This window comes from Eretmochelys imbricata, chromosome 1, assembly GCF_965152235.1.
Source record: "Eretmochelys imbricata isolate rEreImb1 chromosome 1, rEreImb1.hap1, whole genome shotgun sequence".
In the NCBI taxonomy this organism is placed as follows: Eukaryota; Metazoa; Chordata; order Testudines; family Cheloniidae; genus Eretmochelys; species Eretmochelys imbricata.
Window position 1 is genome coordinate 312,701,002 of NC_135572.1, and position 72,089 is coordinate 312,773,090.

At 42.5% G+C, this 72,089-nt stretch overlaps 2 protein-coding genes across 2 annotated transcripts in view; both read left to right on the top strand.

Annotated features, from left to right (window-relative positions):
* Window positions 1-1,236, top strand: part of CAV2 (caveolin 2) — a 5,872-nt gene extending 4,636 nt beyond the window's left edge. Inside the window, exon 3 of the mRNA XM_077807824.1 lies at window positions 1,086-1,236. Coding sequence (XP_077663950.1) covers window positions 1,086-1,236 — 151 coding nt within the window. The remainder of the gene's footprint in view (window positions 1-1,085) is intronic.
* Window positions 1,237-22,367: 21,131 nt separating this feature from the next.
* CAV1 (caveolin 1) lies at window positions 22,368-48,446 on the top strand. Its single transcript, XM_077807825.1, has 3 exons — window positions 22,368-22,397; window positions 23,662-23,826; window positions 48,105-48,446. The coding sequence occupies exons 1-3, from the start codon at window positions 22,368-22,370 to the stop codon at window positions 48,444-48,446; spliced, it is 537 nt and encodes a 178-aa protein (XP_077663951.1).
* Window positions 48,447-72,089: the final 23,643 nt, after the last annotated feature.

The window sequence follows — 72,089 nt, forward strand, 5'->3', positions numbered from 1 at the left end:
AGTGGAGTTTGAGGGGCTCAAACTACCTGCAGCCTACTCCACTGTAGAGCCTGGAGCAATCCTGTGTGCCCCAGAAAATAGGAGCGGTCAGCCAAGAAGAGGATTCTTCCAGAATACCTGTGGGGGGCAGTTGTAAGAAATCTCCCCAAAGGACAGATTCTGTTACTATTACTGCTGCCCTTACCAGTGGTTCTTCCCAACGATTGCAGCTTTGCCACTACCTGTCCATTAGGGGTGATTTCCTCCTCCCCCTACCCCACTCCTGATGCAGCTTCCCCCATAGGGTTTGGGGTGGAGGTTTAAATTGCACTAGATTATTCAGCAAATAATGTCATCAGATAATAATGTAGAGAAAATCATTAGCTACTCACGGAAAATTAGTGAACAGAAGAGGAGGCACAGTTTATCTATCAAATGACATGCAGCACACTATATGCTATAGTCATAATAAATTGTATACACAGTTGAACTGTACATAACCATAGCCCCACTTTTGAGTGTAGCATACCCTCTTATACTACATGCATATTATTCCAGTAGCATTCACAGTTCTATATGGTATGTACGTTACATGCTGTTTCAGCAGAGACAAAGAAAGGGAAGGTTTTAGAAGAACTATTCTTGTTCAAATCCATCTGGGTTAGCTGAGAGTGCAACATAGACATATTAGTATACTGTTTGCATTGTTGGACTTGATTTGATAATGGCTGAGAACCCAAGCAGACAAACATTTAGTATTGCTCTATGGCACAGCCTTTTAGAAAACCACTTTAAAATCACAGGTCAACGTTACATAAATCATTTCTATGTTTGTTTTTTATCTACACTGAACACCCTTTTAAATGACTTCTAGCTTACTGAAATGCCTGGATAAATGAAGCTAGGTCACATCCCTTTTGCAGAGTGTACACCATATGTTGCGTCACAACATAGCCAAACTCCATTTTTCTGAAGGTTTTAAATGTCTCTGAAACCTTTTTGGTTAAATAAGATTCCGTTGTCGTTAATAAACGTAACCAAGGATTGACTGGCAAATCCATTGTTCTATAGTACTAGTAGTAATCCTCAAATCTTCTTCTTTCTAGGATTGTGATGCCTTTTGTAAAGACCTGCCTCATGGTCTTGCCTTCAGTGGAGACTGTATGGAAGAGTGTGACGGATGTTCTTATTGCACCGTTATTTCAGAGCCTAGGTCGATGCTTTGCTACAGTCAATATACGCCTGGACCAAGAGTAAACATCAGAGATACAATTCTGCTGTAGTCTTAGATGGTGGTATACCTCTTTGCTAATGTAACTTAGATGCACTTATCATTCATTCCAAAACTGTTAGGATTAAAATAGCTGGTTTAAAGTGGGGATACATTATTTAAAAAAAAATCATTTACTTTCAGGGGATAAATTTAAGATAAACTAGACTATTTTCATATCTAACTATTTTAAACAATGTGGGGTATTTTGGCAACACTTTATTTTAATGGTACACTGATTACCAGAATGAAGAAAAATTCTTGTGGAGGTATATGTGACCACCACAATAGTATCATAGAAAATTGCTATGGCTGGTGTTGTTACTCTGAATACTAGTGAAATTAGCAGTGATGTGACACACTGGGTCAAACTCACTTCTAGAGTTTCAGAGATGGGTCTGGCCCACTATTCAGCATTATCCATGGAAGGCTGTATGCTCAATTCTCATTGTCAGCAGGAGTTGTGCATGCAACAGTATGGGGAGGGGAATTCTTTTCTACTGATGTGCATGGGTAATATTCACTCAGCTCCCATTACTGCTTTGTAAATCTTCCATATATCAGTGGAGAAAAGTTCCCCAAAGTTTACCCTTTAAAATAAGATGTTAGCTAATGGTTTGAGACAATCAGCTAATCTATATATTTTATTTAATGAGATTTTAACTTTGCTGTATATTTTGTATTTATGTAAATGTTTATCAGTTTTCCTTGAAGCATTATTTCTACAGCATTTGTATACTTGCGGAATTATTATGCTGAAGAAGTTTGACACTGCAGAAGATTAAATGAGATTGGTGAGATTTTACTGACTAGATTACACAGATCTTTGGAAATGCTGCTGTGCAATTCAAGTATACCAAGTATATATTTTTTTCATAATTGAATGTAAGAGCAGTGCACACAAATGTTTTCATACAAGATTATGCAAAAAAGTTTGAAATACATGTTTCAGAATTGTTCATTTCTTTAATTAAAAACAGGCTGTAATGAATGCAGCCTTGCCTATCTCTGTGTATTATCAGCAACATTGTGATATTTAAAATAATATACACTATTCTGGCACTTTGATTAAGTGAAAAGCATTCTCTCTTATTTCAAGCAAGTACACATATTTAATATACTTGTCCAGTTCTCTCCACACATTTAATTGACTCTGGTAAATGCTTTATTTATTACTTTTAAAGTCTAACTATAAAGGATAGTTTTCCCTCCTGCACTTAATACAGCTTTATAAACCAGAATGGCGTGTATACAAAGGTACATGAAAATTATATTGATCTTTTGATGCGGTACATGCTACTGATTTATATAAATACAGATGAACAAGTTACAACTGTAAAATGTTTATAATGTGGTGCAATATTCTGAAGCAATGTTATGCATTATTCAATTTTTGGTAGCCCAGTTTACTAAATCATCTTTTCTTGTCTTGGGTAGATAGATGACAAATATGTAAATCATTTTAAAAAACTTTTTTTTAAATGAATGTAGGATACTTATGCAACTTTACAGTAACATATGGTAGGAAAAAGATGGTGTAAATGGACACAGCTCCACTGATCTTGGTGATGTTTCACCCATTTACAATAGTAGCGAATTTGTCTCCCTATGTAAGATTTAGAACCACTCGTAAGTTCAAACTTAGTAAGTAAGACAGAAAACTTTCATCTAAAATCATGTTAATAATCTCTAAAATAGATTCCCATTGAGGTACTTTGGCTACATGCCAAATGATTTTTGGGGAAAAAAATTAGGACACAAATTTCATAGCATATGAAACAGAGCTTTATTTTCTAATGAGCTGCAAAACATTCTCATTCGCCACCCAGTAGTAAATGAACTAGTACACATTATGTAGTCTTTGTACTTCAAAAACACACTTTTTTTCCATAGGTAGCAATTGGAGATGGGCTCAAACCAAAGTTCTAGAACTGCACACTTTCACATTCAAATCTGGATCTTAATACACATAGCTAGTCCCTATTGCGCTAGTCAGAAATTCCCACCCTCTCCCAATTAACAATTTCAATGAAAATATGTTTTTCAAAAATTTTCAGATTTTTGTCAAACAGAAAGTTTTGGCTTTTTGACCATCAAAAACCAAAATATTTCACCTTTTGTTTTTTCAGTGACTACCTTCACATTTTTGACATGCATGTTTTCCCAAAAAAAAAAGTTCATTTTGTAGAAAAAGCTATTTTGCATCAAAAAGGTTTTGACAGAAAATTGGTGACCGGCTGTCGCCCTTATCTCTGAAATGTGCTGAACCAGCACCCCATCAATGAATAGCACTAAGCTTTGAGGAGGTTCAGCTCTGGATCCAAACTTTTTGATTGAGGCCTAGTGACAACTGATTTTCTCTTGGTCACATGCTAATGGATATGTGCATTCTTAAAAATAGCTTGCTGAAGTCAGCAGGGCTCTAAACTACCAAAGAGAATCTAGAAGACTGATCTGGGTTGTTCTTACTTAGTTTTTGGCCAGTCTGTACTTTATTCATCACTAATTGATTTTTTTCACCATTACTGTAACTATAACACAAGACAAAAGCAAGTTTGTAATGAAGAACATCTCATTTAGGAAAGTATATATAGTTATAAGCTGTCTTGTTTCTTTTATATTTTAGGACCAATAACTTCCTCTGGAGCAGGTATACCTCCGCTTATAAAAGCGTTGCTTCCATCCTTAAGAAACCTGTTAATATTTTACATGACCAAAAAAAAAAAAACCCGAAGAGAAGTATTATGAAAAAGGAGGAAAGAATCATAGAAATGTAGGACCTAAGTTCCCTCTAAGGCGCACACCTGTGCGGCCACGCAGGAGGCCACCAAGGGCCATGCACCTAACTCCCGCAGCCCCAGGGCTGCAGCGCAGCAAGGGGAGACGCCTCTCCCTCCAAGCTCCGGGGCTGTGGTGGAGAGAGACGCCTCCCCCAGCCCAGGGGCTGTGGGGGGAGAGGTGCCTTTCCCCCAGCCCTGGAACCACAGTGGCGGGGAGAGGCGCCTCGTCCCCCAGCCCCAGCCCTGGAGCTGCTGTGGTGGGGAAAGGTGCCTCTCGCGCAGCCCAGGTGCTGCTGCGGCATGGAGAGACGTTCTCCCCCAGCCTAGATGCTGCTGCACGGAAAGAGAGCTTGGGGGAGTCCTCTCTCTCCCTGCCGCAGCCCCAGGGCAGCCTGCACCCCCAGCCAGAGCTCTCATCCCCCCACACACCCCAATCCTCTGTCCCAGCCCTGAGCCCCCTCCTGCACCCTGAAACCCTCATCCCTGGCCCTACCCCAGAGCCTGCACTTGCAACCAGACCCTTCACCTCCTGCACCTCAACACTCTGCCCTAGCCTTGAACCCCCTCCCACACTCCAAACCCCTCATCCCCACCCCTGCCACACATCACCTCCATATTGGTGCACATAGCGAAATTCATTCCACACATGGATGGGAAAAATTAGAGGGAACATTGTGTAGAACTGGAAGGGACCTCAATAGGCCATGTAGCTCAGTCCCCAGCAGTGAGGCAGGACTAAGTATTATCTAGACCATCCCTGACAGGTGTTTGTCTAACCTGTTCTTAAAAACCTCCAATGACAGAGATTCCACAGCCTCCCTAATTAATTTGTTCAAGTGCTTAACTACCCTTACAGTTAGGAAGTTTTTCCTAATGTCTAACATAAATCTCCCATGCTGCAATTTAAGCCCATTACTTCTTGTCCTGTCCTCAGTGGTTAATGAGAACAATTTGTCACCTTCTTTATAGCAACTTTTTACATACCTGAAAACTGTTATCATGTCTCCTCACAGTCTTTTCTTCTCGAGACTAAACAAACACGCTTTTTTCAATCTTTCTTCATAGGTCATGTTTTCTAGAGCTTTAATCATTTTTGTTGCTCTCCTCTAGACTTTCTCCAATTTGTCCACGTCTTTCCGAAAGTGTGGCTCCCAGAACTGGACACGATACTTCAGCTGAGGGCTTCTTGGTGCCGAGTAGAATGGAAGAATTATTTCTCTTGCCTTGCTTACAACATTCCAACTAGTACATCCCAAAATGATCTTTGCTTTGTTTGCAACAATATTACACTGTTGACTCATATTTAATCTGTGATCCATTATAAGCCCCAAATCCTTTTCTGCAATACTCCTCCTAGGCAGTCATTTCCCATGTTGTATTTGTGCAATTGATTATCTCTTCCTAAGTGTCGTGCTGTGCAATTATCATTGAATTTCATCCTACTTATTTCATACATTTTTTCCAGTTTGTCAAGATCAAGTTCTAATCCTGTCCTGAATAAAATCAGGCCCAGGACTGATCATCGTGGGACCTCACTTGATATGCCCTTCCAAATTTGATTGCAAACTATTGGTAACTGCTCTCTGAGTATGCTTTTCCAACCAGTTGTGCACGCACCTTATAGTAGGTTCACCCAGGCTATATTTCTCTAGTTTGTTTATTATAAGGTCATATGAGACCGTATCAAAAACTTTACTAAAGTTGAGATATATCTCCTCTACTGCTTCCCCCCATTCACAAGGCTTCTTATCCTGTCAAAGAAGGATTTTAGGTCAGTTTGACGTGATTTGTTCTTGATAAATCTGTGTTAACTTTTACTTACCACCTTATTTTCTTCTAGATGCTTATACATTTATTTTTTGATTATTTGCTCAATTATCTTTCCAGATATGCAAGTTAAACTGACAATCTATAATTCCCTGCATTGTCCTTGTTTTCCTTTGTGTAGATAGGTACTATATTTTCCCTTTTTGCAGTCCTCTGGGATCTCTCCCATCCTCCACATGTTCTCAGTGATGATTGCAAATGACTCGAAATCTCTTCAGCCATTTCCTTACGTATTCTAGGATGTATATCAGGCTCTGCAGACTTAAAGGCATCCAACTTGTCTAAGTTGTTCGTTTCCTATTTTAGCCTCAGAGCCTACCCCATTTACATTGATGTTTGTTATGTTAGACGTCCAATTACTGCTAACTTTTTTAGCGAAAACTGAAACAATGAATGCCACTTTGGCCATTGCTGCATTTTCTGTTACTGTCTTTCCTTCCTCATTGAGTAACGGGCCTACCCTGCCCTTGGTCTTCCTCTTGCTTCTCACTTATTTGTAAAATGTTTTCTTGTTACCATTTATGTCCCTAGCTAGTTTAATCTCTTTTTTTTTCTTTGCCTTGGCCTTTCTAATTTTGCCTCAACAGTGGGGTTTTTTTTTTTATATATTCTTCCTTTGTAATTTGACCGAGTTTCCACTTTTTTGTAGGACTCTTTTTTGGGCTTCAGATCATTGAAGATTTGCTTAAGCCAAGGTGGTCTCGTACCATACTTCCTGTCTTTCCTATGCATTGGAATAGTTTGCTCTTCTTCCCTCACTAGTGTCTCTTTAAAAAAACCTGCCAACTCTCCTGAATTCGTTTTTCCCTTAGACTTGCTTCCCATGGATCTTACCTCCCATCTCCCTGAGTTCGCTTATGTCTGCTTTCTTTAAATCCACTCTCTTTATTCTGCTGTTCCCCCCCATCATTCCTTAGAATCATGAACTTTTATCATTTCATGATCATTTTCACCCCAGCTGCCTTCCACCTTCAAATTCTCAACCAGTTTCTCCCTGTTTGTCAGAATTAAATCTAAAAGAGCCTCTCCCCTAGTTGATTTCTCCACCTTCTGCAATAAAAAATTGTCTCCAGTGCATTCCAAGAACTTGCTGGATAATCTGTGCCCGGATCTATTATTTTTCCAATAGACAGCTGGGTAGTTGAAGTCCCCCATCACCACCAAATCCTGTGCTTTGGATGATTTTGTTCATTGTTTGAAAAAAGCCTCCTTCACCTCTGCTTCCTGGTTAGGTGGTCTATAGTAGACTCCTAACATGACATCACCCTTTTTACCCCTTTTGCCCTTACCCAGAGACTTTCAACAGTTCTGGCTCCCATTTCTATCTCCATCTCAGTGCAAGTGTACATATCGTGGATATACAAGGCAACACCTCTTCTCTTTTTTCCCTGCCTGTCCTTCCTGAACAAGCTGTATCCTTCTATACCAATATTCCAGTCATGTGAATTATCCCACCCAGTCTCTGTGATGCCAATTATGTAGTAATTGTGATTATTCACTACTATTTCTAGTTCTTCCTGTTTATTCCCCATACTTCTTGTATTAGTATTCAGACATCTAAGATCATCCCTCTCTATATTCCCACATGTCTTTCCTTTGTCCCTGCTGTGATTGGCCATGTTCTCCTCAGATTACGACCCTTGGCCCAGATCTCCATGTTTTGGACTTACCTGTGGGCTTCTGTCTCTCCTGCCCCCATCGAACCTGGTTTAAATCCCCACCTCACTACGTTAGCCAGTCTGCATCCAGAAATACTTTTCCCCTTCCTTGATAGGTGGACCCTGTCTCTGCTCAGCAGTCTTCAGAACAGCATCCCACGGCTGAGGAAGTCAAAGCCTTCCTGAATGACACCATCCATGTAGCCAACCATGTAAACTGGTGAAAAGATAGAGACCACTCAATACCTGGTTACTGAGGTGAATCTACCCCAGGCCAGTTATTCTTCCATTATGCCTTGCACATATTAGGCCAAAATCTGCTCTCAGATACACAAGTATAAATTCAGAGAGATGTCATTGACTTCAGTGGAGTTGTTACAAATTTATAGCTATATACCTAAGAGGAAGGGTTGTCCAGTGATTAGAGAACTAGCCTGGACCTAAGAAGACCTGGATTTAAGCCTTCACAGGCTTCCTGTTTTCAGCATGTCATACCAGATCCTCAGCTGTCAATTGTTATAGCTCTATTTGACAGATACGAAGCCAGGCAGCAAAAGTAAAAGGCTATGGATGCACATCTCAGAGAATCATAGAAGTGTTGGAAGGGACCGCAAGAAGTCATCTAGTCCAGTCCCCTGCACTCAAGGCAGGTTTCCTCCGCTAGCACAAGTATAAACAGCAGGGTAGCTGTGCTAACATGGCTAGTGGCTGCTGAGGTGCAGCTTAACAGTATCCGTGGGGTTCCGGTGGGTTTGTACTCACGCAGGCCTGTGCTGCTGTGGCTCTATGACTCTTTATATTTGTCTCGCTCCTTGAGAGCTAGCACAAGTATGTGTATGCGAGCAGGGGTGTTGTGCCCCCAGCTCATAGTGTAGACGTAGCTTAAAGGGATGGATCCTCTGCCCCGTTGACTTCAGCTGATCTGTGGCCATTTATATCCGCTGAGGGCTTCCACTTAGGTCTTCTGTGCCTCGCTTCCCATCTGTAGAATGGAGATAATAGTACTTCCCTTGCTCACAAGTGTGTTGTGAGGATAAAGACATTAAAGATTATTGAAATTACAAATAAGTACTTTAGATAGATTTATATTTATGAACTGTCAGTTTAGCTCTGCTAGGGAAATCATTTCAAAACCATGTTTTACATGCGGAAGCTATTCTTATTTAAAAAGCATAACTAACCTTAGATTTGTCTCATTCTATATTTGTCCTTTAATATATAAAGGGCTTTAACCAACCTCCTCACATGAGTTGTTTAACACAGTCCTTTGCATCTGATTTATTGTAAAAACAAATATTTTACTGTTGCATGTAGAAAGAGGTTGTTACATTTCTATCTTCCCTCCCACCCAATGTGTTCTTTAATAAAACTGAGTTTGAAAGAAATCCCAACAGGAATGTTGATTTATGACTAAATGAAAACCCCTTTCCCACCCACCTAACGAGTATACTTAGGCATACACGGTTTTTTTCAGAGATAGCTGAACAGTTCAGGACACTGCTGCAGTTCTGGCACATTGGACCACACACTTTATATCTGGTAGAAGCCAAAAAATAACACCATTGTTTGTGCTGGGTGTGATCTTCCCCCACTTGCAGGGATAAACTGTTGCTGTAAAGTCACATGAACGCTCTTTTTTAAAATTACATGTTGAAAAAGAACATTCTTTAAGAAAAACAAGGAGAACAAGGTCAAACACTGGACACTTCCACCACTATTGTACATGAACAGAGTGAGCATAAGAAAGTTGGAGCTAACTGCAAGAAGCTACAGTAAATGCACTCAACCTGTAATTATAAAAGAGATGGCAAGTGAGGTGCTGTAGATGCACATTATGTTCTAGACAGCTAAATCACCACAGCAAATGCCTATGTATTGATTTCAAACCCAGCAATTGGCAGGCCACCTACTCTTCAGCTAAATGAAATGAATATGGTTATGCCACAAATGTTTTAATACAAGAATAGCTTCCCCTGGAGATGCTTGTAGTTAAATAAGTCTTAAGTGACTACTGCAAGGATTTAATTGATTATTACTCTGACCTTGAACAACACAGACTAATCACTTGGCTAGAGATACGTATAAAATACAGATTCCCTTTATGCAACATATCCTCCTCCCATTGAAGTCAATGGGACTTTTGCCACTATCTTCAGTGGAAATGGGAACTTCCCTGTCTGTATTCATTACTTTGGACCTGATGCAAGACATGGTATTTCTAGCTATTAAAAAAAAAAGAGAGAACTCTGCAGCAAACCTCACAAAAATATCCCTACGTTTTGGCCTGCTTGTGAGAGTGCCTAGAAAATGTACATTTTTCCTTGGAGAGATTTCTCCATCAAAAACAAAAACCTTTCTGCTTACCAGAATAATTGTGTGTTCCAGTCGAGGTGATGCTGATGGTCATCAGTGAAATACAGCTTATTTTGTCACTTTGACCTCAATCTGAATACTATCAATACCAAGTATTCACTTTGTAAACCAGCAAAGGCTTGATGATATAGTGCAAGCACTGAATGAAGTGTTGAAGGAAGCTATAAGACCAATGGGGATTAGCCTGTTGCATTATATAATTCATGCTACAGCAACTGTATCATAGAATCATAGAATATCAGGGTTGGAAGGGACCTCAGGAGGTCATCTAGTCCAACCCCCTGCTCAAAGCAGGACCAATCCCCAATTAAATCATCCCAGCCAGGGCATTGTCAAGCCTGACCTTAAAAACTTCTAAGGAAGGAGATTCTACCACCTCCCTAGGTAACGCATTCCAGTGTTTCACCACCCTCCTAGTGAAAAAGTTTTTCCTAATATCCCACCTAAACCTCCCCCACTGTAGCAGCTCATCAGTTGATCATCAAGCCAGCAGAGGATGTGAACCAACAGAAAACTTGCTATATTTAAAAACCTCCATGGAAATGAAGGTTAAACAAGAAGATTAAGCTGTCACATCACAATATCAGCCTATTGGATGAACTGGGGAAAAAAAACATTTAAAAATAAAACAGAAGCAAACAGCACTGGAGATGAAATATGAATGAAAGGGATGTGAGAGTTGTGAAGGAACAACATAAACAAAAACTGACCATACTGAGTCACAGACTTGAAAAATATTGAGCACGAAAGCTGTCAATGTCAAGAGAACAGACACTCCATGAGAGACCACAGAGATTCTTTGATCAGATCAACATTAAAAGCAGAATAGGAAAATGTAGAGAGACAATCAATAATGAGAGTTTCAGGGCTACTGGAAGGAACTCTGGTCAAAGACTGTACAACATAATCCAAAAATGTAGAAAATACATGATAAAGGAACACAGAAATATCGACGAAAGAAATAGATGAGATATTGAGAGGAATTAAAAACTGGAAAGCACCTGAACCAGATGGGGTGGATGGATTCTGGCTGAAATGCCTTCCAACTCTCCATGATTGTTTACCTGAACAACTTAACAAATGTTTGAAGAACAGATGTCCAAGATGGATGGTGATGGGAAGAAATATATATATATATATATATATATATATATGAAAGAAGGCCACAGTGATCCTATGGATTATAGACTGATCACATGTTTACCAACTATGTGGAAACTTGTAATGGCTATTCTGTCCAAGAAGATTTGAATAGTTCTAGCTCTCTATGGAATGCTGCCTCCTGAGCAAAAAGGCTGCACAGTAAATATGAAAGGTACAAAAGATGACCTCAGACTGAACAGAAGGATCACAGAAGAGGCAAAACGAAAAAATGTAGAGGTGGGGTGGATAGACTACCAAAAAGCATATGACAGCATCCCTCATTCGTGGATAAGTGAGACTCTGAAAATGGACAAAGATGATTTCCTTTCTGCAGCAAGATAACTGGAACACTCAACTCATCCTGGAAAGTCCAAATTAAAAGAGGAATCTTTCAAGGGGATTATTTATCTCTAATGTTGTTCATGGCAGCAATGCTGGTGCTGCCATGGATGCTCCATGAGATAAATTGTTGTTATATCAGCTAGGAGCAACTGCCAGTTAACCATTTGTTATACACAGATGGTCTGAAACTATATGGATGGTCATAAAAGGAGATAGAGATTGATGACTTGTAGAAAAGTTTGGTGAAGATATAAAGCTATGGATTGACTTGGTGAAATGTGTGTTTGCATCTGAAGAAGGATAGGCAAATAATGTGGGCGAAGTCAAGCGACAACAATTAAGATGTTTGCACACCAATGCAAGGAGTGTGGGTAACAAAATAGAGGAACTAGAACTACTGGTGCAGGAAGTGAAACCAGATATTATAGGGATAAAAGAAACATGGTGAAATAGTAGTCGTGACTGACTGGAGTACAGGCATTGAAGGGTTTGTGCTGTTCAGGAAAGACAGAAATAAAGGCAAAGGTGGTTGAGTAGCATTATATATTAATGATGAGGTAGACAGTAAAGAAATTAGAAGTGATGGAATGGATAAGACAGAGTCTGTTTGGGACAAAATCACTTTGGGGAAGGAAGCTACTAGAGATTCCCTTGGGCTAGTGCTTAGGGCATGCTACAGACCTCCAGGATCCAATTTGGATATGGATAGAGACCTCTTTAATATTTTTAATGAAATAAATACTACTGGGAATTGTGTGATTATGGGAGACTTTAACTTCCCAGATATAGATTGGAGGACAAGTGCTACTAATAACAGTAGGGCTCAGATTTTCCTGGATGTGAAAGCTGACAGAATTCTTCACCAAATAGTCACTGAACCAACAAGAGGTTGATGCCATTTTAGATTTGGTTTTGGTGAGTAGTGAGGACCTCATAGAAGAATTGGCTGTAGGGGACAACCTTGGTTCGAGTGATCATGAGCTAATTCAGTTTAAACATAATGAAAGCATAAACAAAAATAGATCTACAACTAGGGTTCTTGCTTTCAAAGGGGCTAACTTTAAAAAATTAAGGGAGTTAGTTAGGGAAGTGGACTGGACCAAAGAACTCCTCTGAATGTGGAGGAGGTTTGGAATTCTTTAAGTCAAAGTTGCAGAAACTATCTGAAGCCTGTATCCCAAGCAAGGGAAAAAAATGTGTAGGGAAAGGTTGCAAACCTACCTGGATGAACAAGCATCTCAAACAGGTGATTAAGAGAAATCAGAAAGCCTACAAGGAATGGAAGATGGGATGGATCAGCAAGGAAAGCTACCTCTTGGAGGTCAGAAAATGTAAGGATAAAATGAGAACTGCCAAAAGCGAAGCAGAGTTGGACCTTGCAAAAGGAATTAAAACCAAAAGAAAAAGGTTTTATAGCTATATAAAAAAGAAAACAAGAAAAGAAGTGGGACCACTGAGGGTGGGGTGGAGATTAAAGATAATCAAGGCATGGCCCAACAGCTAAACACATACTTTGCCTTTGTTTTAATAAGGATAATGAGAGCTTAGAGCTAGTAGCAGGGTGGCTAATTGGAACGAGGACATGGAGGTAGGAATTACCACATCTGAGGTGGAAGTCAAATGCCAACAGCTTAATGGGACTAAATCAGAGGGCCCAGATAATCTCTGTCCAAGAATATTAGAATAACTGGCACATAGAATTGTAAGCTGAATAGTAAGGATTTTTTAAAGAATCTGTAAATTCGAGGATCATACCTTATGACTGGAGAATTGCTAATATAGTACCTATTTTTAAGAAAGGGGAAAAGTGATCTGGGAAACTATAGGCCTGTTAGTTTGACCTCAATTGTAGGCAAGGTATTGGAACAAATTTTAAAAGGGAAAGTAGTTAAGAACATAAAGGTAATTGGGGTAAAATACAACATGGTTTTACAAAAGGTAGATCATGCCAGTCCAACCTGATCTCCTACTTTGAGAAGATAACTGATTTTTTAGACAAAGGAAGTGCAGTAGGCCTAATCTACCTGAATTTCAGTAAGGCATTTGATACAGTTCCACATGGGAAATTATTAGTTAAATTGGAGAAGATGGGTGTTAATATGAGAATTGAGAGGTGGATAAAGAACTGGTTAAAGGGGAGACTGCAACGGGTCATACCAAAAGGTGAACTGTCAGGCTGAAGGGTGGTTACTAGTGGAGTTCCTCAGGGATCAGTCTTGGGACCAATCTTATTTAACATTTTTATTACTGGCATTGGCACAAAAAGTAGGAGTCCGCTAATAAAATTTGTGGATGACACAAAGTTGGAAGATATTGCCAGTATGGAGGAGGATCAGAATATCCTACAAGATGATCTAGACGACCTGGTAAACTGGAGTAATAGAAATGGGATGAAATTTAATAGTGTAAAGTGAAAGGTCATGCATTTAGGGACTAACAAGAAGAATTTTTGCTATAAGCTGGGGGCAAGCTATAAGCTTGGAAGAAGCAGAGGAGAAAAAAGACCTGTCTGTATTGGTTGGTCAAAGGATAACTATGAGCCGCAGCTGTGAAAAAGGCTAATGCAGTCCTAAAATGCATCAGGCGAGGTATTTCCAACAGAGAAAGGAAAGTGTTAGTACCATTACACAAAGCACTGGTAAGACCTCATCTGGAATACTGTGTGCAATTCTGGTCTCCCGTCTTTAAAAAAGATAAATTCAAACTGGAACAGGTGCAGCAAATGGCTACTAGGATGAGCCAAGGAATGGAAAACTTACCTTATGAGAGGAGACTCAAAGAGCTTGGCTTGTTTAGCCTCACCAAAAGAAGGCTGAAGGGAGATATGATTGCTCTCTATACATATGTCAGAGGGATAAATACCAGGGAGGGAGAGGAGTTTTTTAAGTTAAGCTCCAATGTGGACACAAGAACAAATGGATATAAACTGGCCATCAACATTAGAAGACATTAGAAGGTGGGATTCACAAAAATATTTCACTCACGGGTGAGTTCGGCACCTTTGTGAATCCCACCCTAAATTACTTAAGTGATCTTCTTATGAACCCTCTCCAAAGTGTTCGACTTTTTTTAGTACTGCTACTGCACATGCTGAGGGTTGCTTATGGATAGACACTGTTTTAGAAATAAAATAAACCGGCTGGCTTCTGTAGAAAATAAATTTAAAAGAAATGCATTGCCAGCGGTTGATTCTAATCTCAAGTACACCAGAATATATTAGGAATAGTGCAGACGATGTCATTGGAATTACACAGGTGTAAAATAGGTGTCATTGAGATCAGAATCAGTCTCCTAGTGGGCAGTTATACATTTGTAGTTAACTGTTATATCTCAGTCTCAGACATTGCTGCGTGGAGAGTATTTTACAGCTCTGATACCTATTTGGTGGAGTAGGAAATCATGCTGGGTATTAATCTGGAAGCATATAACACAAGTGCCGAAAAACCTTCAGCTTCTAAAAATGAGAAGTGCTGACAGTGCTCAGAAAGTATTTTGTTCAATTCTACACTTAACTTTCAATCTTTCGAAAAGTTCCATCATGGTTTTATATCTATATATATCTCTCTGTATATCTTCAGATAGTTTTTCAACAACAGATTGTTCCATCTGATGAACAATATAAACCATGCTGGTTGTTCTTTTGCTCAGTCATGTTGCATCTTTGGATCTACATTTGTGTTGGCTGGTTTGTTTGATTTATTGATTCTTATGAAGGTAATGGTCTTATTGGAAATGGACACATTCCTTTGACCCTACCCATCCCTACAGATATGCCTCACACTCAGAAGTTGATAGCATCAGTGTAATTTTCGCTTTGTGATTTATTCTCTCTTGGCATTTAACTTTAAGCAGTAACTTGTATTCTCACCAGATACCATAGTTCATTTCAACCCTATGAAATGTCTACACTACGAAATTAGGTCGAATTTATAGAAGACAATTTTGTAGAAAGCGTTTTTATACAGTCAATTGTGTGTGTCCCCACACAAATGCTCTAAGTGCATTTAGTCAGCGGAGTGCATCCACGGTACCGAGGCAACCATCAACTTCCGGAGCATTGCACTGTGGGTAACTATCCTACAGTTCCTGCAGTCTCCACCGCCCATTTGAATTCTGGGTAGAAATCCCAATGCCTGATGGGGCAAAAACATTGTTGCGAGTGGTTCTGGGTACATATCATCAGGCACCCCCTTCCCTCCCTCCCTCCCTCCGTGAAAGCAACAGCAGACAATCGTTTCACGCCTTTTTTCCTGGGTTACCCGTGCAGTCACCATACCACGGCAAGCATGAAGCCCACTCAGCTCACCATCACCGTACGTCTCCTGGGTGCTGGCAGACGTGGTACTGCATTGCTACACAGCAGCAGCTCATGCCTTTTGGCAGCAGACAATGCAGTATGACTGGTAGCCATCGTTGCCGTATTCCAGGGTGCTCTTTTAGCCGACCTCGGTGAGGTTGGTCAGGGGCACCTGGGCAAACATGGGTGTGACTCAGCCAGGTCATTTCCCTTTTAAGTTTCATCTCATGGCGATTCAGTCCTGGCAGCAGTCCTACTGCACTTTCTTCTAATTCTAGGAGACGAGAATGGCAAGCAGCCAGGAGACAACGATGGCCAGCAGTCATACTGCACTGTCTTCTGCCGAGCACCCAGGAGATGACAATGGCCAGCAGTCGTACTGCACCGTCTGCTGCCAGCAAGATGTATAAAGATAGATGAAGTGGATCAAAACAAGAAATAGACCAGATTTGTTTTTTATTCATTTTCTCCTCCCTTCCTCCCTCCCTCCCTCCATGAAATCAACAGCCTGCTAAACCCAGGGTTTTGAGTTCTATCCTTGAGGGGGCCATTCTGTTTCTCCTTGATGCAAAGCCACCCCCTTTGTTGACTTTAATTCCCTATAAGCCAACCCTGTAAGCCATGTTGTCAGTCTCCCCTCCCTCCATCAGAGCAACAGCAGACAATCGTTTTGCGCCTTTTTTCAGTGCAGACGCCATAGCACTGGGAACATGGAGCCCACTCAGATCACCACTGCAATTATAAGCACTATAAACACCGTGCGTGTTATCCAGCAGGATATGCAGAACCATAACCTGCAAGAAAAGCGAAACCAGGTGACGAAGAGGCAACTGTAGTGCGGTGACGAGAGTGATGAGGACATGGACATAGACTTCTCACAAAGTACGGGCCCCTGCAATGTGCACATCATGGTGTCAATTGGGCAGGTTCATGGCGTGGAAAGCTGATTCTGGGCCCAGGAAACAAGCACAGAGTGGTGGGACTGCATAGTGTTGCAGGTCTGGGACGATTCCCAGTGGCTGCGAAACTTTCGTATGCGTAAGGGCACTTTCATGGAACTTCGTGACTTGCTTTCCCCTGCCCTGAAGCACCAGAATATCAAGATGAGAGCAGCCCTCACAATTGAGAAGCAAGTGGCGATAGCTCTGTGGAAGCTTGCAACGCCACACAGCTACCAGTCAGTCGGGAATCAATTTGGAGTGGGCAAATCTACTGTGGGGGCTGCTGTGATGCAAGTAGCCAACGTAATCAAAGATCTGCTGGTATCAAGGATAGTGACTCTGGGAAATGTGCAGGTCATAGTGGATGGCTTTGCTGCAATGGGATTCCCTAACTGTGGCGGGGCGATAGACGGAAACCATATCCCTATCTTGGCACCAGAGCACCAAAGCAGCGAGTACATAAACCGAAAGGGGTACTTTTCAATGGTGCTGCAAGCACTGGTGGATCACAAGGGAAGTTTCACCAACATCAACGTGGGATGGCTGGGAAAGGTACATGACGCTCACATCTTCAGGAATTCTGGTTTGTTTCAACAGCTGCAGCAAGGGACTTACTTTCCAGACCAGAAAATAACCATTGGGGATGTTGAAATGCCTATAGTTCTCCTTGGGAACCCAGCCTACCCCTTAATGCCATGGATCATGAAGCCGTACACAGGCACCCTGGACAGTAGTCAGGAGCTGTTCAACTACAGGCTGAGCAAGTGTAGAATGGTGGTAGAATGTGCATTTGGGTGTTTAAAAGCGTGCTGGTGCAGTTTACTGACTCGGTTAGACCTCAGCGAAATCAATATTCCCATTGTTATTACTGCTTGCTGTGCACTCCACAATATCTGTGAGAGTAAGGGCGAGACGTTTATGGCGGGGTGGGAGGTTGAGGCAAATCGCCCGGCCACTGATTACATCCAGCCAGACACCAGGGCAGTTAGAGGAGCACAGGAGGGTGTGGTGCACATCAGAGAAGCTTTGAAAACCAGTTTCAGGAATGGCCAGGCTACGGTGTGAAAGTTCTATTTGTTTCTCCATGATGAAACCCACCGCCCCTTGGTTCACTCTACTTTCCTGTAAGCTAAGCACTCTCCCCTCCCCTCTTCGATCACCACTTGCAGATGCAATAAAGTCATTGTTGCTTCACATTCATGCATTCTTTATTTATTCATCACACAAATAGGGGGATAACTGCCAAGGTAGCCCAGGAGGGGTGGTGGAGAAGGGAAGCACCAGGTAGGGTGGTGGAGGAGGGAAGGAGAAGGACACACAGCACTTTAAAACTTATTGAATGCCAGCCTTCTGTTGCTTGGGCAATCCGCTGGGGTGGAGTGGCTGGGTGGCCGGAGGCCCCTCTACCGCGTTCTTGGGTGTCTGGGTGAGGAGGCTATGGAACTTGGGGAGAAGGGCGGTTGGTTACACAGGGGCTGTAGCGGTGCTCTGTGCTCCTGCTGCCTTTCCTGCAGCTCAGCCATATGCTGGAGCATATGAGTTTGATCCTCCAGCAGCCTAAGCATTGACTCCTGCCTTCTTTCAGCAAACTGACGCCACCTACCATTTTCAGCCCACCACCTCTCCTCGTGGTCATATTGTGTTTTCCTGCTCTCTGAGATTGTCTGCCTCCACGTATTTTGCTGTGCTCTGTCAGTGTGGGAGGACAGCATGAGGTCAGAGAACATTTCATCACGAGTGCGTTTTTTTCCCCTTCTAATCTTCGCTAGCCTCTGGGAAGGAGAAACGTGCAGCTAGTGGAGAGGGAAAACAGGGAGAGTGGTAGTTAAAAGACACATTTTATAGAACAATGGGTACACTCTTTCACGGTAAACCTTGCTGTTTACATTACATAGCACAGGCTTTGGGAGTACATCCAGGAGAGCTTTATGGAGATGTCCCTGGAGGATTTCCACTCAATCCCCAGACACGTTAACAGACTTTTCCAGTAGCTGTACTGGCCGCGAATGCCAGGGCAAATTAATCATTAAACACGGTTGCTTTTAAACCATGTACAATATTTAAAAAGGTATTCTCACGAGAGGTCCCTTCTCTGCCTTTAGGGTCCAGGAGCCTGCCTTGGGTGGGTTCAGGGGGGTACTGGCTCCAGGTCCAGGTTGATAAACAGATCCGGGCTGTTGGGGAAACTAGTTTCTCCACTCCCTTGCTGTGAGCTATCTACAACCTCATCATCATCATCATCTTCCTCACCCTCAAAACCCACTTCCATGTTGCCTCCCACTCCTTGGACGGAGTCAAAGCACAGGGTTGGGGTAGTGGTGGCTGCACCCCCTAGAATGGCATTGTCAAGGTTCCTCCCCCACTCTGAACTCTAGGGTACAGATGTGGGGACCAGCAAGAAAAACCTCCTAAGCTTATCTTTACCAGCTTAGGTCAAAACTTCCCCAAGGTACAAAATATTCCACCCGTCGTCCTTGGATTGGCCGCTACCACCACCAAACTAATACTGGTTACTGGGGAAGAGCTGTTTGGACGCGTCTTTCCCCCCAAAATACTTCCCAAAACCTTGCACCCCACTTCCTGGACAAGGTTTGGTAAAAAGCCTCACCAATTTGCCTAGGTGACTACAGACCCAGACCCTTGGATCTTAAGAACAATGAACAATCCTCCCAACACTTGCACTCCCCCTTTCCTGGGAAATGTTGGATAAAAAGCCTCACCAATTTGCATAGGTGACCACAGACCCAAACCCTTGGATCTGAGAACAATGAAAAAGCATTCAGTTTTCTTACAAGAAGACTTTTAATAAAAATAGAAGTAAATAGAAATAAAGAAATCCCTCCTGTAAAATCAGGATGGTAGATATCTTACAGGGTAATTAGATTCAAAAACATAGAGAACCCCTCTAGGCAAAACCTTAAGTTACAAAAAAGATACACAGACAGAAATAGTTATTCTATTCAGCACAATTCTTTTCTCAGCCATTTAAAGAAATCATAATCTAACACATGCCTAGCTAGATTACTTACTAAAAGTTCTAAGACTCCATTCCTGGTCCATCTCCGGCAGAAAACCAGCATATCGACAGACACACAGACCCTTTGTTTCTCTCCCTCCTCCCAGCTTTTGAAAGTATCTTGTCTCCTCATTGGTCATTTTGGTCAGGTGCCAGCAAGGTTACCTTTAGCTTCTTAACCCTTTACAGGTGAGAGGAGCTTTCCCCTGGCCAGGAGGAATTTCAAAGGGATTTACCCTTCCCTTTATATTTATGACAGGCATGCAGCTCATCATAGAAGTGGCATGTCTGGGGCTGTGAACCGGAGCAGCCATTTGCCTCTCTGTTTTTTTGGTAGGCTTGCCTGAGCTCCTTAATTTTCACACAGCACTGCTGCATGTCCCTGTTATAGCCTCTGTCCTTCATGCCACTGGAGATTTTTTCAAAGATTTTGGCATTTCGTCTTTTCGAACAGAGTTCTGCCAGCACAGATTCATCTCCCCATACAGTGATGAGATTCCGTACCTCCCGTTTGGTCCATGCTGGAGCTCTTCGCCAATTCTGGGACTGCATGGTCTCCTGTGATGATGAGCTCTGCATGGTGACCTGTGCAGGTGAGCTTGCCATGCTGGCCAAACAGGAAATGAGATTCAAAAGTTCGCAGGCCTTTTCCTGTCTCCCTGGCCAGTGCATCTGAATTGAGAGCACTGTCCAGAATGGTCACAACTGAGCACTCTGGGATAGCTCCCGGAGGCCAATACCATCAAATTGCATCCACAGTACCCCAAATTTGACCCGGCAAGGCCGATTTCAGCACTAATCCCCTCATCGGGGGTGGAGTAAAGAAATCGATTTTAAGAGCCCTTTAAGTCGAAAAAAAAAGGCCTCTGTCATGTGGATGGGTGCAGGGTTAATAACGCTGCTAAATTCGACCTAAACTCGTAGTGTAGACCAGCCCCAAGTTCCTTGATCTGGAATTCATCTTGCAATGTGTATAAACTCTGCCAACTTTGAAAATTTTTTGTACTATAGTGGTGCTGCAGTCCTACCTGACTTCTTAGAAGCTTCCTAGAAACAGGTTTCTTCTGCAGAATGTAAGAACTCTGGATCCATGTAGACTTCGGAGTTAACAAATGTATCTTTAATTTCGTCATCCTTAAGGCATGCAACAATGCAGCATAAGTCTTCTGATGCACATGTGTGAAACTAACTAATTTAAACATTCCTAACTTTTAAAACAATGACATGTTCTTCAAATGCAGATTGGTTTTAAAAAATAGTTTAGGCCAAGTTTCTAGCCCAACCAATTTTACAAAACAAAAAACAAAAAACAATTAACAAGATCCTATTTGAAATGAGAGCCAATGTGAAGCATGGAAAATATTCGCCCTGAAGGGAATTTGTTTGATAAAGTTCTGAGCACTTGAAAAAAAAGGGGGGTGAAAGGAGGGATAATTTACCATTTTAACTGATGACCCCTCTCCCACTTACGACCATCACCATAATATGTTTGAACTCTATTTTCATTTTTAGGTGATGAACTTTATGGGCTATTTTGCTGCATTAGACCAAAGTTTACATCTAGTTTTCTTGGTGCAATACTCTGCTAAGGGACATGTTTTGAAAAGGTCAGATTATCTCAGCAAACGTTTAACAAGGGCCTCCAGGAAAGAACTGATCTTTCCAACACGGCAAAATCTTATATAGCAAAACAATGAATTAGTTCCTAGCAGTGCAGTGCCTTTGTAACCGTAAGCAAAGGCACTTCAGACCCATAGAGTGCTAAGCATTGTTCTTATTTATTATTAATAAAACCGAATCCCTCTGAGTTACCCTGTGGTTTAGATGATAAAGAAACCCCATGCTGAAAACATTGCAGCGTTTACCTCAATACCTCGTCTTTAAAAATCCCGGAAGATAATATGTATGGCAAACATGCTACAACATGTTGGCATGGATCATTCTCCTCCCAGAAAAAAAAAATACGGTAAAAGCGCGGACTTGTTAAATATTTGCATAGCTGTGAAATGAATCACTGGAACAATCTCCCTCTTGCAATCTCCCTCCCTCCCCAAAAGGAACCCCCTTTGCCACAGTTGTTCTTACATGTAAACTATTGTCAAAGAAAAATACAAACTCCTCACTTTGGTAGGGATGTGAAATACAACTACTCTCATTGCTTTCCGCTCTGAAACATCAATGCCACCGCTTTAGTACACGCTATCTGGTGCTCTGCAAGAGGATTTATGAAGGAAACTGGAGGCTTCTGACTGCGACCAGAGAACACAGAGACAGCTCCTAAGAGCTTGTCATCTGAGGGCTAAAATTTGGTGCCTTTCCAGCACCACCGCCCTCGCAACATGCCGACGTGCTGCAAAGTGAATACATCGATTTTCCTTTTCGGAGCAAGCAGCAGCCTCCCTTGGATCGCTGTGTGGAGTGGTTGGCAAGGCAACCTCCCCCACCCCCAGGTTTCAAAATCTGCACAGGCAGAACAAAGTTGGGAAAGTCCAGTTGCAGGATTATTGTTTCCCCTTTCCACCCCCTGCTGCTCCCAGAGCTTTGGGGATGTGCCTAGACCCACCATTGCTGTCATCCCAGCCAAAAGCAAGCAGAACAACCTCTGGCCGGCGGCCAGCTGTCTCACTTATAGCTACCTCCCCCTCGCTTGCTTTTTACAATACAGGATCTTCCTTTCTCAGCGCGTCTAAATTATAGCGCAGTGAAACCGCAGTCCGACTCTCCATCAAGCCCAGGACAGCATGTCTGGTAGCCAATACGTAGACTCAGAGGTAGGATTTGCCTTGGGATCCTTTCAAAAGTCAGTTTCAGGTCAGGTACTTCTCGTTCTTGCTTCTTCCTGGCTCCAAGTACCTGCTTCAGCTATCGCTGGCTTGGCTTCTCTGGGCATTCTTGGCACTTTACTGATCTTGCTCTTGACCGTGACCCCTTCCAGCAAAGGAGATGGGGAGGGATGCTTAGAGATAAGGGGGGTTGTTTGTCCATGTTGCTGGCTCTCCAAGGAAATTCGATCTATTATTTGGCACCTTTGGGAAAGTTCCTCTCCCCATCCAGAGCCGACCGCTTTCCCTTCGTCCGGCTCTTTAGCTCGGATTTGTAAACACATCTCTGTAGGGAACCGCGTCGCTCCGCAAAGCGACAGGGTCAGGTGAAGCGCTGACAGTTTATTTCGCGGGCTGTTCATGAAGCCGCAGGGTGTTTGCAGCCAGCACTGGTGGCATGTTGCACAACGAGCAAAAGGCACCGCCAGCCCCACCTGAGCGGGCTGTTCGGCCCGCTGCAGCCCTGTCGGGAAGGGGGTCTGCTCTGCCCCGGCAGCGACTCTCCTTGGCAGCCCCGGGGAGGAGCATCTGACAAGGGCCCAGGGCGCCCCGTGCCGGGGGCTCTGGGCTGACGGCATGTGGGGGCTGAGGGGTGAGATCAGGGACTCGGAGCCGCAGCTGGCTGGGCTGGAGATGGGAGCCAAGTGAGGGACCCGGCGCAGAGATCGGGGCCGGGCACGCTACAGCCCGAGGCTGGAGAAGGATGGCTGAAATGAGGAGGCTGGAGATCGGCCTGAGACAGGGGGACAGACCTGAGATCCCGGGGGGGGGGTGCCGGGGAGGGGGGTAGGGACTGAGACAAGCCCCGGGGCCTGGACATGGCCCAGCTCGGAGATCTGGCGCTGCCGGGATGGGGGGGGGGCAGCGGGGTGCAGACCGGCCCTGGGCGGCGGTGGCTGGGGCACGGAGCGGGCGCGGATTCAGCGGGGCTGGGCACATTCTCCTCGGGGGCGAGGGCGCGGCGGGGCGGGCTGGGCGCCGGGGACCCCTGGCGGCGGGAGTCGGTGCGCTGCCCGGGACGGCGCGCGCGAGGGGTGTGGTGTGGGCTGCTTTTATCCGGTTAAAAAGCCAGCCGGGGGGCAGGCTCGGCGCTGAAGGGTCCCCGGCTCCGCGCGCGCCGCAGCCCAGCCGCTGGATGAGCTGGTGACGCTCCCCGCCAGCGCCCAGCCCCGGGCAGTGCCTCATCTCTGCCCCGCTCCCGTCCCGTGCCCAGGGGCTCCTGTACACCGCGCCCGTCCGGGAGCACGGGAACATCTACAAACCCCACAACAAGAGCATGGCCGAGGAGCTGAACGAGAAGGCGATGCACGACGTGCACACCAAGGAGATCGACCTGGTCAACCGGGACCCCAACGGGCTCAACGACGACGTGGTCAAGGTAAGGATTAAAAGCCAGGAGACGCGGGAGATCCGGGGGGTGGGGGGGGGCAGAGAAGCTGGAGCCGTTTTGTTGTTATGGGGGGATTTTTTTTTTTCCCGACAGCAGCTCCAAGTGCCGGCGGCACGGTGTTTGCAGAGGTGCCAGGGACGGAGCTGACAACATTTGTGACAGTTCATTGCTTCCCTCCACCACCTGCTGTCCCGGCAAACTATTTAAAAGGGGGGGGGCACTCTACTGCATCGGCTTAAATAGCCTCCTGTGAGTCAATACATTAATGGTGACTAGCTGGGAAGCTGGAAACCCGTGGGACCGCAACAGAATGGGGTGCCGGGGGGACACACACCCGCTAAGTGAATGAACCTGCGCTACGTGTTCCAGACCCATGGAAGCTGTTGCGGGAGCGCAGGGGAAACGGGGGGTTCAGCAGCGTCCGCACAGCCTGCTCCTCTGAAACGTGTTTTCTGGGCATCTCTAACCGGTAACCAACTAGCTACTGGAGCTTTCACGCCAATAGTGCAAGCTGAACTAAATGCAGCTATAACTGTGCGAACTGTCCTTCTGTTGCAGTCCCGCTGGCTGCAAATGCTTGTTGGTGGGGTGAGACATGGAACGAACATTACCATATTTAACCCAGGAAGGGAGATTTTACTGGCCAGGAATGATTCCTATAAATGCCTTATAAAGGAATGGCCAAAAAAAAAAAAAAAGCAAAAATCAGGTGGAACTCAGATTACACTGTTAAGGATATTGACCGTGATTTCTCTCAACTACTTTCCTGTGGAACAGCTTTTTCCTGATCCAGATGCACACAGCTCACTTTTCCTAAGCCAAATGTTTGCAAAACCATAGCTCCTGGTTATTTTTTCCCCGCCAGTAGTGAAATGATAAAAGCAGGCAATAAACAAGCAAAAACTCACTGTGACTAGATCTCTGGTCAGATTTTTAATTCCAATTTTGATCATTTCAGCAAATCTGGGTCAATGGACATTGTTGCCTGGGCCCATCTGGGTCAGAGAAACCCTAGAGTTGATCCCTCATTAGCAGAGGAATTTTATACTACACATGTGAAGGCCAAGGACAATGTCCTTCAAGTTTGTTGGAATCTGGGGAAACAGCAGATATGCACTCAATGCTAACCTGTTTCAGATCCAGCAGTCACTTAGTGCAATCCTAGTCCATCCTGCCTCTAGGATGTGAGGTAAAGCCTGTCTATTCAGGTACTTTCAGGGAAACGTTTCATTCTCTCTGTATCAGAACAATTTCACTTTTGTTGATTTTTAAGGCAGGTTGGTGAAATGATTTAGACCTCTATGGCCTAATCCAGAAAGGTACAGAGCAGTCTTAAATCTCATTGACTGCAACAAGATTTGAAGGCAGTCATCACAGCAGAGGCTCTCTGCCTTGCTGGATCAAGCCCTAAAAGTTTTTGCAGGCAGATGGAATGCTCATAGAGCTATTTCCATGACTTTGGCTTTACAATCTAGAAACAAAAGAAGTTAAATTCTGTACACACTGAAAAATGGTCTACAAAAAGATACAGAATGGTGCAAATCTCAATTTACAAACCAACAACTTGTATTTATAAATCGAGAATTTTGTTTTCCTTTTGGTTTTGGAAGAGGAGATGTAGGGGGAGAGCTATGTGAGAGTTCAGAGAGGAGCATGCTAGTGCTCATGTAACCCACATATCTCCTGGGTGTGGTGTTCTATCCCATCTAGTGGCACCCAGCCCACTTAGAGAGAAAGATTAATGCGTCTACTCTACCATGTCAGCTAAGGGCCAAATGGCTTTTAGCTTATTGTAGCAGAGGCTCATGCATTTAGCTCCAGAGGTCCCAGGTTCGATCCTGCCCACTAGTGACCTGGGACAGTTGGTGTTACACTCACTGTATGCTGCAGCAGTGGTAGTAGAAGTCCCCATTGCAACTAAAACTTCTGAGTATGAGTCATAGCCCGCAGGCAGGCTGGAATCTGGATATCCACAGAACAGAACTAAACAGAGAAAGAAAGATCCTACTGGGAAAAGAAGCAGATCGCAGATGGGGGGGAAAAACATAGCTGTCTTAAAGGAAACTGAAATTTACAAAGCACATCCCTTCCACCCGCCCACAGGGACAAGTCCTGCAGATGGTTGTTTGTTACTCCCAGTGACCCAAAAGAAAGTTAAAAAGTAAGAACTATAGGAATTTAAAAAAACCCAAAACCTTTGATCTCTCTCTGAAACAATCTGGATCCCTCTTATCCACAAATGTGCCACTTGCAAACACTCTAAAAATCCCCACCAACCAACCAGTCAGAAAACTCATATTGCTTCCAAGGTATGCCCATCCCAGTGAGTGAGTGACAGGGAATGTCAGTATCATATCAAGACAGTGTTCAGATCCCCACTTTCAGTAAAGCTTAGAGAGATAGGGTGGGTGAGGTAATATCTTTTATTGGACCAACTTCTGTTGGTAAGAGAGACAAGCTTTCACGCTACACAGGGTATCCAACTTTTGTTTTTTTACTAACAGCAACATTTGCAAAATTCGTAGGGCAATTGGAAAAACAACATTTTCCCGCCTATTTACCAGACAGTCAATAATTTCTTTTGCTGTTTATACTTTATTTCACAGATACTTCCAATCTGCAAACTTTAGATCCAAATTTCCGGGTTCTTTGGCTACTGCTTTTAAGTTCAGCTCTTTAAGTGGCAAACATAAAGTTCATATCCAGTTTCTGATCCATATCAGAGCTTTCTGAAAGCTTCTGGAAAGGCAGTGTAGTCTAGTGGACAGGACTTGACTGGGTGTCAGGTAATCTGGGTTCTGCTCCTGTCTCAACCACTAGCTGGCTGTGTTCCTTGAGCAGGCAATTTTGCTTCTATTCCCCCCTGCCATTTGTCCATCTCATCTACTTAGACAGTAAGTTGTTTAGGGCAGAGAATGTGTTTGTACAGTACCTAGCACAATAGGGCCCCAGTCTCAGCTGGGGTCTCTAGGTGCTACCATACAAGTAATATTACAATACAAGTAATAAACAAATAGTACAAGTTCAGGGGTGTATGGAGTCAGAGTAGTGATTCAGCCCTATTTCTACTTTGTTTAAAATATTTGTGTTTCACCAGATTCAGAACTTTCAGCCTTTTACTCGGCATCCATGCATTTCTTGCCACTATGCTATGAGAGTCAGACGGTAACATGGGGGCAAGTAAATCAACCATGAAAAGTAAATGATTAGACAGGGAACAAGGAATCTGCTCTGTAAGCAGCTCTTTAAAAGGCCTCAGTGCTGCCTGCATTCAAAAAAATCTCATAACAAGTTTTAAAAATAACCCGAGATTGTGAGAAGCAGGGGATGCGTTCCCCTGATGTACATCACGCTGAGCCACACAGTTCACTGCATTTGCACAGTGTCCTCTGCACCAGGTAAATAAGCTATATGGAGCACAGCAGTAAAGTAAGGTGATGTCAGCTAGGTAGGAATCAAGAAAAGGGCATACACCTGCTCCTGATCTGTACTGACACTGGGGGACTGGAGGAGCTTGACTCTAAAGCTAAAGATATTGGTGACCTAAGCTTCAGTCACAATGTGACTTTAAAAGGTCTGTGAAATGGAAGCTAAGTGCCACACTAATTCCTGAAAAGCTGACTAAATGGCCCCATTTATTTTAGCATTGGGGTGTATATTACAACTCCCAGTACCTAAGGCCCTCTCCGTTAAGGTGAAAAGGCAGCATGATGTGGGATTCTACGTGGGAGGAAAGATGGTGTAGTGGTTGGGGTAGGCCAGGCCAGGCCTTAGAAATTGTAGGGTCAATTCCCTATCCTGCCACAGTGCTTGCTCCTTGGCAAGTCATTTAGTCTTTCTGGGCCTCAGTTCCCCTTCTAATAGATAATAATAGTGCTTCCTTATCTCACAGGTATATGCCAAAGATAAATACTTTAAAGCCACAGTAGGCACCAAGTCCAAAATTTAGGCACAAGTGAGAGCCTCAAAAGCCTTACTGAGCTGCCACCTAACCCTGAAGACTCCTAAAATCTCCTGACATCGACATTTTCACTGTAAAAGTCCCCAAGTTGCCCAAGTTTCTGCTGCTGGGCATATGCACAACACCTCACTCTAGATGCCTGGGCCCCAGATGACCCTCAAACTAGATGAAGATTGGCTTATGCCCTGCCTATCTCACCTGTGGGCCAGATCCGGTAGGCATTTTCAAAGCACACCCAACACCAAGCAAAACAGCTGGAGGAGCAGAGGAGGCATTGAAATGCCTCAGATTTGAGCTTCAGATCGTACAGTGATGTCCCCCTTATAAGTACCTTCAATAGTTAGTTTTACCCCTGTCCAATCTCTGACTGTGGGGTGGGAGTGGGGGGAGAAAGAATCTTTCAACATCTGGCATTTCCTCATGCTCACGTAAGGCCGCGTTCTACAAGATGCCAAGTGCCCCTGACTGGGCAACATGGTGCAGGATGAGGTTCTAAATTAATTGATATGCTCAAATCTCTTCATGTGTGTACAACATTGTGTATTCATGAGGCTGTGTGAGAGAAAAACAACTTGCTTTAAGCAGTGCCATGTGTTGGACTGTTTGGACTGAACTACCACAGGGTGAATACTGCAAAACTTTTCCAGGGGTATTCTCAGTGTTGTCAATGAATTAGCTTCAGCCACGTGCTCAGCTCTCATGTCAGCTTGCAGTGAACATTCATGTGATCAAATGTTATTGGCATGAATGTTCATGGGACATGAATTTCATAGTTCCATGCATGAGTATTTTCCAAATTGAATTTGAAAACTGACATGCAGAAGTACTGGTGTGCTTCCACACTTGTCCAATCAGGGAAGAGAAACAATACCACATGTCTTATTTCATAGACTCATAGACTTTAAGGCTAGAAGGGCCTTTAAGGACTGTCCAATCCCCACTAACCAACAGAGCTCAGCTAGTGTGTATACTCACACGCAGCTGTTTGATGTCTACGGAGTGAAAAAAATTGCCATAAAATTAATAAAATATTTTTAAAGAACAAATAAATCTAAGAAAACTGCAACATTTGGGGACATTTCATGAGCAGAAAAATATCTGCTACATTTATCAAATATATTTTTGTTCCAAACTTTTTACTCAGCTCCAAATTGAACATTGTTGTCTCGTGTTAGTCTTTGACGTAACAGTCCTTTATAAATAAAACAGCAGCACCTCTGCAATTTTATTTTTCTTATGCACTCAGATACTCTGGTGATGGAGGCCATATAAGTTTGTAAAGAGGGACAAAATAAAAGTAATTGTGTTTGCTTGCCACTGAGTGTCATATTTTCCTGTTTTATTTGCTGTACGGTCTACATTACCAAAAATGACCACTAATTTTGTGTCCAGCCCCTGGGTACCCAACTTGAGACCTGCTGGGTCTAATTTATGAGTGCTGAGCACCTGCACCTCCCATTTGAAGTTGTGGGTTCTCAATGTCTCAGACGAACATGCCTTCATGTCTCAGGTTGGACACCAAAATTGAGGCACCAAAAACTGGTTCTTTTCAAAATGTAGGCCTTCAGTAGTATCTATATTAAATTCTTCTTTCATCATGCAGATCTGTTACAATTTATTCTAAAGTTACAATTTTCCTGAGAGGATGTTTTTCATCCACTTAGAAAAAAATGGGGTAAAACGCTTAGTTACATGTGTGCAACCCCACTGAAGTCAATGGAGTCGCATACATGGAGGAGAACAGAATTTGGCTTGTCTTTGTTTATGCTTTCTTTTAAAAACTTAGCTCAATTTGCATAATGAATTTAAAAGTGAGTGTTGGTGCAACATTTTGATATAAAGAGAGAGGTATGAAGACATGCTGGTATCTCATGAGTATGTAAAGATTCTCTGCTTATCAGAATCTAGGTCATTTTCAGTCGAAGCCAGACTTTACATCTACAAGAAGGCACTTTCTGAGGGTTAAGGCCTATATTAATTTCTCCAGTCAGAAATCATTTGGGGTAGAGGTATAGGAAGGAGGGGTAGAGTGTAACCTCAACTCCCTTGTGAGACCCACATAAGTCCAGGCAAATTTGTAGTACTAGCACTCAGCAGGAGGACAGAGAATGCTCCCTCTCTTTTTCCTCTGGGATGAGGGGGAGCGAGCTAGAAGATGGGGTAATGGCTCCATCTACCCGACAGTGGAATTGGCCAGCCAGCTGGAAGGTAGTAATGGGTTCTAGCAGCAGGTGTACTGCCTTTGCACCTGCGAGATCCTAGGGCCATTCTGTAGTACATAGAACAGCCTTACAGCTATATAGCTCATATACCACAATTGACTCTGAGCTGTACTCTGCACTTTCTATGCCACGTTCTTCACCTCTGTGAGAGGCGACACAACCGTTAGTGTCTTTATCACAACAATGATGTTTATCACAAACCCCTTATTGTTCTCATCTGCCTTTTATCATTCCCCAAGGGAGCCAATATTCACCTGTGGCTGGCTGAGGAGGAGGGGGTGCTTTCTTCATGAGGACTTTATCACTCTCTGCACTTCCTAAAATTGTGCCCCACAACACACTTTGATTTTTTTTCCATCGTAGGGCCAAATTATGGTCCTGAAACCCTCTGGAGTGTGGCCTGGGGAACACTTTGAGTGCTCCCGCAGTGGTGGAGGAAGACATTCTGCCTGCATAAGGCATAACAACTTCACTGGTGCTGGGAAAAGCACAGCGAGGAGCAGGTTTCTTTGCACCTTAAAAAATATGTAGCCTATCCTCCTCCAGCAATTCCTTGTTTCTTACCCAAGCTGGGTGGGCTATGTCCAGCCTCCCAGCCCACTCAGCCGTGCCGCCTCAGCACCAGTAGGGACTACCAGTGATGATACAGCTACAGTATTTGGTTCCCACTCCTTGGTCATGAGCATAGCCAGCCAGATAATGACTGTCTCCTTCAAGGGTGTGTTGGATAGGAAATGTCCATTGCACCCTCTGGAAAACCCATGCAAGGCCATCCACAATTTGGTTCTTATTTTGTTTTTAAAAAGCAATGACCACCAACTACTTACTGCTTGAGAGACCCTTCTTTTGGCAGACATCTCCTGATTTACTACAGATACAAACTACAGCTACAAATTCAGGGGAGGGATAGCTCAGTGGTTTGAGCTTTGGCCTATTAAACCCAGGGTTGTGAGTTCAATCCTTGAGGGGGGCCATTTAGGGATCTGGGGCAAAAATTTGGGGTTGGTCCTGCTTTGAGCAGGGGGTTGCACTAGATGAGGTCCTTTCCAACCCTGAGATTCTATGAAACAACAAGGAGTTTTTGCACCTAGTTTAATTTGCAAAAGCTTTTATCATTGTTGCTCAAGTACAATTAAGTATTCAGTCCTTCCACTACAACAGTTTATTCAGCTTGATGCAGTTCAGCTCACTACAGGATCAAACATATTCCAGAAACTTTGATCAGATGTGAACATACACCATTTACACTGGTATTAGGGAGGGCACTACTATTCAGTCTGTCCAATGAGCCATGCTGGCTTGGCACGCCCCTTCATGTATCTTAAAACAAGACTTAGCAGAATTTGATTTTTTTAATATAATTTTGATAGATAATATCAGTGTTTATTTGTAAGCATTTTTTCTATTTTTATTTATTTAAAATTTCATGGTTGTGGGAAATTATGCAGGGAGGGGTATCAGACAACAGGATGGGTCAGACAATAATCATTTAATGACCATAGACATTGATTTTTAAAAGTTAAAGCTTTATAACCATTAAAATAGAAATTGTCAACATCACATCAAAATATACAGAGTAAATATCCTTAAATCAAACTCTACTAAGTTCTAGCTCAGCATTTTTCTTACTTTGCCTATCTGTACATTTCCGTTATTATCAATGAAAATATTTTTTATCGGTTTGTGTGTATGTGGTGAAATTGACATTTTACCCACATTTACAGATAAAAATCTAATCCTTCCAAGCCTACTTAAAAACATTTATGACTCCCATCAATGGCTAAAAAGAGAAAGTCAGTGCCAAAGGCAATATTAACTCAAATTAATCACCTCATCTAATACTTTGCACCTAGGCAGTCAGACACCTGTGTGTGGAGTGCAGCATAAATACAGAGATAGATGTCTAGCCAGACAGAGCATTTTCCATCTAATGAATGAAGGAATAGCTTAGTTCACAAACCTTCTGTGAGGAAAGTCAGGTTTGTCATTCATGTTTTACAGATGGAAGTGCTAAGGCACAGAAAGATTGTGGCTTGTCCAGAGTCAGTGGCAGAGCCAGGAATAGAATCCAGGGGTCGAACTAGATGAAATAAGAGAAAATCCAGAGCTCAGCCAGGACTTTTCTCCCACCAGGAATGGATGAGATTTAATAAACAGTCCCTTTCCTTTGTTTCTGCACAGTGCCGATAGTTTCTTAATGTCAAATATTAACTTGCAAGTGTTTATTTGGCTCCTTAATTGTACATAGTCCCAGAAGTTTGGACAAACTTTGCCTACCCATACACTCTGGTGGCCTTGTTCAAATGACTCTTCCAGCTCTGGATTCGGGGGTTAGGGGATTGATTCACCATTGCAATACTCCAGTGTTATATCAGGGTACACTGGTTTGGAACTGGAGTAATGTAGATAGGGAATTGAGGCAGAGCACAGCTCTTTCAAAGCATCAGTCATACTTTACATGGAAGGCAAGGAAGTATTGGGTACTCTTTTGCAGGTCTCGGAAGATTGATCATTCATAGGGATTGCAGTGGTTAACCAGTAATTGTATTTATTCTGATCAAAGCCTCTTTTTAAAATATTTTGTTTATATTTAAGCTCTCACCATAATTAAACCCTTATGCATTGGCTTCCTGTTTAACACCAATGAATATGATTCATAATGTTTATTTGTTTGCTATGGTGACATAATTAACTATTCAGTACTGATGCTTATTGTATTAGCATTTTTACACTGCCCCAAATTATACCAGGTGCTTCACAGAAGGCAAATGTTATAGCCAACATAATTTGACAGATTGCATGTAACACACAAACTTTAAAAAGACTTTGACAAGTTAGAATTATCAGTGGGTAAATGTCATTTTGGGGCAGAATTTCCTGTATGATGCATAGTGTTGAACTCTTTATCTCACAATTCTTCATTAACAAAACTGGGAGTTCTGTGACATGAACATGTAAGGAGTATGCAATAGAGAGCGCTGCACATCAGGTCCAAAAAGAGTATTTTACACTTGGACACTTTTCAAGCAATAAGAAGCAATACATCATACTAAACTGGCTTGGATGAAGCTATAGAAGTAGGGGCACCTGCTAACTGAAGAGAAAATCCATGTCAATTAAAAAGAAAAGGAGTACTTGTGGCACCTTGGAGACTAACAAATTTATTTGAGCATAAGCTTTCGTGAGCTACAGCTCATTAAATTTGTTAGTCTCTAAGGTGCCACAAGTCCTCCTTGTCTTTTTGCGGATACAGACTAACACGGCTGCTACTCTGAAACCTGTCAATTAAATTAATCTCAGTATTTCTCTGTACCCTCCAATGGCCAGCCTCTTAATAACTTTAAATGGTAGCCCTTATTATAGGCAATTTCATCCACAGTGTAACTCTCTGACTTCAGGGGAATTGTATGTGGGATGAGTTTGGTCTGTAGTCTTATGCTTATCTGGCACACATGCTATGTTTTTAGACAAGTGGGAACTGATAAATTCAGCTTCTCAAATAGGAAGCGAGAAGATACCATCACAGCTTAAGGTGAAAGCATCACATTCCCTATTCAGACTGCTGCTGTGCTCAGTTTAAACTGGGATTTTCAAAAGAGTCATAGACTTTAAGGTCAGAAGGGGCCATTATGATCATCTAGTCTGACCTCCTGCACAACGCAGGCCACAGAATCTCACCCACCCACAGAATCTTATTATTTCTGTAATAAACCCCTAACCTATGTCTGACCTACTGAAGTCCTCAAATCATGGTTTAAAGACTTCAAGGTGCAGAGAATCTTCCAGCAAGTGATCCGTGCCCCACGCTGCAGAGGAAGGCGAAAAACCCCCAGGGCCTCTTCCAATCTGCCCTGGAGGAAAATCCCTTCCTGACCCCAAATATGGTGATCAGCTAAACCCTGAGCATCTGGGTAAGACTCACCAGCCAGACACCCAGGAAAGAATTCTCTGTAGTAACTCAGATCCCACCCCATCTAACATCCCATCACAGGCCATTGGGCATATTTATTGCTAATAGTCAAAGATCAATTAATTGCCAAAATTAGGCTATCCCATCATACCATCCCCTCCATAAACTTATCAAGCTTAGTCTTGAAGCCAGATATGTTTTTTTCCCCACTACTCCCCTGGGAAGGCTGTTCCAGTATTTCACTCCTCTGATGGTTAGAAACCTTCATCTAATTTCAGGACTAAACTTCCTGATGGCCAGTTTATAACCATTTGTTCTTGTGTCCACATTGGTACTGAACTCAAATAATTCCTCTCCCTCCCTGGTATATATCCCTCTGATATATTTATAGAGAGCAATCATATCTCCCCTCAGCCTTCTTTTGGTTAGGCTAAACAAGCCAAGCTCTTTGAGTCTCCTTTCATAAAACAGGTTTTCCATTCCTCGGATCATTCTAGTAGTCCTTCTCCGTACCTGTTCCAGTTTGAATTCATCCTTCTTAAACATGGGAGTCCAGAACTGCACACAGTATTCCAGGTGAGGTCTCACCAGTGCCTTGTATAACGGTACTAACACCTCCTTATCTCCACTGGAAATACCTCGCCTGATGCATCCCAAGACCGCATTAGCTTTTTTCACGGTCATATCACATTGGCGGCTCATAGTCATCCTGTGATCAACCAATACTCCGAGTTCCTTCTCCTTCTCTGTTACTTCCAACTGATGCGTCCCCAGCTTATAACAAAAATTCTTGTTATTAATCCCTAAATGCAGGACCTTGCACTTTTCACTATTAAATTTCATCCTATTATTATTACTCCAGTTTACAAGGTCATCCAGATCTTCCTGTATGATATCCCGGTCCTTCTCTGTAGTGGCAATACCTCCCAGCTTCGTGTCATCCACAAACTTTATTAGCACAAGGGAGCATCAGTGGGGTTTGGACACCTACTTCCCACAGGCGCCTTCAAAATCCCTGCCGTCACTCCCAAAAAATAACAAGAAGCACACTCCATTTGCACACTACACACAGTTACTATTTCCTATCGACCCCATTTCTCTGCTCCCAATCCTTTTATGAGCTCCACACAGACAGATCTCTGTTCCTGTGCAGACTTCATTGCAGGAGCAAGGCCCTAGACTCACAGTGTCATCTATAGAAATTATAGCAATATTTAAAATTAAATAGTTTTAACACTGTTACTTGAGGATCTGTAATTTAAGGCCTTCCATAAAAAAATTCTAACAGAGGACATGCAGAGACAAATATTTTGAAAAGGCTCAGAAAAGTTAATTAGACTTTAAACAGCTTTATGCACCTTGTATTAATGCTACCTTCAGTTCTAGTCATGGCAGGTAAAAAACGGGGTGGGCAGGAGGCACGTGAGGGGAAGAAGAGAGAGAAAATTGTTACATATCATTATGGCAATCAAAGGGAAAGTGTTTATTTCAGTTGATGTAGTGTGCCTACCCAGTGGAAACTGGGTGTTGGGAAATTATACTTCTCATCCCAGTGATGTGTTGGTGCCTCTACACAAATTCGCATTAAATTTGTTTAATAAAATCTTTATTGATTACTTTGTTATTAAGGAGCATGTGTTTGTAAGTGGGGAGGTTTAGGTGAATGAGAGAGAGGCTAGCGGCACAGTATAAAGTGGTACTGGAGCACAAACATGTGAGCTAGAACCTGATCCAAAGGCCGTTATAGCTAATGGAAATATTAACAGCATCAGGGCCCAAAAAAGAAGACATTTTGTTTTAAAGAGTGGTGGAGTCTTTTAAAAATCCGTGTACCAAAATCTTTATTTCTCATAAAGAAATCCTAGGGTGAAATCCTGATATCAATGGCAGATTTCTCCTTGACTTCAGAGTTGCCTGAATTTTACCTCGAAACTATATTTTTTCTGAGTAGGAAACATTTTCAGATATCCCTGGTGTAGGTGGTTGAATCAGATGTATCAAATTGTGGCTTGTGAAACAAAGTGATACAAAAAAGTTAAACGTAGTTGAGAAAAGTTTCAGTATGGGGAAAATGTAGTGACCTAACCTAGCTTTCAGAACACCAGTTTCCAGGGAGGGAAACAGCAACTTTGTTTCCTCTATGACAAATTTACTCTGGCAACATCAAAGTAATTTTCCTTGGGAATTGGCTGGTAGGAATACACCACCTGCACAGGACATATAGCAGTACTTCAGATAGATTCAGATGACTCCTTGGATGGATAGTTCATCAAATCTCTCAAGCTATATTGAGGCAGACCAGGTGAGAACTTGGATAAAGGCCCTCTAAAGAATGCCTAGTTGTTGCAAGAAATTATGTTGGTAAAAGCAGGTGGAATTGTCTCTGCATTCACATGCATAACTTTGCTCTCACAAGTAGTTACAGTGACTTCAGTGGGACCGCTCAACCGATCAAGTTAAGCATGTGCTAAGAAATGTATGCAGGCCTTGGTTGGTACTGAATCAATAACCCCACATAGTGTCAGGGAACAAGACGCTGTCTTCTTGGCAGGACATAAAACTGGAGCTGGGTGAAAAGCAAATAATTTATCTGAAATGCGCACAAGCAAATCATGATTTTCTCAGAATTACTCATTATTCAAAATTATTTACTGAATGTATCTGTGGATTGTTTACAAGCAGCCCATTGGAATGATTTGATATTCAGAACTGAATATTTGAACCATATTGGTTAGTTTTGATTGAACACTTGCAATATTTCTCTTTGCTGATTGGAGGAGTGTCAGCCTTATAATCAGGATTCTTATTTATGAATTCAGCATTTGCTTTCTGTTAATATTTTCAAGTACTCGCCAAAGATTCGTTATTTCCATGAATATTCTTGCCAGGAAATGAATTTACTAGAATATTGTAGTGCAAGTGAACACAAAAAGGGGAGGAAACACAATCAAAGCAAACTCACTTAAAAGTCTGAGCACATATTTGTGGGATATTTTTATTTATTTATTTGCAGCATTGAGCCAGTTCTATATAAAACCAAGGTTCTGATTATTTGTGGTCCTAGTGTTTCTTTTTTCTGACTATTTGTGGTCCTAGTGTGGTTTTTTTTTTTTTTTTTTTTTGGTGCTAAAAAAGTGTCATCCCTGGGGGACCTGGCGGGCTTCTATGAAGGCAGTGTGCTCTGATGGACTGATTTCAGGGCTGGAAGCCAAAGTCTAATCTTGACTTTTGTATTCATTGGTTGTGTGGTCAAAGGCAAGTTACCTCTTTGTCTCATGTGCTGGAAGAGACTCTTGATACATTTCTTCCACCAGATTACAAGTCAAGGTGATTTCCCTGTTTCTGATCAAAATTATACCATCTCTGGATACTGCTAGAGATTCCTAATCTCTAAACATCTTTGTCAAACCATGAGGATCTATACTTTTGAATAGTAAGAATTTTGCCTTTGTCAGGTACCAGATTTCACCAAATGGCCAGTATTTAAAAGGGTTATTAGTGGGAAGCAGGACACCTGGGCATTAGCATGCTGTGCGTTTTCAGGGACAAAATATAAACATCCCAGAAATGCAGGTGAATATGTTTGTTTGCCAGATGGTGCTGCCTCCGTCCTCGGTTCTGGTCTGAGAGAGAGTTTTTGTTTAAAATGGAAAACAAGTGAAGAAAATCCACAGTTCCTCCCCTGCCCCCACCCAGGCAAGTGCAACCCAGGGCAGGGGGGTGTATTACAGGTCAAGGAGTGAAATATCTGTTGGAGTTTCTTGTAAGATGGACAGCAGCTCACCATGCCTGTTTCCTTTTCATAAAGGCTTTGAAGCTCTGAAGTGCTACGTAATGTCAGTGCTCTAGTTTATTATAAAATCAAAATCAGTAAAATCACATGGTTGCTAGGAGCCCAGGCAAAAGAGGAAAGGAGCAGCTCAATGACACATAACCCTACTCCCTCTGCTTCAACCCCAAATCAACCTCCCTAGTCCCTCTCCTAGTCTTCTCCTCTCCGCACATTCTGCGGGGATGACCTAATGTGCTTTTCCAACTTCTCGGTTCCTATGATACATCAGAAGGACTGTCAGGAAGACAGTTGGTTCTGTGTGTGGAAGCATGTATTTTGCAAAGGAAGTGGGAATGTTTGATTCAGAGAAGCATTTAAAAGTTTGGATGCATTTTATCTGCAACTATTGGGTACTTCTTGCATAACTTTTACCTAGTTCCAACCACCTAACAATGTTCTCCAGATTTTGTAACTGCACATTTTCAATATCCAAAAAGTAAGTGGAAGCATAAATAGCTAAGAACAAAATCCTCTGGGCCTCCCATTTTTTAATAACATATTCACCAGTCTTAACCACCTCTGGAAGAATTGCATCTGTCCTGGAGCTTCTCTCCTCTCCCAGATGTGACTCATAATGCAGTGCGGCTATGGTCATTTTGAGACTATAGGCATCTTTGCTTGAACTGAATTGTTTTTAAAGGAAGTTGAGTAAATGGAAAAATTTAAATGATAAGCTGAGCACAATAGGGAAAGATCTTATCTGCTTCCTGCTATATGCTTGTTACTAGTCTTGTAAGGACACGATATAATCTAGCAAAAATATTGCGTTTTATTTAATGTGAGGAAAAACTTGCCGTAAAACAGCACAGTGCTGGCATTAAAATCAGCCTCAACATTTCACATTAGACATGTTTTAAAAATATAAATAACCCCTTTTTATGGCTATATAGAAATATATTCATGCATGTACATTGCTCATTAAGCACCTGGCTTTTGATCAGGCCCCACAGCCCAGGAGAGCATTTAAGCCCATGATTTCAGTGGGCCCATTCATGTGCTTGAAGTGAAGCACATACTTAAGTGCTTTCTTAGATCGGGGGCTTAAGGGTTCAATTCTGAAAGGGGCTGAGTGCTTCCATAAGGAGCTGAACACCCTCCCACTGACTTCAGTGGAAACTGAGGGCTTTTAGCACTTCATCGTGGTGCTCAGCACCTTGCTAGTTCACGCTGAAACTGAGCATCAGTGGCGTATGTAAATTGGATCGTTTGTGACCACACGCAGTAGTGCTCCAAAAACATGGCAGTGTTTTTTTGGGCATGCATCATCATACCTGCAGAAATGTTGGCTGGATTGAAACCTCTGTGAAAATGTGGCCTTTAGGTATCCTTCGTTATCTTCCCAGGCAACACAACATGGTAAAGTTTGCTTTGCAATAGGTGATGTCTCAAAGAACAAACTTTCAAAAGGGGCAGCAATGATAGCTGGAGGTTTGGGATTGGAATTTGTAGGAAACACCCCACAACTCCACAGCTTTTGATATATAACTCACTCTTGCACCCATCTCTCTTTTCTCATATAAAGAGTGCACATTTCTTCGTTGAGCAGGCTGCTCCTTCAGAACAATAACTCTTATCTCAGACACTGTAATTAATAGAGGTTTTCTTTAAACAAACCTTGAAAGAGTAGACAAGTTCTTCATATCATTTGCCTCCTTGCAAATAAATCTCTGTTCAAACGGACTTAACTCACTGATAAACTAGTTTAAAAAACACCTCCAGGGCAAATGAAACTGCAGTATTTTTCATAGCAAAACCTAACAAAAGCTACAAGCAATGCAACAACTAGCTTTACCAAACTGAATAGTAGGAAACAAAGAACCGCTGAGGTCAGGAAATGTATTGTAGACATAGAACAGAAGTTGGTAATGTTTAAAAATCTTTGGCCTAAACAGAAGGTTATTTTGAGTTATTAGCATCCTTTAATTGGTCAAAGCCCATTTCCTTACCTTGTGTCCATAATTTAACATGCCTGTATTTTCATTAGCATTGCAGACGTGTCATGGCCATGTCACAACACACCCTAGAGGCTGTAGAATAACTAGTTCCCTGGTGTACATGTACTGCAGTGAGGGAGGCCTCTGCCTAAATCTGTGCCTGACTGCATGGAGCTGCAACAAGGTCTTTACAGGCTAACCTTCGTTTGGTATATTTGACAAAAGTGGAACCCAAGTAAAGTTTATCTTATCCTCATGAGCCAGTGAGTTTCCCTACTAAAAGCTAATGGGAACCTTTGCTGTATCTCTCTGCCCTAATGTCCATATTTCTGGCCACTTCACTCCTATTTTTACACGGCTTGGTTCACTTTGGCTCTTGTTATCAGTCTGATGACACTCAGCATCGCAGAGTGTTACTGAACTGATAACCAGAGGGGAAAGCTAAGAGACATGAACATGCTGTGGGAGAGGCAGGAAGAGTGATGTAGTCAGAACAATGGAAATGACAATAGAACCTAGAAATGAGGATAACAAAATGCATAGGTTGCGTAGTGCATATTCTGCTTGTACAGGGTTGATTCCTATGCTAGGGGCAGAATCTGCTCCTCAGAGGAGGCATCAGGGTGATTGTTATGACTAAGGCTCCGTGTTAGTCTTGGCAGTCAGGTCACAGATTTTGAGACTTTCCATGACCACCTGAGCAGCTCGGGCAGCCCCCAGGCCAGGCGCACCAGCTTTTGCTGGGGCTGTCTCGGGCTCCCTGAGCTCCCCCTCCCCCGCCCACAGCAGGTGTTTGGGTGTTGGGGGGCAGGCTCAGGGCTGGGGATTGGGGTGCCGGGCGGTGCTTACCTGGGGCAGGGAGGCTCCCCAGAAGGGCAACAGGAACTCCCCTCCCTCAGCTCCTAGCTCCAAGTGCTGGCTCCGCCCGCAGGCACTGCCCCCGCAGTTCCCATTGGCCACAGTTGCCAGCCAACGGGAGCTGCAGAACCCAGCACCCACAACGCCCCCCCCCCGCCCTGGGCCATGCTCCTCCCCTCCCCAAGTACCCGTGGCACCCCCCAGGCTGTCCCCCACCCAGCACCCACAGTGCCCCCAGGGCCGCTCCCCTGAGCCGCCCCTCCACCCCCCAAGTTTTAGTCAGGGGTATACAGTAAAAGTCCTGGACAGGTCACAGGCTGTGAATTTTTTTTTATTGCCCGTGATCTGTCCATGACTTTTATTAAAAATACCCATGACTGAAATGTAGCCTTAATTATGATCCACTCCCTGATCCTTTGGGCTGATCTGTGCTGGCTGCACTGTGAGGTAGAGCACCCTTGGGGCTGCTTTATCTTATGCCAGCTGGCATAACTCCTAAATGAACATATAGCAGCTGAGAATTGGTGGAGTCCAGCTGTGCTCCCTTAATAATAATACTTCCTTTCTCCTACACTTTGCCTGTCTTGTCTATTTAGACCATAACCTGCAAGAACTGTCTCATCCTATGTGATTGTACAGCACTTAACACACTAAAGCTCCAGTCTTAGCTGAGACCTTCTAATCACTTATGTAATTTCACTGTGTTTGCACCATGAACAGACTGATCGCTACATTTATGAATACTGTACATGACTGAAAGTCTCCTAATTTGCCATGCTGCTCATTGGTCTTTTCACTCTCAGGAGTCAGGTTAACATCACTACTTAATCACCGTGGAGCAGCTTGGGACTTGTGGCCAGTAGAAAAGTGAAAAGGGAAGATGTGGCAATGGGACATTGACTGCAATTCATATGAGATGGTGTATTCAGTATTGTGCAATATAATCTAAAATTGATATAAAAGTTCCCACGTTTGTTAAAGTTAGTCTAGAACAGTAATCCCTCCCTGATTGTTGGTGGCATGAACTAATAATTGTTTAGCCTCTCACACACATAACGGTTCCTGTGTACTTTTAGGACATTTGTGTGTGGCTTGAGCTGTACCACCGTGGCATAGCAAGTACCATGATTCCATGACATCATCTTCATCTCTTACACTTGGAAAAGGAATGTCTGCCAAGAAAAGAAATATGGCCTGATTCTCCTCTCCTCAGGAGTCACTCCACAGAAGTCTGTACAGTTAGGCTAGTGTTGTAAGATGAGCAGTTACCGAGACTCAGGCCTAGAGAGAACATTCACTCGACTTTTCAGCCTGAAAAGCAACGAGATTGCTTTGGAGTCATATTTTTAAAATAAATATTTCACCATTGTAATGAATTATATATAAATACACCTGAGCACATGGGTGATTCTAATCATTTACTTTAACAGCTCTGTGAGTTCCATGTAAACATATAGTTTCTTTTTTTGGGTGCCAAAAAGATAGTCTGTTGTTAACAAAAACGACCGGTAAGTTAAAGATGCAGCCTCAGAAGAGCTAAAGGGCTTCAATGCAAAGTTAGTTTCCCAGTAAGATTTAATGTTTCTACTATGAGCCAGTTGAAAAAAAATAAATTCTCCTGTAAAACAGCCAGCCTGTGCAAACTCAATCCTGCGGTCCTTCTGGATGCGTGAAAAGACTTTTGGCCTAATCCTAAAAACCCTTTATGCAAAGGATGACCACTGAACTAATTTGAGGAGCAATTTGACTCATTGCGGAAGCAAATAAATCTGTGTTGCCGAATACATTTTATGTTTCACCAACGTTAGCATAATGTGATACAAAAGTGAATGTTGATGACAGTTTTCATGTGCTTAACTAGAAAAATCCTTGTATAGTTTGGGGAAAGAGTTACTATAACCTAAAGCTTGTTATCTTAACTATTGCAGAAATGTCTTTTTTTAACAACATGTTTTTATGTTCATGAATGAGGCAATATACACACTGCATAGATTCACACTCATATGTTCCACGCCCGGTTAGGAAGGTTGGCTCTAGAAATCAGTGTTGCAGGTCTTAGAATCATCTAAATTCCAGCACATGGATCATTAAACTCCAAGCTTTCTACTGAAACAGAAATATAATATCCAGACCCTGTCCTAATGAAAATGAGGCTTTTTTTCACTTCTGCATGTATACATTTTTTTTGTAAGGTATTTGACCGGATTCAACACCACCTGACAGTTCATTTTACCAAACAATGTCACAACACATCAAGCAAGGATTACTTTCCTTAACATATGTTACTAGATTTTGGTTAACTTGTACTTGCAAATTCACAGATTTATTTTATAGGCCAACGTGCTGCACAAAAGTATTCAGCATCATTTATAAAAGTCCAAAAGTATAAACCATTCAATCCTAACAAAGCCTTAATGGAAATACAGAGAAATTGGAGTATATTTATTTCTTTGAAGTCACTCACAAGATTGCCAGCATAGCAATATGTTTCATTCATTACAGTAAAAAAATTTCCATTTTTCTATCTTTGCTCATTGATGGTATTGAGCTTGGATGACTGTAGAACTTTACAGGAGAAAAGCCCCTAGTTTTCTAAACTGATTTCACAGGGAGTTATTTTCTAATATGAGTTAAAACATTTTTAATGCATTTATATGAGCTACAAAACCATACACTGTTTCTAATTCTTATTTAAAGAAAAGACATTTGCCAATCCTAGCTTTTAAAGTTGATTTTTTTTTATTATTATATTTTAAATTAGGTTGAGTTACATTGTACAAACTCCTTATACATTTCTGGCTCTGCGCAGCTCCTATAAAAAATACAGAGTTGTGTCTCCATTGCACGTATAACACGTTTTCCTAATGGAAGATTGATTCCATGGATGAAACCTTGGCCTCTTTGAAGTCAGGAGGAGTTTTGCCATGGACATCAATGAGGCCAGACTGTCACCCTATATGCTGTTGTATTGGTTAGAAAACTTGTTTTCATTTGGTGAAATCATTCTTTTAGAGAAGTACCAAAAATCACTTTTATGCTATTAGAGCCTTCTTCAGAGTGGCAGATGATCAAACAAGTATCATTATAGCTTGCTATTTGCAGAACCAGGGAGAAGAATTAGGCTGGGAATGGAAACCTGCAAATAGCCCGGGCTGGGGAGAAGTCTTAGGCTTAGTAACACACCAAATTAAGCTAAAATATTATCCATCCTTAACTGACACTACACCAGGAAGTTGTATCCATTTAAACAAATTGATTTAGAAACTGATTTAAACTATTGGAATTTCAGAGTGAAACCCTGACTCCGCTCAAATGAATGGCAAAACTCACATTGATTTCAGTGGGGACAGGATTTCACCATCTGTGTGTATAGACCAGCTGTTGGTTTGAGGATTAGACAGTGTTATTTTGGAATTTTTGAATAAAATGAGATCCTCCATGGTGGTGACATGGCAGCTAATGACTCTACAGCGAGTGTGTGGCTTGTGTCTGGAGCTGGGTGGAGACTGCACAAATTTACAGGGATTTACATCCAGTGTCAGAAATCAGAGCTATGTACTTTCAAGCCAAACACATTCCCAATATTGCAATAAGAGGTGGTCTCCATGGAAATACAATTTTAGCTGCTTATCCATTTATGTACATGATTTGTCATCTTTACAGGTATTACAGAAGAGGTTAATGATTACATTCCCTATCCCATAAGGTGTTAAAAATATCTGACTCCATAAACATAGGGTAGGGTAGGATGCTGCTGAGAATTGCGTAATTAACAAATGTGCTGTGCCTTAGAAAAGCACATTAAAGAACCATTGCTGTGTGTGTGGCATATTGAGCCTGATCCAGTAAACCCATACTCTTGGCAGCAGTCTCATTTGTATCAGCTCCTATGAGTGTATTGTTCTTTCCACCAATATATATAATTGTTTTAATTTCTTGCCGTGGAATACTATTGTGATGTTCATTTTTCCTGTTGACCTACTCTGCTTGGTTATGTTGGCCACGCTAAATATCCTGTGCAGTGGATTATATCAAACACATGTTTAGCTTGTGTGACATGGGGCTGAACTATTATGTCTCAACATGTTTCTGTTAATATTGTAATGGAAATGTTATGACAATTAAGCTTGCTGGATATTTTGGCATTTCAACAGAGACCTGTAAAATATGCACCCTTTATTGTAGCACTTCCTTCAGGTGAGTTTTTGCACAGGTTGGCTATAATAGTCAAAACTATGAAATGTGTACGAAAGGGTATTTCTTCTAAATATTAATATATGAGCCTGGCCAGGTATCTTACCAACAGAGTGTCAACCCATGATCCGTATGTGCAAGAACCAGACTACAATGTAAAGATGTTCCTAATGATTAACTCAAACTGAGAACCCCCCGACACTTCCAGAATTAAAGAGATGCATCATCGGGTGCTGTTATAAATATGGTATATTAACAACTATTTATGTTTGGTTTTAAAGCACAAGTTTAAAGAACTGTCATCCCCACACACTGACTGTAAAAATTCAATAAGTGTTCTAAGGGTGGTATTAGAAAATTCAGTCAAGGGTGCTTGTCTTTAAGTTAGATGACTGCATGACGTGGCACGAATGGATGTAATCACTATAGATGGCTACATACTTATTTTTTTAGGCGAGCTCCCAGAAGATCACATTGAAGATGCCATACTATGTCTCACAATTTTCCCCTCTCAGATACTTTGAATATGAGGGAGCTAAGATTGAAACCTGTGGCACTCCACACCAATAGGTCCTTGGGAGGAAGGAGCAGCTCTATGTCTCCTTTTCATCAGGCCCAGACAGACAGAATCATTTTCCTGCTATCCTAGGTTCTGATCCAGCTCCTACTGATTTCAGAAGGAGCTGGATCACTCCCTTAGAATCTGGTGGAGAGATAGGTAAATCTGAATGAAAGCCAGATAGATCTCTTAGGCTCACTTTGGGTAAGATAAATGTGATGCATGTTGGAGCAGGAAACATTTTGTAGAATTTGCATAGACCGTGGCTGCTATTTTTATTGAAGGCATCTGTCCACCTATTGTCACAATGCTTTTGCCATCTCAGGACCTTTAGTAGATTCCTCTACTCCCAGAAGGTCAGAAAAATCATTGTCTTCCTCAACTGACTGAGACACTTCATCCTTTCCCTTGAGATGCAAACCTCACTATAATCGTCCATGTCTTTATCATTTTAAGATTGGATTGTTGTATTACACTTTATCAGGAAACAGTCAGAAGGCCCATTAAAAGGTTCTACTCCTCTAAAATGTGGTTTCCCATCTTCAGAGCAGAGCAGACTAGTGAGAGCATATTGCATCTGTGGTCCATCATATCCACTAGCTGCCAGTTTTCTGCTGGGTGAAATGTAAGGTGCTGGTTACTACCTTTGACTACACATAAAGCCCTAAAAGTTCTAGAACCCTGTTATCACAAAGGCCAGCTGTCCCTCTGTTCCCCATCACAATGCCAACATTTAACAGAAATTCTTTCCCTGCCTATCAAGGGTGAATGGGCTCTGGAACTAAATGTTCCCAGCAGATGTTCCTCATTTCTATAATTCACTCCTATCAGAAGTGAGCTGGAGCCTGGCCACTTTCAGAACATGATGTAAGCTGAATCTCATTAATCACGTCCTCCACAAATTGCAGGTTCTGAAATCCCAAGATATATGGTTTACCAGTTGGTCTTCCCCACCTTTCAAGAAGTTGGCTTGGTTACCAGAGGGGTGATTAGGTGTGTGCTTCACATGACTGGGGAAATATTGTTTGCTCTTGATTTAAGCTACATAAAATGTGTCTATAAAATAAAATAATAATTTATATCTAGGGTTTCTAGTTTTCAATTTACATTGAGCTGTCAAAATTTTACAAACTATTAAATTGCTGTCACCTTGGAATGTGAAAATGACTTCTGGTTCATTTGAATCAGACAGAAGTCCCTGTTGCACTGTTGAAGTCTGGAGCTTGGTTTCATGGTAACGTATATGTCACAGTGTGAAGTGGCTGGAATTTAAGGGTCCAGTCATTCAAGAGGCAGAACATGCAACATGAACCTGTTGATTACAGTAGGAATTGAAGACAATCAGCACCTTTCAGGTTAAACCCTTACATGATCAGGAGGTATGAAAATGTTGGGTTGATATTTAATGGCTTAAATTTGTTTTTCCTCAATATTTGCTCCTCTATAATTGATTTTATAGGAAATAAATGAGGGAAAGATGCACTTTAATTTGAAAAGCTTTTATTGGGGTTTTTAACCTCATTCTATTAAATTAAAATAGATTTTCTGAATGCACTAAAATTGTCTAAATAAATGACTTGTAATAATTTCACATAACCACATAATACTCCACTCACAGTGCTTTAGGAAAGCAACTATTTTCTTACAAAAATTTAGACTTTTAAATTCATAGTATTCAATTTTTCATTGTAAGAAAATTTTCTTCTTTAACAACCAGATAAGCCCAGTGTCAAAAGAGCTGTTTCTCATTAGAATTCAAAGAAAATTACACAAAACGTATCATAACTCTTTAACATCAATACTTTGTCACTTTCATGAACCCAACAATAACTTGTTTCACTATTAAGAGGGGCCTCAAGAGACAGGACAGAAATTCACTGTTTAGTGTGAGTAAGTCTAAAATTATTTACATATTCTAAATGCTTTTGCAAATGGGAGGGTTTGCATGGAAATCTTTACTACTGTTTATAAGCCATTCATTCTACCGTATTGCATATTGTGATTTTGCAATGCAGAACTGCTGCTCCTCTTTTTAATACTAGTTTTCTCTTCCAGAGCATTGCATATTTACGTTAGAATATATGGAGCCTAATCTTGATCTCACTTCCCTGATCATATAAATTAGGAGAAACCCCAGACACGGCTCTGAGGTTTCACTGTTGTAAGTGGAAAGCAGATGCTTGTCTGCTGTATCTTGTGTCCTTCAAGGATTGGTTCACAGTCAGATAGCAGCATTTCTCTACAGTGCAATTTTCCTTATATCCTTTGGAGGCCTGAGAATGGTGTCCCCATTTGTTCTTCTTTTTTGCTCCTTCCTTTGGGGTCCATGACCCAATTACCCTGTGTCCAGCATGGAAGGAAACTCCAGGCCAGGAATCTGAGCTTCCATTCCAGTTACATGAACAGATCTGCTAGCCACAATTAGCAGAGGCTCGTTTTATATTTTAGACACACTTACATGCAGATGCTTCACACAGTCCACAAAACTGTTCCATGCAATTCGGAGACTAAAGTCCTGATTCAGCAAATTACTTAAGCAGGTGCTTGACTTTAATGACATGAGTAACCCTATCTTTAGTCAGCAAAAACGTAAGTACATGCTTAATGTACATATGTGCTTAAGTGTCTAAATCTATGGGACTTGCATGCTCAAAGTTAAACACATGCTTAAATGTTTTGTTGAATCGAGGCCATAATGAGTAGATCACTGTTAAGACAAAGGGTATTTGGAATCCACACATCTGTGTCAGTTTTGAATATCTGTCTAACCTGTTTTTGTGTCCTCTTTGCCTTCAGATTGATTTTGAAGGTGTCATTGCTGAACCTGATGGAACACACAGTTTTGATGGGATTTGGAAGGCCAGCTTCACCACCTTCACTGTAACAAAATACTGGTTTTATCGCTTACTGTCGGCAATCTTTGGCATTCCTCTGGCTCTCATCTGGGGTATTTACTTTGCCATTTTGTCATTCTTACACATCTGGGCAGTGGTGCCATGCATAAGAAGCTACTTGATTGAGATCCAATGCATCAGCCGGGTCTATTCTATCTGCATCCACACGTTCTGCGACCGATTATTCGAGGCCATCGGCAAAATGTTCAGCACTATCCGGGCAACAATACGAAAAGAAATATAAGTGATGCTTCAAGGACAGCTCTCTGTCTGGAGAGTCTTTTTTGTGTGCCAATTTCAAGGCTCCTAAATCAATCTGCAGCAACCGCTGGTGAATATACTGGCCCAAAACAAAGAATCATGTGTTCGGTTTTCATTACTAATATTTATCCCTACTGGATTTTTTTTCACTCTGCATTTTTCAAACTGATCTTGAATTGCTACTCTCCCATTCCAGCCGCATATCATTTTGCTGACCATTTGATAAACACATTGATGTGCTTTTGTTGGGGGATTTTTTAGCCTTCCATTCATTCCTTGCAAGATACATTCACAATGATATAATAAAGAACTGCAAAAATGCTTTCCAACACTGTCATGCCATTCATTTTATTGTGGGCAAACAGTATAAAGCTATTGCAGCAGAATGAACCTGACAAGTTGGCAGGTTTTAAAAGAATGTTCTTTTTTCAATTGTATTGTCAGTTGACTACAGCCATTTACTGTAATGGTCAGATATGAAAAGACAGATATAAACAAATTACTTAACTAATATATGTTCTGAAAATCTAATGCCTTATCAGGTCAGAGACTTTGACACATAAAACTTGCCATGTCTGAATGCTGAATGTCCATAAAAAGCTACAGTTAATGTCTTCTTGTGTCATAGTAGCTATCCTGAAAGTTTGCTGCCAACTGTTTGTCAACCCTTCACTATAATTACAGAAGCAAACTGAAGATCAAAATTAAAAAATATTGTTTTTAAATTGTTTTTCTGGCAGTGACTTATGATATGTCTCTTAGCTAATATGTAGGTGTTCATCACACCAGTAAATATCACAAATGTGTCTGAGATGACACTGGCTTAAAAAATGAATAATCCAGGTGCGCCAAACTCATGCTGTATCATGCCAACTATGAGCTGTCTCTGAGAGAAGCCAGCTTTAAAAAACCTTCCTGTCAGCCGAGGTCAGCATGCTGTTAGCTCACAGATTAGTTTCAGGAGAATTCACGCTTTGCTGAGTCCAAACTAATCCATCACAAGAGATGCTTTAGAAACTCCACATTGTGTTCCACTTTTTTAGCTGAGCTGCAGCCATCAGGAAGTCTTAATGGAGGGTACTGTGTGAAACTGTCAAATGTTGCAAAGCACTAGCCCTTGACAATAAAGCATTTGCAACATATTATGCTGTGACCCATGGGAGCCTTTGACCTTACAGTGATGTTACTGAGTTCAGAGGACATCCTCATAAGGTTTGCATGAAGCATTTGAACCCTTAAAACCTGAAATGCACATAAAGTTGTCTGGTATCGTCAAAGCTTTCTGCCTAATACTTCATATGAATCAGTGGTGCCTTCCACTCTATTTCTGCCACAAGTGCATTTAAATCTGTTTGGAGGATGCAGCTGCTGCTTCTCGCTCTCTCTCTCTCTTTTTTATAGGCACATGCATTGCAAACCTATTCACTACTTTTGTTTTGCATTTAAAACAGACCCTGGTATGGGTAGAGTTTTATGGTTTTCCTATATACAGAACTGAGAGTGTACTATTATAGAGATTTTGCAGTACTAAAAACAAGCAAGATTGTAAACAAGAAATATTTTATCTTGATATGAAGAAAATCACTTTGAAAAGGCCTCCTTGATTTATCATGTAAACTGTGTATCCTGAAAGATGTCTGTTCACTTAGACTTATTAGTCCCTAATCCAAATACATTGCTGATCCGAGACATTTACATTGCTATTATATGCTTACAGATTTAACTGCCACCTTTTTTTTATTTTGCATGTACTGCAAAGCCTACAATCTACGCAATAAAAAATATTTAATGGTAGCTCCTGTCTGAATTATTCTTTACCTAAAAAGCCATTTTCACAAATCTCACATCCGATGAAGTGAGCTGTAGCTCACGAAAGCTTATGCTCAAATAAATGTGTTAGTCTCTCAGGTGCCTCAAGTACTCCTGTTCGTTTTGCGGATACAGACTAACACAGCTGCTACTCTGAAACCTGTCCGTAAGAAGCAAGACCAAACATCTCCAGAGTAAAAGTCAAATAAATCATGGAATGATTCTTGAGAAAGACCCTGTGAATAAACCTGGGGTGGTGACTCGGTGTTTGCTAGGAGTAGGTTTTCACAACAGTAAATTCTGTTTCCCTCACTGTTATACATTGACATTATTTAGCTAGTCAATAGTACACAGCACTGGGACTTGGGAGATGTGGCTTCTAGTCCCAGCTCTGCTACTGGGTGAGCTTAGGTAATTCACTTCACCTTCCCATTCCTCAGGCATTGGGGTAACGATACCTGTAAAGTGCTTTGGAGCTGTTCTCATGAAAAGCGCTAGGTCAGAGCTAAGTATTATTGTATATTTCATTTGGCATAAAAGACATTGTGCCTGATCCTGCCACACTTGAGCTCCTTGGGAGTTCTGTCATTGACTTCAATGGGAACAATATTGGTCTTACCAATACCACTGTTTATCGTAACCATTTTTTGTATTGTAGATACTGTACTATGTACTGCATCTCTTATCCAGTCCTGAACTGACATAACATATGACAGGCTAATTCTTTCCTTCAGGTTTATTACTTGGTATCTGCCATCCTCTTACCATAATACAAACACGTGCTACAAATTAGGATATCACATTTTGAGCCCATAAATCTATTAGCTATGCTTTAAAGCACAAATTGCAAACATTAGCACGAGGTAAGTTCTCCTACATTCTGCACTCACAGGACAGTGTGTTCAGTGATAATATAGTAAGCAATGCATTTAATTTCCCTGCAGTGTGAATGAAGAGAACTTTTAAAACAGAGAACATTTTAAAATAAATTAAAGAATGAAATGTGGACCTGGAGCGGATGAATATATGGATGGTTTGTGCAGAAAACAGGATAGCAATATTTAAAATGCCTGAAATGCTGTGTTATTTTTCCTTTGAAAGGGGCTTGATATACCTGGGACAAAAACATCCGTCCAACTTGTCCATCTGACAATGGCACATCAGCAAGAGGCTCCGGGGAACATGGGGATCTGACTTTCTTTTTCATCCTCTGTAGCAACTCACTAGCTGGAGTTTATATCAGGGAGGACTAGATGGGTATTACACTGCCGTGGCAGATTAGGCTCTTGCTGCAGAACAGGTTTCCAGCCATGCTGTTCAATAATGGCAGGGAACAGTCATGATAATGATTTAGCCTGGTTATAAAACATGGTTAAGGTCCACGCTAAACTACAAATTGGAACCATATTTATAACCATGGTGTAAGAAGATTGCCTGCCACAGGTATATTTGTAGTGTAGACAAGGCCTTACATTGCTAGGTTGGTACATTACTAAAGGGTCAGACTGCCCTATAGACTCAGATCCCAGATCCTCTGGTCCAAAAAGCTATGCTCAACTGGGATAAGGATAAAGGTGGCTTTAGGTCACCTTCATGTTCCCTGATCCCACAGCTTCTGGATGCAGGCCCAGTCCCCAGCATAAAACAAAGCAGACTGAAAGCTGCTCTATTTCATACAAACTGCCAACTGCCCTCAGGCCCTATTCTGGCAGCAGGGACCAGCGAGGTACAGGACTGCCACAGCCAGTAACTTTCTTCCTGGTCATATCCCTTAACCAGGAGTGGGGGCAGCCCTTCACCAGCTCTATTCAAGAAGAACCCTTCTCTGGACAGTTAAATCAGGTGTAAGGCCGCTGTACATGCAAGGAGCAGCACAACGCAGCCTGAATGAACCAAAAGGTGGTGGTGGGGGTGGGGGGGGCGTGTAAAACTTTCTGGCAATTGGCAGAATATAGACTATCACATATCAAAACACCCATCTCCCCCACTTCCAGCAACCAGAGCTCCAGGTGCACACATTGCCAGAATTCCTGCTGGCAGGAAACCACAGATGAAAACAAGGTTCAGCAACTAAACGTAAAAAGAGTTAGCCCAGAAAATCAAAACCAAATGGTACGTTGCACAGGACGGACGTATTCTAAAGAGAGACTGAAGAATCAGTATGTAACTTAAAGGAAAGTCATAAACCGCAATAGAATTATACTGGGGGGGAAACGGTTCAAAACTTGTCAAGCCAACCACAAACCAAAGCATGCAAAAGCTGAATATAATGTGGGACAGTCTGAACAGCAGCTAGCCAGCCAAAGAAAGAGGCTGCAAACATAAAGACTGGTCCATTTGAGGGAGTAGACAACAACCAATAGTCCAGGAGTCAGGGGTGTGCACAAGGGAGGGGCAAGCAGGCGCCCCCAATAATGGTCGGGGGCACAGAACTTCTCCAGCCCCAAGGCTGCGGAGGCAGGGAAGAGCAAGCTCCTGCCAGGACCGGTGCAGGGGGAGGGTAGAGCGAGCTCCTGCCGGGGCCGGATGGGGAGGCAGGAGAGCAAACTCCTTGTGGGGGCACAGCATGTGCCCCTCCAAAAGGGGTCAAATTTAAATTCCTCTGCACACCCCTGCCAGGAGTCAAATTTGGGGCCAATGCAATGTTACTCAATTCAAGCACTGTATACAGCCGCAGCCCCACCGCTTGTCTCCAAATAGCTGGATTGTCACAGGACAGCACTGACTATTTCAAAAGAAAGAGACCAGTGCACCTGTGACTGGCTAGCTGCCTCCCAACTGAGGTTAAGGGAAGGCACCTGGGCCACATAAATGGGGAGAGACTGAGACAGTGGGATCAACCAGGAAAAGGGGCAGGTGAGAGCTGCCTGACAACAGCTGAAGAGAGTCAGAAGATGGACAGGTGAGTGCTTCCTGAGACCAGGAGAGTCAGGAAGGAGCAGCAGAGAATTACCTGAGGGAAAGAGTTGGAAGGAGGGCAGAAACCATGAGCTCCTGGTGAGGAGTTTGGAAGAAGGCTGTTGGTGACAACTGTCCAGTGCTGGGGACCTCTGATGAGCAGAAGGCTAGTGCAGTCGAGCTTGGTCATGCAAAGCTGAGCAGGAAGCAATAGGGTTGTTGTAGGAGGGTGAATTCTGAGCAGGGGCAGCATCCCAAGAGGGGGAGTAGAACATTGCTGGAAGGGGAGCTCTTGTACTGCAGACCTGAGTGGAGGGTTGTAGGAAGACTGGTCTCTCTCTGGCAGGGAGGTCTGGAGACTGGGGCCCTGCCTCAGGGGAAAAAAGGAGGGGCTTACACTGAGTGGAGGAAAGGGGAAACTAAGTTAGGTGCACCTGTTGTGCTGTGGTCTGCTGTAGGAGGCAGCCCCAGCCAGGAGCCAACTTGTGACATGGATAAATGTACTCAAATGATCAGCTGCAAAACAGGTCACAATGATGATATTTAAATTATTATAATTAAACTTCAGAATCAACATCCCACTGAAACGACTGCTGTCTCACACCTCTCCTGCTGCTGGCATTTCAGTCAGTCCCAGCATTGATTGATTACATCCAGTCAACATTTGGAAGGGTTTTTTTGCTAGCGTAACACCATATAGAAAGTGTACTTTGCAGAAACTGATGGGACCCCCAGAGAAGCTCCCAGTATGTCATCTCTACCATACACTCCTTAGAAGTTTCCCTTTCTGTTGGAAACAATGATGGACAATTCACAGAAATTTCCAAGCAAAGATCCTTCCCAACAACTGGTACTGATCATGGATATAGCTAAAACAATAGATAAAAATATCAGTACCAACATGTTGCACAGAATCTTCCAACTCTCACTGTATCAGGTTATTGCAAAGATGATATCTGACTGCAAGACCTCCAGGGTGGGGACCATCTTTTTGTTCTGTGTTTGTACAGCACCTACCACAATGAGTCCTGTCCTACCACAATGAATGTGGTTTCTAAGGGCTATGGTAATACAAATACTAATTATCCTCTGGTCCCAGAAATCCGAATCACATGTACTACCCAGGCAGGAGGAGATGAGTCTGTATAATGCGAAGGTAGCATCTTGCACCTTCAAGAATCCCATGCTGCATTTGCAGGCAAAACTCCCATCGAAAATGGCAGAAATATGTAGTAAGCCAATATTTATAACTAAATCCTTCAGAAGTCCTTCAGGATCTTGTACCATTTAGCAACAACCTCATGTCAATAGTATCAATGTAAAATGGGAAATTATGGCCTCAAACCAGTCAAAGAAGTACAAAGCATGCTAAGACACAAGTCTTTGTAATATCCTGGGACCAACACAACAGCTTCAACAATGCTGCAAATATATAAAGCAGATTATCATTCTCTTATATTGTTCAGGCAATTATAGCCTTTACTTTGTCACAAAGCTGTGACACTCTGTAGCTCAGAGTAGCACCCTGGACCCTCATCTTCACCACTGTGATATGATTATGATATGTTTTGTAAACTATGCCTTCTGAGATATCATTTTTAAAAGGCTTTATCTGTTGAACATGAATATCCTGTTGGATTGTATGTGCCATCCTTGTATGAGAAGTTACGAAGTATTACTATGTGTGTGTGACTGAAATATGCTGTGAGGTTGGGAAACGCCCACAGCCAGCCTTTCAGTGGCTACAAAGGAGCACCTAGTAAGACAGATTTACATCAGGACCAGCCAGACATGTGTTGATGGCCCACTAAGGGAATTGCGCTCTCCCAAAGGCCATCCCAGAAAAGCCTCATAGAGGGCATGTATTCAATGAGGGCAGCCTAATGCAAGTCACAGCAAGGATCTTTCTAGCAGCTGGAAGAAAGTATAAAAGAGGGATAGTGACATCATCACTTGGCCTCTCTCCTCTTCCATCTCAACACCTGGAAGATCGTCTGGAAGACAAAGACTTTGAACTGGGGAGATAGGCTGGATTCCCTTCCTAGCCTGGGACCAAAGTATTAGGAACTCTGAACTGACTGTAACATCTGGTAGGGTGATTGCCTGGTGCCCCTCGCTGTATAATTCACGAGTGGCTTAGTGAGCCTTCATGCAATTTAGCTCGGTGTGGGGCTCCACATAGAATATCAGGGTTGGAAGGGAACTCAGGAGGTCATCTAGTCCAACCCCCTGCTCAAAGCAGGACCAATCCCCAACTAAATCATCCCAGCCAGGGCTTTGTCAAGCCTGACCTTAAAAACCCCTAAGAAAGAGATTCCACCACCTCCCTAGGTAACCCATTCCAGTGCTTCACCACCCTCCTAGTGAAAAAGTATTTCCTAATATCCAACCTAAACCTCCCCCACTGCAACTTGAGACCATTACTCCTCATTCTGTCATCTGCTACCACTGAGAACAGTCGAGATCCATCCTCTTTGGAACCCTCTTTAAGGTAATTGAAAGTAGTTATCAAATCCCCCCTCATTCTTCTCTTCCGCAGACTAAACAATCCCAGTTCCCGCAGCCTCTCCTCATAACTCATGTGTTCCAGTCCCCTAATCAGTTTTGTTGCCCTCCTCTGGACGTTTTCCAATTTTTTCACACCCTTCTTGTAGTGTGGGGCCCAAAACTGGACACAGTACTCCAGATGAGGCCTCACCAATGTTGAATAGAGGGGAACGATCACATCCCTCAATCTGCTGGCAATGCCCCTAGTTATACAGCCCAAAATGCCATTGGCCTTCTTGGCAACAAGGGCACACTGTTGAGTCATATCCAGTTTCTTGTCCACTGTAATCCCTAGGTCCTTTTCTGCAGAAATGCTGCCTAGCCATTCGGCCCCCAGTCTGTAGCGGTGCATGGGATTCTTCCGTCCTAAGTGCAGGACTCTACACTTGTCCTTGTTGAACCTCATCAGATTTCTTTTGACTCAATCCTCTAATTTGTCTAGGTCCCTCTGTATCCTATCCCTATCCTCCAGTGTACCTACCTCTCCTCCCAGATTAGTGCCATCTGCAAACTTGCTGAGGGTGCAATCCACACCATCCTCCAGATTATTAATGAAGATATTGAACAAAACTGGCCCCAGGACCAACCCTTGGGGCACTCCACTTGATACCAGCTGCCAACTAGACATGGAGCCATTGATCGCTAGCCATTGAGCCCGACAACCTAGCCAGCTTTCTATCCGCCTTATAGTCCATTCATCCAGCCCATACTTCTTTAACTTGCTGCAAGAATACTGCGGGAGACTGTGTCAAAAGCTTTCCTAAAGTCAAGGAATAACATGTCCACTGCTTTCTCCTCATTCACAGAGCCAGTTATCTCATCATAGAAGGCAATTAGATTAGTCAGGGGGTGAGTGGCTGAGTGATAACAGCACCTGGAGGGGTTTGCCATTTTTCACGGGCAAAGCATCGTGAAAGTCAGCCCAGGCTGGAAAGCTAAGGTGCACAGCACTCCACAGTTCTAGGTTGTACGCTCAGGATCACTAAAATGAGTGTCTTGTTTTTTGTATTTAAGAGCACAGAGGATTGACTTTGGAGGATTCATCTCACAGGGTATGCCACACGTCCAATAAGATGGGTATGTATGAATCTATAACAATATGACGCTCATCATTACAGCTGCTTGGAAGTTTTTCCTTCAGAAAATGCAATCTTTTTCCCCCCAAAACTATATTTTGTGGAAACGTGTTGATATCAACCAAATCTTACAGAAAAAGATTTAAAAGCCTTTCAAAAAGGCCAAAACTCTCCTTTTCAGCCTGGAATGTTTTGAGTCTCCATTTTCAAATGATTTTTCCATTTTTAATTTTATACGCTGTAAAACTTTTGGAAAGTCAAAATCAGAATGAAATGTTTCAATTTTATCCAAACAAAACATTTCAACTGACTGGATTTTTTTTTTATTTTGCTTCATGGGATTACTTGTGGCTCCATTCATGACAATGGAGTCAAAGGCATACCCTTTGCCTTTGAACTGATCCAGTATACATTCTAAACTGATCCCAACAACTCATTTGATGCTGCAAGACCTCTGGTGCAACCTCAGAGAGTCTGACTTTGTACCAGTGGAGTCAATGGGAGTGTTGCTATTGGCTTAAAATGGGAGCAGGTGCAGGGCCATGTACAATCTATTTTGAACATGTGTAAATACAAGAATATTGTCTGAAGCAGAATCTATACCCTGCGGGAGTTGTACATTAGAACTAGTTGTGTAACCAAGACTGGTAAAAATGTACTCTCCATACTTAAGTCCAGATAAAGAACATGACTGTTGCAGGGAATTAGTCCACATCTTGTTTTTAATACATCTTAAAGTGGATTGGATATTCTTGAAAAATGGCAGATGGAGAGCTCACTGGGAATAAGTCCTCTGTTTCCAGAACAAGCATGGTACAAGTGAGGCAGCAGAGATACAATTTTCCCCATACTGCCCTGCAAACATGTCTAATTTCTGTCCTGGAGAAAACAGCCTTAAGGGCAAGAAGATAATTCCATGGACATTGAGTTTTTGGCTCTGCTGGAACTGACAACTAGGAAGCTAATGCAAGTTCATTGTGTCGGTGGTTTCTGTGATGTCTGGAGGTCTGGTCACTAAAAACTACTAGACTGAGACCACAAATCCATTTCAGATAGGCCTGTCAAGATTCCTTCCCCACTCTGAACTCTAGGGTACAAATGTGGGGACCTGCATGAAAGACTCCCTAAGCTTATTCTTACCAGCTTAGGTTAAACGCTGCCACCACCAAAGTGTTACACAAAGAACAGAGGACGTGCCCACTTGGAAATGTCTTCCCCCAGAAATATCCCCCCAAGCACTACATCCCCTTTCCTGGGGAAGGCTTGATAAAAATCCTCACCAATTTGCATAGGTGAACACAGACCCAAATCCTTGGATCTTAAGAACAAGGAAAAGCAATCAGGTTCTTAAAAGAAGAATTTTAATTAAAGAAAAAGTAAAAGAATCACCTCTGTAAAATCAGGATGGTAAATACCTTAAAGGGTAATCAGATTCAAAACATAGAGAATCCCTCTAGGCCAACCCTTAAGTTACAAAAAGATACAAAAACAGGAGTATACATTCCATTCAGCACAACTTATTTTATCAGCCATTTAAACAAAACAGAATCTAACGCATATCTAACTAGATTGCTTACTGACTTTTTACAGGAGTTCTGACCTGCATTCCTGCTCTGGTCCCAGCAAAAGTATCACACAGACAGAGAGGACCCTTTGTTCCCCCACCCCTTCCAGCTTTGAAAGTATCTTGTCTCCTCATTGGTCATTTTGGTCAGGTGCCAGTGAGGTTATCTTAGCTTCTTAACCCTTTACAGGTGAAAGGGTTTTTCCTCTGGCCAGGAGGGATTTAAAGGTGTTTACCCTTCCCTTTATATTTATGACGCCTCCCAAATCACAGATAGGGTGAAACGCTGCCTGTGATTTCTTCCTGGAGCTCTAGGAGAAAACAGAGTTAATAAGACACATGCACCTCTAAATATACTACCAAGTATATAAAGACGAACAATATTTTCCACATCTCAAGGACAATTTTAACCAGTTGATTCTAGGAAACTTTCACGGGAGAGTGCATTAGCCACTTTATTAGAAGCTCCTGAGATGTGTTGGATGTCGAAATCAAAATCTTGGAGAGCTAAACTCCACCGAATAAGTTTTTTTTTTAATTTCCCATGGTGGTATGAAGCCACTGTAGCGCAGCATGGTCGGTTTGCAGGTGGAAACGCTGTCCCCAAACGTATGGGCGTAGCTTTTCCAGAGCGTAGACAATGGCGTAACATTCTTTTTCACTGACCAACCAGTTGCTTTCCCTCTCAGACAGCTTCTTGCTGAGAAACACTACACAATGGAATTCTTGATCCAGTCCTTCCTGCATTAAAACTGCTCCCACACCACGCTCAGACGCATCGGTGGTTACTAGGAACAGTTTGTCAAAGTCTGGGGCCCTTAGCACAGGGTCAGACATGAGTGTCGCTTTAAGCCGGTTAAAGGCCTTCTGACACTCTTCGGTCCACTGAACGACATTTGGCTGTTTCTTGTTGGTTAGGTCTGTCAGTGGGGCGGCGATTTGGCTGTATTGCAGTACAAATCACCTGTAATATCCAGCCACGCCTAAGAAGGATTGGATCTGTTTCTTTGACTTTGGGACAGGGCGCTTTTGGATAGCATCCACTTTGGCCTGTAGGGGGTTGATAGTTCCTTGATCCACCTGGTGTCCAATGTAAGTCACACTGTTTAGGCCTATGACACTTCTTAGTCTTAACAGTTAGTCCTGCCTCCCTTATGTGCTCAAAAACTTTTTGTAGATGTTCCAGGTGTTCTGCCCAGGAATCCAAAAATATGGCCACATTGTCAAGGTAGGCGACTGCATATTCTCCCAATCCTGCTAGGAGACCATCTACAAGTCTTTGGAAGGCGGCGGGTGCATTCCGCAGCCCGAAAGGGAGTACATTAAATTCATACAGCCCGACATGTGTGGTGAAGGCTGACCTTTCCTTGGCGGATTCATCTAGTGGTACCTGCCAGTACCCCTTGGTTAAGACCAAGGTAGAGATGAACCGGGCCTGTCCCAGTTTCTCTAATAGTTCATCTGTGCGTGGTATTGGATAGTTGTCTGGGCGAGTTACAGCATTTAGCTTACTGTAGTCCACGCAAAAATGTATCTCCCCATCTGGTTTGGGAACTAGAACCACTGGAGATGCCCATGCACTGCCAAAGGGGCGGATTACCCCCATCTGTAGTATATCCTGGATCTCCCATTCTATAGCAGTTTTAGCTTGAGGAGACACCCAGTAAGGTTGGGCTTTACTTGGGTGAGCATTACTTGTGTCAATGGAGTGGTATGCCTGTTCAGTCAGTCCTGGGGTGGCTGAGAATGTCAGCACGTAGCTAGTGCACAGCTCCTTGATCTGCTGTCACTGCATATGCCCAAGGGTCATGGAGAGGTTCATCTCTTCCAGGACACCATCACTTTTCCCTTCTTGGTAGACACCTTCAGGCCACTCAGCATCATCTCCTCCCTGGGCTGTAAACTGACAAATCTTTAATTCTCTGGAATAAAAGGCTTTAGAGAATTAATATGGTACACCTTAAGCTTTTGGTTGGAGGTGGGGAATGCTATGAGATAATTAACAGCTCCCAGGTGCTCTTGGACCGTGAATGGCCCTTCCCATAATGCTTCCATTTTATGGGCCTGGAGCGCCTTTAAGACCATGATCTGGTCCCCTACTTTGAAGGAACGCTCTCTGACATGTTTATCATACCAGGCTTTTTGCTCTTTTTGAGCATACTGTAGGTTTTCTTTAGCAAGGGCTAAAGAGGTTCAGAGGGTGTTTTGTAGGTTGGTTACAAGGTCCAGAATGTTAGTTCCTGGAGAATGTGTAAACCCCTCCCATTGCTGCTTCACCAACTGTAATGACCCCTTAACCTCGCGGCCATATACAAGTTCAAATGGTGAAAACCCTAAACTGTGATGTGGTACAGCTCTGTAGGCAAATAGCAACTGCTGAAACACTAGGTCCCAATCTTTGGAGTGCTCATTTACGAATTTATGTATCATGGCCCCTAAAGTCCCACTAAATTTCTCCACCAGGCCATTTGTTTGATCATGGTAAGGTGTGGCAACCAAGTGATTCACCCCATGAGCTTCCCAAAGGCTTTCCATAATTCCTGCCACGAGATTAGTTCCTGCATCTGTGAGGATGTCAGAGGTCCAACCTTCCCTCGCAAAAATGTCTGTTAGTGCCTGGCACACACTTTTAGCCCTGGTGTTGCTTAGAGCTACTGCTTCCGGCCACTGGGTGGCAAAATCCATGAAAGTCAGTATGTACTGCTTTCCTCTGGGTGTCTTTTTCAGAAAAGGATCCAGAATATCCACAGCTACTTGCTGAAATGGAACGTCAATGATGGGGAGTGGCTGGAGAGGGACTCTGACCAAGTCTTGGGGTTTTCCCACTCTTTGGCATACCTCACAAGACTGGACATAGGTAAAAACATCCTTGCCCATTCCCTCCCAGTGGAATGACCTCCCCAAATGGTCTTTGGTCCTGTTCACCCCAGCGTGGCCACTAGGATGATCGTGGGTTAAGCTCAAGAGCTTGACCCAATACTTAGTTGGAAATCCCAACTCTCTCTGAGGATGCCAGTCTTCCTAATAAGCGACGGTCACATAAACACCACCCTATACCGGAAACCTACTGACAGCTATTCCTACCTACATGCCTCCAGCTTTCACCCAGACCACACCACACGATCCATTGTCTACAGCCAAGCTCTACGATACAACCACATTTGCTCCAACCCCTCAGAAAGAGACAAACACCTACAAGATCTCTATCAAGCATTCTTACAACTACAATACCCACCTGCTGAAGTGAAGAAACAGATTGACAGTGCCAGAAGAGTACCCAGAAGTCACCTACAGGACAGGCCCAACAAAAATAATAACAGAACTCCACTAGCCATCACCTTCAGCCCCCAACTAAAACCTCTCCAACACATCATCAAGGATCTACAACCTATCCTGAAGGATGACCCCATCACTCTCACAGATCTTGGGAGACAGGCCAGTCCTTGCTTACAGACAGCCCCCCAACCTGAAGCAAATACTCACCAGCAACCACACAACAAAAACACTAACCCAGGAACCTATCCTTGCAACAAAGCCCGTTGCCAACTGTGTCCACATATCTATTCAGGGGACACCATCATAGGGCCTAATCACATCAGCCACACTATCAAAGGCTCGTTCACCTGCGCATCTACCAATGTGATATATGCCATCATGTGCCAGCAGTGCCCCTCTGCCATGTACATTGGTCAAACTGGACAGTCTCTATGTAAAAGAATAAATGGACACAAATCAGATGTCAAGAATTATAATATTCATAAACCAGTTGGAGAACACTTCAATCTCTCTGGTCACTCAATTTCAGACCTAAAGGTGGCAATATTAGAACAAAAAGACTTCAAAAACAGACTCCAACGAGAGACTGCTGAATTGGAATTAATTTGCAAACTAGATACAATTAACTTAGATTTGAATAGAGACTGGGAGTGGATGTGTCATTACACAAACTATTTCCCCATGTTTATTTCCCCCACCCCCCACTGCTCCTCGGACGTTCCTGTTAACTGCTGGAAATGGCCCACCTTGATTATCACTACAAAAGGTTCTCTCTCCCCCCCCACTCTCTTGCTGGTAATAGCTCAACTTAAGTGATCACTCTCCTTACAGTGTGTATGATAACACCCATTTTTTCATATTCTGTGTGTATATAAATCTCTTCACTGTATTTTCCACTGAATGCATCCGATGAAGTGAGCTGTAGCTCACGAAAGCTTATGCTCAAATAAATTGGTTAGTCTCTAAGGTGCCACTAGTACTCCTTTTCTTTTAGTGAATATAGACTAACATGGCTGCTACTCTGAAACCAGTCTTCCTGGTGTCCACCAGAAAGAGTTTCCTTGTATAAAAGGCCTCTTTCTACAACAAACCTGGATCGATTAGAAGGGCTGAGAGGCGGTGGATTGCTCCGTGCCACTGTCCAAGCTCTTTGGAGGCTTCCAGACCGAACAGAAAGCAGATGAAACTCTTCCCTTGATGCTGGAGACATGAGTTCCTCATTGGATTGTGGACCTAGGCTTGGTCCCTCTGGAAGTGATGTAGGGGTTGGGGCTGTTTCCGTTGACTGTGAACCGCTCTCCGCTGGTGCACTATGTTGGGGTTCAGGCTCCGGCTGAGCCTCTTGTGTAGGGTTATCGGCTGCTGCCATTTCAGGGTCGGTGGGGCCCTCTGGTGTTGAGGTTGCAAGTACTGGATTCAGTGCTGACAATGGGTCTGGTGCTCATTGTTCCACCGGTTCCAGTTCTGGGACTTGCTCTGAGTCTTTGGGACTGGATCCACTACTGCTGTTGCAGACGTTGGCATGGGGTCCAGTTCCATCGTCTCTGACCTGGTCCTGGTAGAAGTTTCTGGAACAGAGCTAGGTGTGACAGCTTGCTTAGCCTGGCTGCGGGTGACCATTCCCACCCTCTTGGCTAGCTTCACATGATTGGCCAAGTGTTCCCCCAACAGCATGGGGATGGGATAATCATCATAGACTGCAAAAGTCCACATTCCTGACCAGCCCTTGTACTGGACAGGCTACTTGGCGGTAGGCAAATTGAAAGAGTTGGACTTGAAGGGTTGAATTGTCACTTGGATCTCAGGGTCGATTAAATTGGGGTCCACTAAGGAAGCATGGATAGCCAACACTTGTGCTCCGGTGTCCCTCCATGGTGTGACCTTCTTCCCGCCCACACTCACAGTTTCCTTCCGCTCCGAGGGTATCTGGGAGGCATTTGGGCCTGAGGACTCTGGTGTGATTCCGGTGCAATGAACTGTAATCTGTTGGGGTTCTTGTAGCAGTTGACCTTTACATGTCCTGGCTCATTACATTTAAAACATCATCCAGCTGACGGGTCACTGGGGTGAGGTGGGTTGCTGGAGAACAGTGTGGCAGGACAATAAGGTGGCTGGAGAATTCCTTGGGGGGTAGGTGGGGCCTTGGGCTGCCCCCGGTCATAGGGTGTGGTCTGAGGGTGTCCCTTCTGGTATCTGCTCCAACTGCGACCAGTTTTTTTCTTTTCTGCCACTTCCACCCATTTGGCTCCAATCTCCCCCACCTCGATTACAGTTTTGGGCTTCCCATCTAGGATGTATCTTTCTATTTCCTCAAGAACACCCTCTAAGAACTGCTCCATTTGCATTAGGAAGGGCAACTCTTCTGGAGATTTAACACTTGCTCCTGATATCCTGGCATCCCAATGTTTCACAGTGTGCTAGGCATGTCGGGTAAATGACACATCTGGTTTCCACCTTAGGGCTCTGAACCACTGACAGGAATGCTCAGGTATTAGCCCATTCTGACTCTTGCCTGGGTTTTAAACAGTTCATACTTGTTCATGTGTTCCTTAGGCATTTCAGCTGCCACCTCGGCTAAGGGTCCACTGAGCTGCGGCCTCAGCTCTACCATGTATTGGTCTGTAGAGATGCTGTACGCAAGGCAGACCCTTTGGAAGTTTTCTAAGAAGGCCTCAGTATCATCGCCTGCCTTGTAGGTGGGGAACTTCCTGGGACGTGAGGTAAAGTGGTACCTGGAGAAGGATTGTTATTATGCTGAGCCTTTGCCTTCTCCATGTCCAGGGCATGCTTCCTCTCTTTTTCCTTTTTCTCCTCTGCATACTTCCTCTCTTTTTTCTTCTCCTCCCTTTCTTCTTCCCTTGCCTCCATAGCTCTCCTGTGGGCAGCCTCTTGGTTTTTTTCTGCCTTGGGTTCTGTCATGTTTGCCTCTCTCTTTTTAACTAACTTTACACCCGAGAGTTAGAAATAAAACAAAACAAACAAACAAAAGAACTTGGCTTGTCAAAAAAATAGGTTGTGCTGTAACTGGATACCTGTGTTCTCTGACAGTGATTGTCAGCCTACAGAAAAAATCCTTTAAAAAAAAAAACTAACACCTTTGTCTCCAGGCAAATAGACAGAAAAACCCTCTAGTTGCTCTTAGCTAAAAAAATACTTCTTCAGGTCTGTGAAGACTTGTGAATTTCCCTGCAGGAGGTTAACTACCCTGCCTTTAGGTAGAGAAACTCCAGCTCACAAAAGACAAATCCCTTTTGTTATGTTTGTTGCTTTGTCCCCTTTTACAAAACCCTTTAAAATCTTTTAAAATCCTTCTGTGCTTCTGGTTTAAAAAAAAAATCTCAAAATGATTTCAAATAAATCCCACCACTCTGCCACCATGTCAAGGTTCCTTCCCCACTATGAACTCTAGGGTACAGATGTGGGGACCTGCATGAAAGACCTCCCTAAGCTTATCCTACCAGCTTAGGTTAAACGCTGCCACCACCAAAGTGTTACACAAAGAACAGGGGAAGTGCCCACTTGGAAATGTCTCTCCCCCAAAAAATATTCCCCCCAAGCAATACACTCCCTTTCCTGGGGAAGGCTTGATAAAAATCCTCACCAATTTGCATAGGTGAACACAGACCCAAATCCTTGGATCTTAAGAACAAGGAAAAGCAATCAGGTTCTTAAAAGAAGAATTTTAATGGAAGTAAAAGAATCACCTCTGTAAAATCAGGATAGTAATACCTTACAGGGTAATCAGATTCAAAACATAGAGAATCCCTCTAGGCAAAACCTTAAGTTACAAAAAGATACAAAAACAGGAATATACATTCCATTCAGTACAATTTATTTTATCAGCCATTTAAACAAAACAGAATCTAACACATATCTAACTAGATTGCTTACTGACTTTTTACAGGAGTTCTGACCTGCATTCCTGCTCTGGTACCGGCAAAAGCATCACACAGACAGAGAGAACCCTTTGTTTCCGCTCCCCTCCCCCAGCTTTGAAAGTATCTTGTCTCCTCATTGGTCATTTTGGTCAGGTGCCAGCGAGGTTATCTTAGCTTCTTAACCCTTTACAGGTGAAAGGGTTTTTCCTCTGGCCAGGAGGGATTTAAAGGTGTTTACCCTTCCCTTTATATTTATGACAAGGCCATTAAACAGTGATTAGACAGTAATGTCTTTTGTTCCTCATGAATCTGGCATAGATTTAAATCAGGTACCTAAAAGTGAATTTTGCATAGACAGAAAACTTTTTAAAAATGAAACATTTTCAATTTGGCGCTTTTGAAAATGGAAATAGTTTTGGTTTTTAGGGCCAAATTTTCTGCAAAAAAAATTTTGTTTTGCAAAAGAGGCATTATTTTTTTTTTACTAAAAAATGTTCAACTAAAAAATCTGGAACAGCTGTATCTAATACCAATTTACTAAGCCATCTAAGTCAATTTTTTTTATAAGAATAACTCCTGTTCTTGGTATCTTATAGAAATCCTCTGTTGCCACAAATTCGCTCAGAAATTCTAAAGTGCAAAGAGATCAACTATCAGGTATCCAACTATTTCCCCACCAATATATTGATTCAGCAAAGTACTTAAGAACATGTCCTACTTTAAGTACATGAGTAGTCTCATTGAGTTCACTGGGATTATACACTTGCTTGAATTTATGCATCTGTGCACTCAAGTCCTATCAACCATTGGTTCCTGTATGTTAATGGCATCATACTTAATTCTGAATGAAAGCTGAAAGCGGAATGCCCATTAAAGTAAATGTTCCATCTACACAGATGAATGTCTTATGAACAGTGCTGCTACAGGACATGTTTTAAATACATTTAAAACACATACTGAACACAGTGTTATTAAGACAAATAGGGGCTATTCCAAAGTATTGAATCAGGCCCCACCTGCATCCTTTAGTCCATTTAGTCATCTGACCAAGTCCCTTTGTAAAATGTGGTATCATTAGATGATGTAGGTTTCTTGCTCCCATGAGAACTTGTGCTTTCTGTACTTTTTTATAATTATAAAATTTTCCTTCTGAGACTTCTTGTTGCTGAAAAGATACAGCCTGATATAACAAGAATATGTTCCATTTGTGTTGTTATCCTATATTTGGCAGATTATAATATGAAAACAAAGGCAATCCATACAACTGGAAGTCAGTGCTGTAATATGGAGCCTTATAAGTGAGCCTAGCATGTAATATCCCTCTCATTTTTAATACTGGTTCTTTTTAATACACTTTTCAACTTCACTGTTAAGAAAGAAGGTAGACACCGAAATATACTCTTTGTGGATAAATGGAGCTCTCTGAGATTTAATTAAAACTGCTTTATCTTTAAACATGGAGTAAATTCTGTCTGGAATGAGATCTACAACAGTAGAAACAGAAGAGGTAGATGATACACACCATAGTCTGAGTAATGGGCAAAAAATTGGAGTGTAACCCTATAACCATATTTAGTTTTGACATCTAAATCTTTGCTGACCTAAACCCATCCCACATGACCTGTGAGCTGGACATTTTTCAAACTGCATACGATCAGAGCCCTGAGTCTCACAGACAAAAATGTAGGAAGACTAAGACTAAAGAGTACAAGGTTTTCTTTCTTGAGGGAAACATTTTTCTTTCTCAAATAGAGACACTTCCAGTCATAACTCAGCTTAGTGTGTGATTTTTGTCAATTCACAACAACGATAACAAAAATACAAGAGCTGAAGTAACCATTATAATTTCTGAAGTTCAACTGTACAAAATCAAAAAGCTTTCCTATTTTTAAGACAGTGAGCCTAATTCATCAGCAGTGTCAGATGCTTGAAGACATTGGAGCTGCATTAGGGAGACATTTGGCCCTTATAAACATTGTACCTTGTATTTTCCAACCTGCCAAAGCACAAATGTCTGACAAAGTCACAAAATGAGGGACACAAAGAGTATTCATGCTGTGGGATTCACTCCTTTATTGTAAACAGCTCTGTCTACAACCCCTCTTTCATGATTCTCTATTTCTGATGTAAATCATTTTCAGTATCAAAAGTGATGGGAGAACATAAGGAACTTCGGGACTCAAATTAATGATGTCCCTCAAAGTAAGAAATATTTCAGAGGCATCTGTATCTTGTATATCTGTGGTGGGAATTTCAAAGTGCCACAGTTGGCCTGACTCTTCTCCCACTGAAGTCAAAAGAGTTTTACTATTGACCATGGAAAATCAGATCCCAAAACTAGTAATTGAACCAAATCTTGCTCACTTTACTGTGTCAGTTGAATCATTGAAAGGAGTTACTGGCTTGAGTAAGGCAAGCAGGATTTGCTGCACTATTTCTCCTCTGATTTGCACCACTGGCCCTGTTCTTCTGAGATTCAAGAGTTACACCAGCTAAAGATCTCACGCTTAATGTCCAAAAATGAGAACATAAATGAAACCTGTCGCATCATTTTTATTCCAGTGTGATTCCACTGACTAAAATGGAGTAACTCCTGATTTACTGGAACAAAATCAGGCTCATGCAGTTTAATTGGTTTCATAGAATCATAGAATATCAGGGTTGGAAGGGACCTCAGGATGTCATCTAGTCCAACCCCCTGCTCAAAGCAGGACCGATCCCCAATTAAATCATCCCAGCCAGGGCTTTGTCAAGCCTGACCATAAAAACTTCTAAGGAAGAAGATTCCACCACCTCCCTAGGTAACGCATTCCAGTGTTTCACCACCCTCCTAGTGAAAAAGTTTTTCCTAATATCCAACCTAAATCTCCCCCACTGCAACTTGAGACCGTTACTCCTCGTTCTGTCATCTGCTACCACTGAGAACAGTCTAGAGCCATCCTCTTTGGAACCCCCTTTCCGGTAGTTGAAAGCAGCTATCAAATCCCCCCTCATTCTTCTCTTCCGCAGACTAAACAATCCCAGTTCCCTCAGCCTCTCCTCATAACTAATGTGTTCCAGACCCCTAATCATTTTTGTTGCCCTCTGCTGGACTCTTTCCAATTTTTCCACATCCTTCTTGTAGTGGGGGGCCCAAAACTGGACACAGTACTCCAGATAAGGCCTCACCAGAGTCGAATAGAGAGAAACGATCACGTCCCTCGATCTGCTGGCAATGCCCCTACTTATACATCCCAAAATGTATAAGCAATCAGTCTGTTTTTTCCCTTGTGGTCTGAAATGAGGTTTGAGGAAATCACCCTCTGGAATTCTGAAGCTCACAGCTAGTGGTGACAGAATGATAGATTACCTTATATAATATAGCGCTTTCAATTTTTTTTTCCTGAAATTCATTATAGTAAATGTTCTACAATAGAAAAATAATGATCAATTTTATTTTAATGTTCTGTAGTGTAAAAATAAAGGTCTTTTAGCAAAATTGCTATTGAAAGGGAGATTCCAATACATCTAGGACTCTGTTAAATGAACTGTAGCTGTGATATTCCAGGAGCTGACAAAACAAAATTCTAAAGCTGTTTTTTTTTAAAAGGCTCCTATTGAATTATAATGCTCCGACTGCCATCTACTGGCTGCCTACAAACCAAATAACAATAACGCTCCCTGCAGATCAAGTGGTTAGACATAGAGAACAACTAAACTCTTGAGTTAGATCTAAAAATGAATGTGTATTGATAAATTTTTTGTAACATTTACAGCAGTGGCTCTGAACCTTTCTAGACTACTGTACCCCTTTTAGTATGTTCATATATGTACCAATACAGGAAATTCTAGCTCCATTGATTTCAGTGGGACTTAAGCAAGCACTTTAAGATATGCACATGCTTACCTGATTTCCTGAATTAAGGACAGTTATGAACAGACACATATTGACTGTCAGAAAACAGCCAGCTTCACAAGAGGGTTTGCATTTCATCTAGTGAAACAAATGTTTGTGAGCCACTCTACCAATGGAAGTGTGCCCTCTGCTTTCATCCTAATAAAAGGTTTTTAGAAAGTCTTCTTTTACTGTGCGTGGGAAGAGGAGGCAAATCTAATCTAACTCTCCCCAGAGTGCAGCGAAAATGGATACACTGGCATTCTGCTTTGAGTGGAATGCATCCGTACACAGAGCCTGCACACTAGGAAAAGGCACCAAGCAAGAAAATAAAGCATGAAATACACATAGAAAAGCAGAGCTCCTATCTGCACAATTGTTGATTGGGTAGAGAAGCCAAGCAAGGCAATATTACCCTGGACAGGAGATATTTCCTGCGAGTTTTTTTTTAAATCCCATGTTGGACCAGGCTCACTGACGAGCTCTGGACATGCAAAGCAGCTGTAAAGCAATCAGAACTGAATGGTTAACCTGTAACTGAATTGCTTTGGATCACTGGAGTACTCTGATGAAAGTGGTGTTAAGGGAGTTGTAATGAATGATCCAAAAATAAAAGATTGTTTTTCTTGTAATAATTTTTTTTAATTCCTGATATTCTAAGAGATTAGCTTTGTTTGGGAAGCCCTGTCTTTTGAACAAGAACCTTAAATAATGGTACTGAGGACAAAAATCCCTAGACAGTTCAACCTGGAAGGGGAGTGAGAAGGGGAGACTTTGAGCCAAGTTCTCTGGTAGGTAGCTTCTGGCTGTTTTGTGCTTCTCTAGTGTTGCAAATCAGCCATAAACACAGTTTACCCAGCCAGTTATACAGTCTACAGTTGCTTGACATTTCAAGAGCAGCGCAAAGCTGCAGGAGCAGATTGGTGCTTAATATTTATAAATAAATAAAAATAGTGCTTTGAATTTGTATAGGATTTTTCATTTGCAAATCTCATACAGATTGCCAAAGGAGGGTAAGCATTATTTTCCTCATTATACAGAGAGGGAAACAGGTCATATGATATGTCAACAGTAGGGGCAGGAACAGAGCCCTGGCCCCATGCTTAGACAACAATTACCCTCCTTGATTAGGTACCACACTCCAGCAAATCCACACTATCCAAAGGAATGAGGTGCTGACCAAAAACACAAAGCCCTTTAGCCTGATGATCAAAAGCAATGCTCAAAACCCACCCTCATTATCTCATTGTTTATCATGGAAATAAACAAAACATACTTTCTGCATTTTTTTTTCTAGAACCAAAACCAACCATTGACATTTTGAGGTCAAAACATTTGCAGTTTCCCACTTTGTGTTTAATTTGCATTTTCATTGCTTTTCAACACAGAGTTGCAAAATAGTCCTTATCTTTGTTGATCATGTGTTCAAATTTACTAATCTGATATATGAAGTGTGTGTTTTCATTGAGATATGCCCCTTTTTAGAAAGTATTAAATCTGAACATTTAACTAGTGACATTGTATGGATATACTTCAGGCTTAATCTTTTCTAGATGCCTTCACAACTACTAAAAACACAGCCTAAATGATAACAAGGAAGTGATGGACTGCATATGTAACCCTTCTGCCCGTCAGAGTTGGCAGCAACAAGGGCCGGGTTCAATATCTAGGGGATCCATTCCAATAACACAATGCAAACCAGCTCGAGCCCCCACCCAGTGACCTGGGACAAATATATACCACCCCCGCTGGGCGCCTCCAAGAGGCAATACTTCCCTTCTCGCAAGCACATAGTCTGAGTGTAGCAAAAAGCCTTTTAATAACAGAGAGAAACAATGTGGCATTGTGTTGGGGAAACACCACCAACAGGATTCATAACACAACCCATGAGCAAAAACCCATCTGAAGTAAATTTGGGGCATGCAAACCTTTCCCTTTGGTTCTTGAGTCCAGCAACCCCAAATCACCCAAAGTCCCAAAAGTCCAATGACCCAAAAGTCTCTGTCCCTGGTCAGGGCAGCCCCAGAGTTTGAAAGTTTATCTGCAGAGCTTTACTTCCCAACCTGGGTGGAGATGGGGGGGGGGGGAAAGAGAGGTAAGGGGGACCTTACATGATCTGAAGCTGACCGCCCCACAGCTCCATAGGCCTTTGCTCCGCTCCGCTCCACTCCACTCGACTCCACCAGCCGCCCCACAAACTGCTTTGCTCGGCTCCGCTCTGCGGCCCACAAGCAGCTCCCACTATCTCACGAACTGCTCCAGCAGCCTGTCCACAAGGCACTCCAGCCATCCTGCAAACTGCTCCACAATATATCTTCAGGCTCCCCCACTACTTAACACAACACTCAGTGATTTCAGCTCTTAGTCAGTTCAGCTCTTTGGTGTATTCAGCTTGCAGTAGGGGAGCCTCAGTACTGGCATACCATTAGCCCAAAGCAAGCTCAGCAGCCTGTAACTAGACTCCTAATAGAATCAAAATTAGCTCTGATATTCTACAGCAGAGACAGGAGGCAGTACAATTAGCATGTATGGGTCTCACCAAAGGACCCATGCCACTAAGCATTAACACTCATCCCCAGCCTCTCTCAATTCACAGAGTTTTGGAACCCATGACCCTTGCCTAGCGAGTGCTACTTAGTTGATGGTGAGTCCCTCCATCATAACAAAAGGCCAAGTACAGTTCCAAGCACAGTTCCCATAATCA

Excerpts from the sequence above, each read along its gene's own strand:
- CAV1 (XM_077807825.1), top strand. The coding sequence starts at position 22,368 with ATGTCTGGTAGCCAATACGTAGACTCAGAG. Across the intron at positions 22,398-23,661 it reads GCCAATACGTAGACTCAGAG|GGGCTCCTGTACACCGCGCC; the intron begins GTAGGATTTGCC and ends TCCCGTGCCCAG. Across the intron at positions 23,827-48,104 it reads TCAACGACGACGTGGTCAAG|ATTGATTTTGAAGGTGTCAT; the intron begins GTAAGGATTAAA and ends CTTTGCCTTCAG.